Below are 68,896 nucleotides of genomic sequence, written 5' to 3' on the forward strand. Positions count from 1 at the left end.
GAGCTATCTTTTTTTTTAAATTTTTTAAAAGATTTTTATTTATTTGACAGAGAGATCACAAGTAGGCAGAGAGGCAGGCAGAGAGAGAGAGAGAGAGAGAGAGAGAGAGGAGGAGGCAGGCTCCCTGCTGAGCAGAAAGCCTGATGCGAGGCTCCATCCCAGGACCCTGGGATCATGACCTGAGCTGAAGGCAGGGGCTTTAACCACTGAGCCACCCAGGTGCCCCTGTTGAGAACTATCTTGTTAAGCTATTTGAGAATAACCTGTGGACATTATGAGAGTGTGCCCTAAATAGTTTGGCACGTGTGTTTGAAGAACAAGGACGTTTCTCCTGCATTACCATAATACCAACATCACCTCCAAGACACTTAAAATGGATACGATGTTATCAAATATACGTAGTCCATATTAAAATTTCTCCTCTTGTCCCAGTAATGTCCCATAGTAAATGTTTGTTATTTTAAGCTGTTAAATTTTGGCATCATATGTTATACAATAATAGATAACCAATATAGTGGGTATGGCAGCACAGATGTTCTGGGGATTTGGTGATCCACAGTTCCCTGTGTCTGTTCATTTGTCCCCATTTCATATCTCATAGTTCAAATCCATCCCAACCAGTGGCCTTATCTTAACAAAGAGACCCTATGGGGTTAATAGAACAATTAATAGCTCTATGACTCTTATCTATAGGTTTTTGAAGAAATGATGTCCTTTCAAACTGCTACATTTAAAAAAAAAAGTTCTCATTCATCTTGAGTTTGGATGAAAAGCTTTTAATTTATTCTGTATTCTTTGTATGCTCTCTAGGAAAGTCTGAGGCAGTCAGCCTATAAAGGTGGGAACCAAAACACCTCAGGGAAATCACTCAGCATTTGTCTGATACCTACCCTAATCTGAAACCTGGTTGTGTGTTACGTGGTGTGTGAGGTCAGTGTGACAGTTCAGTGATGTTTCAGTGGCCCTGATGGGTTAGCACTAAGTGCATTTCCTTCCCTCAGTACGCCCACCGCGTTTAGCTTGAAGTTTGAACTTGAGCCATGTGCTGGCTGATTTTATGTCACCTGGGTTAGCCTAAGGTACCCAGATATTTGGATCACGTGTAGATATTGCTGTGAAGGCATTTCTATTTATTTATTTATTTATTTATTTATTTATTTATTTATTTATATTCATACACACTGTATATTGTAAAGGAGAACATAAATTATATTCTTATAGACATTCTCAGTTTTGTACCATATCAAGTTAGATTCCTTGAGTGCGAAGGCATTTTTGAAGATGAGATTTAACATTTAAATCAGTAGATTTTGAGTAAAGCTGACTACCCTCCATAATGTGGGTGGGCCTTCCAGTCTGTTGGAGGACTTCAGAGGAAAAGACCGAGGTTCACTGAAGAAGAGGGAATTGTGTTTCCAGACTGCCCTTGGGCTTGGGCTGCAGCATCAGCCCTGTCCCCAACCTGCCCTGCAGTCCCCATGATCACATGAGCCAATTCCTTAAAATAAGTCTCTCTTTATATATACATCCTATTGGTTCTATCTCTCTGGAGAACCCTGACTATTAGGATTCCCAGGGAAGGCACATCCCAGAAAAATCCACTCTCCTCCATGTGAACAGAGTTTAGATGAATATTGAACATTCATCCTTCATCTCTGAGTTTTTAGAGCACATAGACTGTATCACACACATACAACTCTGTCAGAAGCATTGTTGAACCAATTCCCACACCCAGCGCTTTTGAATAAGTTCAGTGGAACTAAAACACGTTTCTTCTTACGATGTATGCCCGTAAGCCAGCAGAGTCAAGAATTTGGTAAGGACGGCCAAAGATAATGCATCCATTCTGGCTCATTCTATAAAAAAGAACATGTTTATTAGGTTCTAAAACATTTGGGACAAAATAAATAATAGTTATTATTGGAGAGAGCTGCTGTAAATGTAGGGAGGAATCTAAGGTTTTCTAATTTCTATCCCCCCTTTCTAAATCGTGATCTTCAACTGAACACTTGAACTGCATTTATTTAGTCAGATGGAAAATACAGGGCATTATCTAATATCTGTCATGGAAATATAAAATAAATTGCTCTCAGAACTATGATTTTCTTTGAGTCCTTACCTTTACAAAAATCTTACATGCAAATGGTAGAATTATATTCCTCAGTTGACAGCACACGGTCATCACTGGTCCATACCAAATCTTTTCCCTGTTTGTTATCATTAATTCCTTTTTAATGCACATTCCAGTTTCCTTCCTTTCACGGAAAGCAACCCTTCTCATGTATTTTGTATATACCTTTTGTTATAAGTATTCTTGAAAAATGTGTGTTTTGTATTTATTTTTTATTCAAAGTGAATTGCTTTGTGCTTATAGAACATTCTGGTTTTTTTTTTTTCTTTCTTTCCCCTCAGCCCTTCGTTTTAAAGACCGACGCATGGTACTTTGTACACTCGTAGCATTTTTCCCACTGTCTCTCTGGTAGACATGAAGATTGCTTCTATCTCTTTGCCACTGCAAGTAAGTTACAAAGAATGTCCTCCCATAGGTCTCTTCAGGGAGGCAGTTGCAAAGGGGTGTATTTCCAGGAGCAGAATTGTTGGATCCTGGAATGTTTTTCACTTGATTAAGTAGTACAAAATTTTCTCCAGAATGGCTACACAAGTATACATTTCCTCACCAACATTTGACACAATCAAGCTCTCATGTTTTCCAGTCTAATAGGTATAAAAGTAATGTATAAATTTGTTTTATTGTTATTTTTGTTGAGTTTGGTTATCTCTTCAAATGCTCATCAGCTTCTTTGTTTCCTTTTCTGTAAGGTCCCTGTATATGACTTTTGTGCATTTTTCTCTAGGGTTGATGCCTTTTGGTTTCTGTTTGCAGTTCATTGTATATTCTAGATATTATCCCTAAGTGGTTTCAGACAATGCAAATATGCTCTCCTATCTCGTAATTTGTTAATAAGAGTTGTTTATGGTGTCTGTTAAAAAAAATCTTCAATTTTAATGTAACAAAATAATAAAATATTTGCCACTACGGTTTCACAAGTTTTATATAAAGAAATACTTCCCTATCTAGTCCCAAAGATAATTTTTATATTTTATTCTGTTATGTTTAAAGTTACACATTTCTTTTCTGTGGCTTCAACTCACCTGCTATTGTATGTGGCATTAAATAGGATCTGGCTTTATTTTTCTTTGTAGAGTGAGCTGCTTTTTTTTTTTCTTTCTAATAGCACCTATTAAATAATCCACAATTTCCCCCATTAATTTATGGTGCCAACTTTATTGTATATTAGATTGCTGCATAAATATGTTTGTCTCTCAGCTCTCTCTCTCCGTATCTCATTTTGGAATTTTGTTCTCTTGTCAGTTAATATATTTTTAGTAATTTAATTTATTTATTATAAATATTTGGGTTTTTTTTAAAGGTTTTTATTTATTTATTTGAGAGGGAAAGAGATAGAGACAGAGAGCACAAACAGGGAGAGGCAGAGGGAGAGGAAGAGGGCGAAGCAGATGCCCACTGAGCTGGGAGCCCAACATGGGGCTGAATCCCAGGACCTGGAGTTCATGACCTGAGTTGAAGGCAGAGGCTTAGCCGTCTGAGCCACCCAGGCACCCCAATTTATATATATGTTAGACTTCTTATAATTATAGTTCTGTTGAATGTCTTAATGTTTAGGACATTATGTTTGAGACATGTATGTTTACTTAAAGGTTTGCTTAGCTATTTGAAGACCATTATTACATCATACATAGTTCAGAGTGAACTTATAAATTTCCCCAAAAAGGTTAAGTGGAGTTTTGATTGAGATTACACTCAATTTAAAGATAAGGTTAGGGAGCAATTGATATCTTTATAAGGTTGTGATTCCATCCAAGAATGCAAAATGACTCTCCATTATTTCAAATCATATTCAATGGATTTTTTTGAGTTTTACATTTTTCTATGATTTTTTTTTTTTTTTAACAGAGTGTGGGAGTGGGTTGGGGTAAGGGACATCGGAGAAAGGAAAAGAGAATCTTTCAAGCATGCTCCATGCCCAAGGTGGAGCCCTACATAGGGCTTGATCTAATGACCCTAAACTGTGTGTGATGGGAGACAAAATCAAGAGTGGCGTGCTTAACTGACTGAGCCACCCAGGTGCCCTGGCCCTCTATGACTTCTTAATTAAGCTTGTCAGTAGATACTTTATGTCTTTTGGCTAATGTAAAGTGATTTCTAACTTTTATTTATCTCTCTCTCTCTCTCTCTCTCTTTTTTTTTTAAAGAATCTAATCCTCAATGTGGTTTTAATTTGAATCTCCCTGATGGCTAGTGATGATGAACATTTTTTCATGTGTCTGGATAGCCATTTGTATGTCTTCATTGGCAATGTGTCTGTTCATATCTTCTGCCCATTTTTTGATTTGATTATCTGTTTTGTGTGTGTTGAGTTTGAGAAGTTCTTTATAGATCCTGGATATCAACCTTTTGTCTGTACTGTCATTTGCAATTATCTTCTCCCATTCCATGGGTTGCCTCTTTGTTTTCTTGACTGTTTCCTTTGCTGTGCAGAAGCTTTTGATCTTGATGAAGTCCCAAAAGTTCATTTTCGCTTTTGTTTCCTTTGCCTTTGGAGACATATCTTGAAAGAAGTTGCTGTGGCCGGTATCGAAGAGGTTACTGCCTATGTTCTCCTCTAGGATTCTGATGGATTCCTGTCTCACATTGAGGTCTTTTATCTATTTCGAGTTTATCTTTGTGTACGGTGTAAGAGAATGGTCGAGTTTCATTCTTCTACATACAGCTGTCCAGTTTTCCCAGTACCATTTATAGAAGAGACTGTCTTTTTTCCACTGTATATTTTTTCCTGCTTTGAGGAAGATTATTTGACCATAGAGTTGAGGGTCCATATCTGGGCTCTCTACTCTATTCTACTGGTCTGTGTGTCTGTTTTGATGCCAGTACCATGCTGTCTTGGTGATCACAGCTTTGTAGTAAAGCTTGAAATCAGGTAACGTGATGCCACCAGTTTTATTTTTGTTTTTCAACATTTCCTTAGTAATTCAGGGTCTCTTCTGATTCCATACAAATTTTAGGATTATTTGCTCCAGCTCTTTGAAGAATACCGGTGGAATTTTGATCGGAATGGCATTAAAAGTATAGGTTGCTCTAGGCAGTATAGACATTTTAACAATGTTTATTCTTCTGATCCAAGAGCATGGAATGGTCTTCCATCTTTTTGTGTCTTCTTCGATTTCTTTCATGAGTGTTCTGTAGTTCCTTGAGTACAGATCCTTTACCTCTTTGGTTAGGTTTATTCCCAGGTATCTTATGGTTCTTGGTGCTATAGTAAATGGAATCAATTCTCTAATTTCCCTTTCTGTATTTTCATTGTTAGTGTATAAGAAAGCCACTGATTTCTGTACATTGACTTGTATCCTGCCACGTTGCTGAATTGCTGTATGAGTTCTAGTAGTTTGGGGGTGGAGTCTTTTGGGTTTTCCATATAAAGAATCATGTCATCTTCGAAGAGAGAGAGTTTGACTTCTTCATTACCAATTTGGATATCTTTTATTTCTCTTTGTTGTCTGATTGCTGTTGTTAGGACTTCTAATACTACGTTGAACAAGAGTGGTGAGAGTGGGCATCCTTGTCGTGTTCCTGATCTCAACGGGAAGGCTGTGAGCTTTTTCCCATTGAGGATGATATTTGCTGTGGGTCTTTCATAGATAGATTTGATGAAGTTCAGGAATGTTTCCTCTATCCCTATACTTTGAAGCATTTTAATCAGGAACGGATGCTGGATTTTGTCAAATGCTTTTTCTGCATCAATTGAGAGGATCACGTGGTTCTTCTCTCTTCTCTTATTAATTTGTTCTATCACGTTGATTGATTTGCGAATGTTGAACCATCCTTGTAGCCCAGGGATGAATCCCACCAGGTCATGGTGGATAATCTTTTTAATGTGCTGTTGGATCCTGTTGGCTAGGATCTTGTTGAGAATCTTAGCATCCATATTCATCAGTGATATTGGTCTGAAATTCTCCTTTTTGGTGTGGTCTTTGCTTGGTTTGGGGGTCAGGGTAATGATGGCTTCATAAAAAGAGTCTGGAAGTTTTCCTTCTGCTTCAATTTTTTGAAACAGCTTCAGGAGAATGGGTGTTATTTCTTCTTTGAAAGTTTTGTAAAATTCCCCAGGGAATCTGTCAGGTCCTGGGCTCTTGTTTTTTGGGAGTTTTTTGATCACTGCTTCAATCTCGTTACTAGATATCAGTCTATTCAGGTTGTCAATTTCTTCCTGGTTCAATTTTGGGAGTTTATAGTTTTCCAGGAATGCATCCATTTCATCTAGGTTGCTTTGCTTATTGGCATATAACTGTTGATAATAACTTCTGATGATTGTTTCTATTTCCTTGGTGTTAGTTGTGATCTCTCCCTTTTCATTCATAATTTTATTAATTTGAGCTTTCTCTCTTTTCTTTTGAATTAGTGTGGCCAATGGTTTATTGATCTTATTTCAAAAAACCAGCTTCTAGTTTCATTGATACGTTCTACTGTATCTCTAGTTTCTACCTCATTTATCTCTGCTCTAATATTATTTCCCTTCTTGTGCATGGAGTTGGTTTAATTTGTTGTTGATTCTCCAGTTCTTTAAGGCGTAAAGACAGCTGGTGTATTCTGGATTTTTCAGTTTTTTTTGAGGAGGCTTGGATGGCTATGTATTTCCCCCTTAGGACTGCCTTTGCTGTATCCCATAGGTTTTGGACCAAAGTGTTTTCATTCTCATTGGTTTCCATGAATTGTTTCAGTTCTTCTTTGATGTCCTTTTGATCCAAGCATTCTTAAGCAAGGTGGTCTGTAGCTTCCAGTTGTTTGAGTTCCTTCTGAACTTTTCCTTGTGATTGAGCTCCAGTTTCAAAGCATTGTGATCTGAGAATATGCAGGGAATAATCTCAGTCTTTTAGTATCAACTGAATCCTGATTTGTGACCCAGTATGTAGTCTATTCTGGAGAAGGTTCCATGTGCACTTGAGAAGAATGAGTATTCTGTTGTTTTAGGGTAAAATGTTCTGTATATATCTATAAGGTCCATCTGGTCCAATGTGTCTTTCATGCTCTTGTTTCTTTATTGATTTTCTGCTTCGATGATCTGTCTATTACTGAGAGAGGCGTGTTAAGGTGGTATTGTTTTTTAGGACTGATTGATTAATTTATTTGAGAGAGAGAGAGAGAGAACATGAGCAGGGGAGAGGAGCAGAGGGAGAAGCAGCCTCCCTGCGGGGTTCCGTCCCAGGATTCCAGGATCATGACCTGAGCCAAAGGCAGATGCTTAGCCGACTGAGCCACAACATGACCCTTTACTGTATCTTTTATTGGTTATTCTGATGTAGGGAAGTGTTAGTAATTTTTGTAAAGTCTATAAGCCTTGATACATTCTTTTGTTATCTTAATAGTTTGCTGCTTCTATTTTTTTTTTATTTCTGAGCAGATGATCATATCATCTGCAAATTTATCTGATTTGCTCACATCTCTTTCTTTCCTTATGCACCAGTCTAAACTCTAGTGCGATGTTTTACTAGTAATCATAGTCATTGGTCTTTGACACCTAAATTTTTCCCATTATGTATGCTGCTTGTTATAGATTTTTTGGAGTATGACCTTTACCAAGATAAGAAGGCTTTATATGATTCTGGGTTCCTTAACTGGTTTTTCAAAAATTGCAAACGGTTATTGATTGAGAAAAACAGATGATTTTTCCTCTTTAGTCTATGATTATGGGGAATTACAGTAATATATTTTATTATATTGGAAGCTTCCTTGAATTCCAAGGATCTTTCATTTGATCCCCATGTATTATTATTTTTTTCTAGTTTTTATTTAAATTCCAGTTAGTTAACAGTGTAATATTAGTTTCAGGTGTACAATATAGTGATTCAACAAACACTCTGTGCTCATCACAAGTGTGCTCCTTAATCCCCATCACCTATTTCATCCATCCCTCCACCCACCTCCCATCTGGTAACCATCAGTTTGCTCTCTATAGTGTGTATTATTATTTTTAATACTGTTGAATTCAGTTCATAGATAATTATTTATTTTTTCCATCTATGTTCAAAGTGAGATGGGTCTATTGTTTTCTTTCCTTGAATTTTCCATACCTCAATTTGAAATCAAGATCACGCTAGCTTGATAAAATTAGTTGAACAGCTTTAATGTTTTTTTTTTTTTTTCTATTTTCTGGGAAAAAAAAGATAGGAGTTGTATGTTCCTTAAATGTTTGGTTTAATTCATCTGTGAAACCGTGTGGGCCTTTTAAAAAATTATTTTATCAGATGCCATTAGCAACTTTCTTCATTTCTTCAATGTTTGTTGATATATACAAATTTTTATTTCTTGTGCAAATTGCGTTAGATAAAGTTTTTCTACGAGTTTATCTATCTTACCAAAAGTTTTCCAATTTATTAGCATATACCTGTTCATTATACCCTTTTTTATGTTTTGTATCTATCTGTAGCTATTCCCACATTTTGTTTCTTCATTTTTTTCTCCCCTTTATTCATGACAAGTCTTGTTCCAAAATCTGAAAACTTGCAAATATTTTTTTAAGAAGCAGCTAGGTTTTAGTTTTATGAGATTTTACTACATAGTTTTTGTTCTTTATTAAATTACTTTCTGTTCTGTCTTTATTATTTCCTTCCTTCTTATTTAAGCTTGCTCAATTGCTCTTTCTTAAAATTTTGGAGAATTTTTAGGTGATTTATGTTTAACTTTTCTTGTTCTAATAAATGTATTTGAAGCTATAAAATTCTGAGTACTACTTTAACTGTATCTCGTAATATTTGATATGCAACATTTTTACCATGTAGTTCTAAATGCGTTAATTTCCTTTATGGCTGCCTTGTAAATCCAGGCTATTTATCAGTATTTTCTTAGTTTGCAAACTATCTGAATTTTAGGTATCCTTTTGATATCAAGTTCTAATTTTATTATAATATGGCTACAAAATGTAGCTTTTTTCAAAGATACTGATACTTTGAAATCTGTTGTAGTTTTCTTTGTGGCATCATGCATATTGTTTTAGCAAACCCTCTGTGTGACTTGAAAATGTATACATGTATAGGAGTTGCTTTCATTGGATGCCTTTTTTTTTTTTTTTAAGATTTATTTATTTACTTGGTTGGGAGAAGCAGAGGCAGAGGGACAGAGAAAATCCTCAGCCGACTGTCCACTGAGTACGGAGCCCCACGCAGGGCTCAGTCCATAACCCTGAGATCTTGATCTGAGCCAAAATCACGAGTCAGATACTTAACTGACTGAATCACCTCTGGCTAGTTTTCATTTCAATGAATCTCTCTTTTTTTTTTTTTAATTGAAGTAGTTGACACACAATGTTACACTAGTTGCAGGTGTACAACATAATGATCCCACAAGTTTAAATGTTATGTTATGTTCACCACAAGCATAGTCACCATGTGTCACCATACAACACTATTACAATGCCATTGACTATATTCTCTATGCTGTAGCTTTTTAAATGATTTTGATTTATTTTTAAAAATTGAAAAAAATTTTTTTAAATGATTTGATTTATTTTTAAAAATATTTTATTTATTTATTTTCCGTAGAGAGAGAGCGAGCGCACACACAAGGAGAGAGAGGAGAAGCGGCTTCTTGCTTAGCAAGGAGCCCAACACAGGACTGGATCCCAGGACCCTGGGATCATGACCTGAGCCCAAGACAGACGCTTAACTGACTGAGCCACCCAGGCGTCCCTAAATGAATCTTTTGAGCTTCATACCTAATTTCCTTTTTTTCTTTGCTTTCACTACCTGTAGCTCAGAGCCAGTTGTTTTTTACCCATCCATAGCTGGGTGATAAATACATGTCCTGTTAAACTGACTCTCAGAGGGAAAAAAAACCCCAAATTCTGACCTATAAGGTTCCTGGTTTCTGTAGAATAAATGCTTTATCCAGGCCGATGTGAAACTACCCACGGTCAACAACTGCCTTTCAAAATTCCTGAATATTTTACAGTCTGCTCTTTTTGGCCAGTGTAAGACAGCTCCCGCACTCCATTTTTTTTTTTTTTTAGAGATTCATTTTGTATTTTAGTTTGATCCCTTGGCTTTACTTATTTCTTAGCTTTATTTTCTCTTTGCCCCAGTTTCTTCTTCTTCTCATTAAATCGTATCTGCTTCTGTGAGCTGCTATAAGCGCTTTTTGGGATGAGGGACACAAGGACACGATTCTTCAGTCAATAAGGAAAAAACCAGAGTTCTGACTTTAAATAAAGGCTTAAATCTTAGTTTGGCTCCCAAAGTCTGTGCTGGGCTTTTTGGGGTGTGCCGCATGTATGTGTGGCTCAGGGGTCACAGGGTACTCATGAGAGTTCCAACCTAGAATTAAGGAATCCCTTTTTCCAGTTCCCTCATGTGGGAAACCCCTTCCACTTTCCTGTCCCCAGGGGCTCCCTTTCTCTAGTTCCTCCATTCCTCTGGCCAGAACCAACTATAGTCTTTCTCTTGGCAATTTAGGGCACTACAGCTTTGTACCTGAAGCTGTACCTGTACCTGACTTCTCGGGGCAAAGCTGGAAGATGAAAGAGGGGATAAAATTGAAAAATCACCCATGGGGAGCATTGCCTCTCCAAGCTCTGGCTCTCCTCATTGCCCACATGATTTTGTCTATTTTCCAGAGTCCTTCAGCACTTGCTTTTTGTCTGCTTTCCAGAAGAGTTTTTCTAGTTGTGATCAATGGGGAGACTGGCTCTTAAACTATTGTTTTATTTTAAAAAAGATTCTATTTATCTATTTATTTGAGAGAGACAGAGAGAGCACAAGTAGGAAGAGTGGTAGACAGAGGGAGACAGAGAAACAGATTCCCCGCTGAGTAGGCAGCCCAACGTGGGGCTCAATCCTAGGACCCTGAGATCATGACCTGAGCGGAAGTCACCAAGCCACCTGGGAGCCCCTTAAACTATTATTTTAAACTTCAGAATAAATTAAATATCATGACTAGAAAGAACTCAAGTCTCTATAATTTTAGACCCCCCCCCCAAAAAAAAGCCACAGGCTCCCAAGGGCATAGGATTGTTTTAGGGTACTTTGAATTTTTATGTTAAGCCTGAGATCCAGAAGGAAAAGCAGACAAAAGCTTCCTGGGGAGCCCATTATGATTTCTGTTTAAATATACCTCTTAGCTGCTTACTTATGAGCAAAATGACATTGAATATTCAAGCTGTAAACCACCTTGGAAATCAATGCCTTCATTTGACAAAGAGGAAATGAGGACTCGTAAAAGGGGAATAATTTGTCCCATCACTTGGGAAGCACAAGGCAAAGCCTGGACCAGAAGTTAGCCTGTTTAGCTAAATAGTTACTCAGGTATCTGTTATTAACTTCCTAAGTGTCATCTGCTGTACTGGGCTAATATCGCAGATTTCAAGGAGGACTTGATATACGAAGATTGAAAGAACGGAAAATTTTATGTGTTATATGGGAGAGGAAGGGCATATGGTGAAAAAAAAAAAGCTAAATCCCATTTTTCAGTTTTTGAATTTGCTATGATTTTGATTAAGGAACTTACTTTTTCTAAGCCTCCATCTGTCCGTAAATAGACATAGTAGTCTAATGTATAAAGGTTTTTTGTTTGGGTTATAAAAGAGAAAGCTTATAAGCATGTAACTAATGCCTTGCCCAATGTTTTCGTTGTTGTTATTATTCTTCGAAACTCACAAATCCTGAAATTTTACGCACTCATCACGTATTGACCTCTAATGTGAATGAACACAGTAGGGAAAAGGTATCTGATATCTGGGAGGGAAGGAGCCCCCTCCCCTCACCTCACCCCAGTCACCTAAGCTTCATCTCCCTGAGCACCCATTTTCCATTGACCATACCAGGTTCTGGTCTGAAAGAGTTTATTACAAAATGACGAAGGGAGGTCTGAGGAAGATTCACTCGTCATAGAATTTCGGCAGCTCATCACCCAAGATTACTTGATGGTCCACACCAGCAGCTGTAATAGTGACCAGGTAGATGACGCCCCCACTAGAGCCATCCCGGTTCATGGCCAGAGCGATAGCTGCAGAGTTTCAGGGTGGAGAGGAGAAGAGAGAATGACTTAGCTTCAGGATTCTTTACATTCCTCTCCTGCTCATGTGCTTACTACCATTCTCAGACCTCAAAACCCATCTCCTAGGGACACATACCAAGCAGTGTTCTGGTAAATAACTTAGGGAAAAAAAAGCCTTTAAATGTAACATCTCCCATTATCCATGGTCTCAAAACTCCCACCAGGATGGATTTCAAGTTGCAAATAGTTAAACAAGCAGCTCATGAGTTCTTGAATGTTTCATGTTTAACAGCCAGCTCCAGCACACCCCTGATTCTTACAGTAACTGTATACTTTGATTTGGGGTTCTCCAAACACTCTTGGTGTCTGCCCTGGGTTCTGGAGTCCCATCTCGTCTAGCATTGTCCTGTTCCCTTTCCCTCTCAAAGGAGTTCCAGTTTAGACATTAAGTTAAATGGTCGCCCGTGTATTCCTCATTGTGTTCCTCACCCTCTCCTTCCTCTCCAGGTTTTAAAACCCTCCCAGGTACCCTTCCACGCAGTCAGTTACCATTCGTGGTGAAGCTCCTGCACTCCTCAGCCGACATGCCTGGTTTATACGCTGCATCCACATAACCATAGATATAGGTGCTCCCAGAGCCGCCGATGGTGAAGGGCTGCCGAGTCAGCATTCCTCCCAGGGTTCCATACACCTGGCGGGGGCATCCTCAGGTCAGACTATGGAAGCACCAATCCTCTCCTTGCAACTGAGACAGGCAGGGTGTCTCCGTGTTCTGTAGTGAAGCCCCCCATCTCCTACTCCCATTGGCGAGATTATACTGTTTTTAGAGGCGGTGTCCTGGGAACCCACTGCTGGAAGGATGTAAACTCTGTCTCCCCCCATAGGGAAGAGGGGGTACATTGGAAGACATGCACCTGGCCCCCGTCCCGTCGGTCCCAGCCGGCTACTATGAGATGTGCAGACAGGTCCTCCCGATACTTATAACTGATATTCCTCACCACGTTGGCAGCAGCGAGAACAAGAGGAGGTTCTTCCAGTTCCAACCTAAAGGGAGTGTTAGTAAGTGTTAGTAATAGGGGTCAATATAACTTCCTGAAGGGCCACCCTCCTGTGCCATTGCCATCATGCCTGACGTGTGAAACCTGAAACCTGTGGTTGCAATAGTTCAAACTCCAGGGGGACTAGTCTCACAGCACCCACTGGTAAGAAGATTCAACATTTCCCCCCTTTCCTCCATCCCCATCTTTTCCTTACCCATCCCCCAATTATATAACACTTTGCTGCAAGGGCCCTGCCCATGTGGGTAAAAGCAGATAAGATTTACTTCTGCACCAACGACCTTGGTTTCCCACTGGGTAACTTCCTGATATATGGTGGGTCACATCATCATTTTCTTTCTTGTTATTTATAGTGGGACAGAGATTTACAGTGTTCAAGCCCTTTTCACATATATCATTTGATTCTCAAAATAACTGTCAGGTGAGGTAGGGTAGGTGCTGTTAATTATCTCCAGTTTACAGAGGCAGAAACTACATTGGAGCGTCAAGCTCCAGTTCAAAGCTAATAAAAACAGGAGCACAAACAAGAATTTTTCATTTTTCATTGCAGCGCTCCTGGAATGGGACACTGTCTTGGGCTTCAAGGGTGGGGAGAACTCTGGTGAATGTGGACTGAGGACCCCAGAGCTTCATACCCGTGGAGTTCCAGTTGGTAGGCGGCCATGTCAACCATGGCTTGGGCATCAGCAGCTGAGCCAGAGAGTGCACAGAAGATGTGTTGGTGCAGCGGGGACAGCTTGTCAAACACTCGGTTTACCACCGCCTCTCTGTGGGGAATGGGTCAACAGTCACCAACATTAGCAATGCCAGAATTTTGGAGGTTAATCATCCAGTGTTTCTCAAATTTATCTGACAAGAGAACAGCCCTGGAGTCCATGAAATTTAATACTTGGATTAAAACAGGAAGAAAAAAATCATCTCGAATAAATGAAACACGGCAAGTCATCAAAATTAGACTTATTTCCAGCTTAGATTTTATAGTAAAACAAAAAATAGTAAATTAAGAATCATGTTTTTAAGCAATTTTTCTTTGTTGTACCCATCTTGAGGAAGTTATGTGTTCTATGGGACATTAAGTAATATTGACCTAATCCCATATACTCATTTTGCATATGGGGAGACTGGTCAGGATGGAGGAGACAAAATTAGTTCAACATGTGCTGGATGAGAAACCAGAATATCTGCTTGGCAGAAGCACCTTTTCTATCTCTAAATATAGATGGAAGGAGGGCCCCTGAAATCTTTGTGTCTTACCTCTTTCTCATATCCTATTCTTTTATAACTATTTCTGCAGGGACAGGCCACAAGCATTCAGGCCCCAGATTCTCTTTCATGAATTCAGGGACCGAAGCACTTGCCCAGTATCTCATTAGAGGGGCATTTCTGAAGGTTAACTCCATTTCTGCAAAGCTCCACTTTACCAGTCTCTTCATGAATGGGCAAGAAAAATCTGTATTTAGGGCCATTGGCTTCCTTCCAGGAGCATTCACCTTGACTGGTACTTACCCTGCAGACACTCGGGAATCAGAACCCACCACAACACCTCCGTCAAACTCCACTGCCATGATGGTTGTCTGCAGACAAAGAGGATGGAATGTCAGAGCAGGACAAGACTTGATTCCCTCATGCTACAGATGAGGAAACATCCCCAGACAGGTGAGGTGACTAGCTCAAGATCATACAGCAGTTTAGGCCAGAGCCGACTCCCAGTACAGGATATCCCCTCTATCCCTCCACCTTCTCTGTCTCCTCTCCCAGCTGCAGGGGAATGTCACAGCCTGCTCCTGGCACAACAGAGAAAGAATCCTATCCCTGGGCTGCAGCCTTCCTAGGTTGAATCCTTTCCACTATAAAGAGAGAGGTGGGGATGAGGTTCACAGAGGCAGACGTTTGGCTCAAGGGGGTGCTTCCAAGCACTGGCGGAAGAAGCAACCCTATTAGTGAATGACCTCTGCCACATGTGCTCCTAGTGTGTGCAGATGTGTATAGACCCAACACAGAGCAGGTTACTGTGACTTGGGGAAACAACCTCACGTCTTTCTTTGGCCCCTAATTCTCCACCCCACACCCCTTAGCCAGTTTATTAAACAGCAGAAATATCAAGGGGCGCGGTGGTTCGCAGGGCCATGTGAGGAGGGAAACAGCCAGGAACACACGAGATGGTTTAAAATAAAGGCTTCATTTAAGGGTTTATTTATTTTTTCTTTTTTAAAAGTAGGCTCCACACTGGGTGTGGAGCCCAGCGTGGGACTTGAATGCAGGACCCTGAGATCAAGACCTGAGCTGAGATCAAGAGTGGGTTGCTTAACCAAATGAGCCACCCAGGAAGCCCTCATTTAAGGAGTTCTGATCGAGAGTTCAATAGGTACCTCAGCAGCCAGAGGAAGAGATCTGTACCAGGAGAGGATTTGCCTGGGGAGTTTGAGCTCACTTTTTCAGGTCAAGAAAGGAAATCAAGGAAAAGAATTAAGGAATGTGAAAGGGATAAAGCTACACGTTTTCTACTCCTGTTGAGTTGGAAAGAGACTTAAAGGTCCTTGGTTCAAATGCGGAAACTGAATCATGGAGGAGGTGAATGACTTGTCAAGGTTACCCATAATTAATAACAGACTGGGACTAAAACCCGGGTCTAACTCTCCTGTTGTTGTGACTTCTGCTTCCCATTTTCCACTGCTCATCAGATTTTCTACCTTACAAATGGTTTTAATGCATTCTCATCACTCTGTAAGTCCGGACCCCAGGGCCATTGCCCAGAGCGTGCTGTCTGACATACTGATCTACCATGAACTGAGGGCCACTGAAAAAGGGCAGCCCCATTCTAGAGGTTATTCCTCCAAAACAAAGCTGCCCCCAAGCCAAGAGTGGTGGCATAGTTTAGGAACAGAAGCCAGTCGGCCATGGGCTGTGGGCAGCCTGTTGCCCAGCCTGGGCAGGCAGGTGGGAATGAACAAGAAGGACATAGGGAGCTGCACATAGCAGCTCCTGAGCCAAATGGAAGCCTTCTTGGATCAGGCTGGGGAAGGCCACCACCGTCTCACAAGGAACCCCCATTATCAGAGCTGCGGCTATGAGTTACCCAGCGCGGCCAATTTATCAAAGGTCTGTGTGATGAGCTGTCCCTTCTCAATCAGTGCCCATATTCCCTTCGCCCCAGAGCTGTCCTACTTCACCCAGGGCACCATTTCTTCATCAGTCTGCACCTTCTCCAGCCCCCTCCCCTGATTTAAGCAGCCCCTCTCTCCAGTTCGGAGATGAAAGCGAAAGCACTTTAGAGCAGCTTCCCCTTGACGTTTTCAGCTAAGAGCCAATGCACCCCCTTCTCCACTCGCCTCCCGGGCCCAGTCCCTTGGTGGACTCCTATAAGACCCCCTTCGGAATAGAGGTGCCCCGTCTTCATCTCAGGGCATCTCTACAAACACTGGCTGCTACAAACTACCTCCTCACTCTTTTAGTCGCCACAAACACTGCTCGGAGTTTCCAGCGTCCCCCCGTCGCTCCACCGCCTCCACCTCTCTCCTAAACCTCTGGCACAGACTCCTTACCCCAGTGCGGACTTGGCCGCCGCGCAACATCTCGGTGCCGCTTGCAGCCTGGGGCACTGCTCTCCGACGTGGGACGGCAGGCAGCGCACGCCTCCAGCCCCGCGCCTTCCCCACGCCCGCCAGGGGGCGCCCGGGTCCGCTCTGTGAGGCCTCGCGCCCGGCGCTAACCTACTTGGAACAGATCTGCCCGGAGACAGGTGACGAAAGAGGCTGGGGTAAAAACGTCCTGGCAAGTGGAATTCGCCAAATGAAGCAGAGATAGCAAGGAAGGATTAGTGTGCCCGATTGAGAAGGTGGAGCCACAAGTCCGCTCCCTAAAACCTCATATCTGATTTCCACGCCTTCTCCCAAAATAGTCTGGGCGGGCCACCTCCTGCGCGGGGCGGATTTACTGAGCTGCTGCCGCTTTCGTTTTCCCTTTCCGAGAAACCGCCCGCTTCAAGGAGCGCCTCCAGAACCAGCCGGTCCTGGGACTTTCCGGGATCCCCGCCTCCATCCGCCCTGCCCTCCTTTCCCCGCCCCGGGTCTCAGCGCCCTCTCGGGTACAGCACCCGAGTGTGCGGACCCGTGCGGACAGCGGGGAGTCCCAGGCCGGGGGTGCGACCTCCGGCAGCACCCACGCGCCCATGGCCAGCTCGGGGTCCCGCAGCCCCTGCGGCTGCCTCTGCTCGTCCCGAGCTTCCCTGGCGTGGCTGGGGGTAACGCTGCTGCTTCTCGCCGACTGGGTGCTGCTCCGGGCGGCGCTCCCCAGAATAGGCTCGGCGCTGGTCCCCGCCGCGCTGCCCCTGCTCCGGGTCTGGGTGGTGGGCCTGAGCCGCTGGGCTGTGCTGTGGCTGGGGGCCCGTGCTGTTCTCGGGGTAACGGTCCGTTCCGGCAGGAAAAGTGCAGGAGTCCGGGGATGGCTGGCAGCTCTGCAGCCTTTGGCGGCGGCGCTGGGTTTGGCCCTGCCGGGACTTGCCTTGTTCCGAGCGCTGAGCTCATGGAGCGTTCCCAGGGCTTCCGACGGCTCTCGGCTCCTGCACTGGGGAAGTCGCCTGGATGCTTTCGCCCTCACCTACTTGGCAGCAGTACCCGCAGCCGCCATGTGGCATAAGCTCGGCGGACTTTGGGAACCGAAAAGTCACGGGGGTTCAGGAGACGCGGTGCGCCGGCTTCTAGGCTGCCTGGGTTCAGAGATACGACGCCTCCCGCTCCTGCTGGTCCTGTTCGTTCTCTCCAGTCTCGGTAAGAGGGACGCAGGGGCAGAGAGGGACGGACACTAGGGGCCTGGGCAAGAATCACAGTAATAATGGTCAGTGAGATCGGTTAGTGTGGGTTCTGGGATGTGGATCAGGGGGAAGGTGACCGAGCTGTGGTGGTGAGAAGACTCGCTCGGGTGTCAAGGAAAGAGCCCTGGACTCCGATGCTGCTTTAGGCGTTGCTTCATTAGCCACCCTGGGCAAGTCTTTTCTTCTGGGCAGCACACCCTATGACCTCCGGTCTCTCTATGAAACCTCTGAAGGTCCGGTGGGGCTCAGGGTTGTGAGTACCACGGTGCGGTGCAGGGCTGGGTTCTCAGTGTCCTCTTTCTGCCCGGGCCCTCCAGGATACCGGTGATGGTTCAAAGGAGTGGGATGGGGACGGGGCCCCTCTGCTTGGAACTGATCTACTTAGACTTGATAACTGTGACTGTCCTCTCCCTCCTCTTCCTCTCCAGGGGAAATGGCCATTCCGTTCTTCACCGGTCACCTTGCCGACTGGATTCTCCAAGATGGGACAGCCTCTGTTTTCACACGGAACATAACTCTCATGTCCTTTCTCACCATAGCCAGGTCTGGGGGCTGAAGATGGAAGCCTGAGAATGGGGGGCCCTGAAAAAGAGGGATCTGGAAGCTGGGGCTGCTGTCCAAAGGGCCCTTCTTTGGGACTTCTCTCTCTCCCTGGAACAGGGCCTGATCCTTCTCTCTCTCCAGTGCAGTGTTGGAATTCGGGGCTGATGGTGTCTATAACAGCACCATGGGCCGTGTGCACAGCCGCTTGCAAGGAGAGGTATTTCAGGCTGTCCTGCGTCAGGAAACAGAGTTTTTCCAACAGAACCAAACGGGTGTGTCATGAAACTCATTATATATCTGTATACTCTTTATTTTCCCCATATATCCTCTTTTACTTATAACCTTGATCTTTCTCTCTTTCTCTCACGTAGACATTGTCATTTCTTATTCTTGATATACTTTGAGTATTATATTCTTTACCTTCAGAAAAACCTATCTTTTCCATCTAAATTTCCATAAATTTATCTTTATGTGTATACTCAGATAAAAACTATAGAATTTCAAACCTGGAAATTTTGAGATCATGGAGTCCAACTCCCTATTTTGCAGAGAAGGAAGCTGAGGCCTGGACCCTAAATGCTGAAACTGGCATGGGCACATATGGATAGGGGTGAGCTTGGGGATAGAACGCATCTCTTGGTTCCCAGCCGAGTGCTCAGTAGAGTTTTCTGGACTGCTTTCTAGCAGCACTCTTTTTCTCCAGCTATGTTATGTGACCAGCTTAAGCTCATCTCTGTGCTCTGTGTGAAGCACAGTTAAACATGCTCTTTAAGGGATAGAAACTGTCAGAGAAATTGAAATTCACATGGGCATCAATTTCCTTATAGTTACAATGAAAATCTTTGGCCAGTTTTTTCCTAACACTCATTCCCACAGCACCGAGATCCCTTCTCTCTGTCCCTGGAACAGGGCCTGATCCTTCTCCCCTGTCCCCCTTACTTCCTCTTCCTAAGCCTCCTCAGAACACCCTGTTGCTGCCCCCTTTCCCCTGGCTCCTCCCCCTGGCTGGTTGCTAGTCCCTTCCACCACTCTGAGCCTCTCATTCATTCACTCTCTTCTCTCCAATGCCTGGCAGGAGCCATCACTTCTCGGGTGACAGAGGACACCTCCACGCTAAGTGAGTCTCTGAGTGAGAAGCTGAGTCTGCTGTTGTGGTACCTGGTGCGGGGGCTGTGTCTCTTGGGGCTCATGCTCTGGGGGTCACTGTCCCTCACCATGGTCACCCTGGTCACCCTGCCTCTGCTTTTCCTTCTGCCTAAGAAGCTGGGAAAATGGCACCAGGTATGTCCAGGGAGCTGCCTCACCCTACACAGACCTTCATTTCTCGGACTGGGTGGAATTAATCCCTCTTAGATTTCTTTCCTGGCACCCTCGCTGATTCCCTGTTTTCATGGGACCCCCTGTCCCTGTAACCCATGCTCCCAGATGGCTCAGTGCTGAGCTCCATACTGTCTGTGTCTTCTCTTCTAACTTCTGCCCATGATCTGTCTTTGCAAACATGATCACCAGTCTTGAGATTTCGATCCCCTGTGACCCTTCTAAATAATTTCCTCTGCTCTGTACCCCTTTGGTATCTAGGAAGTATAACTGTGCCCCTTTGTCTTTCCTTCATTCATCTGCCCCTTCTCACCTTTAATCTCCAACTAGGTAACTAAGGTACTAACGTCCCTGATGGTTTGCCAACCCTATGCGACATCTCTTGTCCGTGTCTCCACAGGCGCTGGCAGCCCAGGTGCAGAAATCTCTGGCAGAGTCCAGCCAGGTGGCCATAGAAGTGCTGTCAGCCATGCCCACAGTCCGGAGCTTTGCCAATGAGGAGGCTGAGGCCCAGAAGTACAGCCAGAAGCTGCAGGATATGAATACCCTCCATCAGAAGGAGGCTGTGTCCTATGCAGTCAACCTCTGGACCAGTAGTGTGAGCACCTGTATATGAGTACCTAAGATGCCTCGACTCCATTCCCTTTCCCGCACGCTGCCACCATGGGGGCAGTGGTTGGTTCGGTGTTCTCATCCTAGCAATCTGGGGCTCAGTTACCCTGCTCGGTGTTCCTAACTGCCTCCCTCTCTTTAGACCTGCCAGATGGCTTCCTGTCACCATGAAACACAGAATCCTTCCGGCCCCCTTTTAGGGAAGGGGCCATGTATTCCAGTCCCGGGGCCTTCCTTTGCCTCTCAGGCAGAACTCAGACATAAAGTTCTGCAGCTGGCCTGTGTCATGTTGGGACTGTGAGAGCCATGGCAGTAGCAGAAGCCAAGGATGAGGGACATCTGCTCCGTCATTGAAAGAGAACTGGAGCAGCATTCAGGAATTCCTGCCTCGATGCTGCCGTTTACCAGCTCTGTGATCGTGGGCTAGTAACTTACTTTCTCTTGAGACTGTTTGCCCATTTCATTTTTATTTTTCATTTTCTAAAAAAGATTTATTTATTTGAGAGGGAGAGAGCATGGGCAGGGGAGAGAGATAAAGAGAGAGGACTCCCTGTTGAGCAGAGAGCCTGACAATGACTTGGGACTCTGAAATCATGACCTCAGCCGAAACCAAGATGTTCAACCGACTGAGCCACCTAGGCTCCCCTGTTTCCTCATTTAGAAAAGGGGGAATGTTTATAGGGTTCTTGCTATGAATATTAGATGACATTTCATTTAAAGCACTGAGATCCCTAAACTCCCCTATCCCCCTTACTTCCTCTTCCTAAGCCTCCTCAGTAAACAAGTGTTCTGCACACAAGGTGATAGTGGTGATGGGGAGAACAGTGATGACTTCTGTGGTGTAGCCTAGCAGGACTCCATGGAGCCCCCATGGTGCACGCTCCCTGTCTGGCCGTGGAGGCTCCTGCTGTTCTCCGGGGGAAAGGGACTTTATATCTCCAAACTGCTAATGCATCTCATACTTTGCATCACCCTCCTCCCGAGATTTTTCAACCACAATCCCTTTTCCCCATGGTCTCTCCACAGATCTCAGGGATGCTGCTGAAGGTGGGAATCTTATACATCGGTGGGCATCTGGTGACAAGTGGGGCTGTAAGCAGCGGGAACCTTGTCACGTTTATTCTCTACCAGATCCAGTTCACCACCGCTGTTGAGGTGAGCCTTCCGTTTTCACTCCCTAGTGCTTTTCCTTCTTAGGTCCCATCACCGTCTTTGTCACCTTCCTTCTGTTCTTTACCCTTCTCCTATCACATGGCCCTGGCAAGCCGATGTGTTCTCCCCTTCGCAATACTCATACCTCCCCTGCAGGTACTGCTCTCCACCTACCCGAGTGTACAGAAGGCTGTGGGCTCCTCAGACAAAATATTTGAATACCTGGACCGGATTCCTCGCTGTCCTTCCAGTGGTGTGTTGACTTCCTTAAACTTGGAGGGCCTTGTCCAGTTTCAGGATGTCTCCTTCGCCTACCCAAACCGTCCAGATGTCCCAGTGCTGCAGGTATAGCCTACCTATCCTTGTCTGTCACGGGCCTCGCTCATCTCTACCATCCTAAACTCTCCTCCTGTCTTCGGCCCGCTTAGCATGAGGTACAGATAGATCCTTCCTAGCCCCTCAAAGGCAGAGATGAGCCCCGTCTGCTCCATACAGCTGCCCCGAACTCAAGAACTGGTTTGGATTTGTAAGAAGGTTGGGAGAAGAGGCTCTCCGGGAGGAGGGTCTCACATCCTAAGGAATTGCTGAAGCAAAATATCTCTAGTCTTTTCCTCTTCTTTCCATTTGTCATTTAGAATGTGATTTTTTTTTCCTGTTTTCTCATGACATTTGATATCAAGTGTGTGACATAGTGGTGTTTGGTCTCTGCTCTGATTTTTGCCCAATTTTCCGTCTCTATTCCTTGGGGAGCTATCATCCCTGAGGAACAGAAATTTATGCCTGTGGAAGGATAGGAGTTGCTGTATTTCCCCATTACCCCGACCCCCCTTATGATGTACGTAAGACGTCATGCTATGTAATAAGACAATGGCAGTCTCAAGTCTCAAGGTTAGAGGCCTTAGTCTGTCTCTCATTTTTTTGGATTCTCTGACCTTCAGGGGCTGACATTCACCCTACGGCCTGGTGAGGTGACGGCTCTGGTGGGGCCCAATGGGTCCGGGAAGAGCACAGTGGCTGCCTTGCTGCAGAATCTGTACCAGCCCACCGGGGGACGGCTGCTGCTGGATGGGAACCCTCTTCTCCAATACGAACACGGCTACCTGCACACACAAGTGAGCAAGAAGACGGCGGCAGTGGAGGGGATGGGGAGGGGACGTCACTGAACACCCTAACTGAGCGTTCTGAAAGGAGGACCAGGGAGTGACAGATCTTGGGTGGAGATGGGGTGTAGTCAGGAGAGTGCGTGTGTAATTTTGTGATACATGTTCAACAAAGATTTTGAGTCGTGAGTCTCTAGATAACCATACTCCTGTGTTCCTTGTTCTTTGACTCTTCATCATATTTTGTCCTAGGTGGCTGCAGTGGGGCAAGAGCCACAGTTATTTGGGAGGAGTTTTCAAGAAAATATTGCCTATGGCCTGGTCCAGAAGCCAACTATGGAGGAAATCAGAGATGCTGCAATGGTGTCTGGAGCGCACAGTTTCATCTCTGAACTCCCTGAGGGCTATAACACAGGTGCCTTTCAGCCTATATCCTCACCCAGACATCTTTTTTTTTTTTTAAGATTTATTTATTTACTTATTTATTTGACAGAGATCACAAGTAGGCAGAGAGGCAGGCAGAGAGAGAGAGGGCTGAGCAGAGAGCAGAGAGCCTGATCCCAGGACCCTGGAATCATGGCCTGAGCCAAAAGCAGAGGCTTTAACCCACTGAGCCACCCAGGTGCCCATCACCCAGACATCTTTACCGATGTCTTTATTCTGTAGTCCCTTCTTTTATTCCTTTATTAAGTCCATCCTTTATTCTGTAGTCCCTTCCAACCCGCTGACATCAGTTTGAAGTTGTAGGATCTTGTTCCTCTGGCTTCTTCATGCTCATGTTCTCAGAACTCGGTCGCCTTTCCAGAACTTTCCCCATCCAGCTACATCATCCATCAGTCCTTGGTGTGTGTATGTGCACGTCTGAGCCCGCGTGCACACACAGGCAAGCACGGGGAGGCATGTGTGGTTATCCAGCCCTCACCCTGCCTCTTGTCTCTGCAGAGATAGGCGAGGCTGGGAACCAGCTATCAGGGGGTCAGCGACAGGCAGTGGCCTTGGCTCGGGCATTGATCCGGAAACCACGTGTACTCATCCTGGATGATGCTACCAGTGCCCTCGACGCAGACAGCCAGTTACGGGTGAGAGGGACATTTTGTTAGTGACTGTCTTAACTTTCCAGTTAGTCTCCTTTCCTTCACTCATCCTATGTTATTTATACTAACATAGTTATCCAGATCAGTTCCTGCGATTCTCAGTTCCCAGTAGCTGCCCCCCAAGATGCTTAGAACCAATTCAAAGACACTGTCTATAGACCCTGAATTTCTGAAGCCAAACATAAGAATACCATCCTAAAAGTATTATTGTCAGTTGAGCTTTTACTCTTTTACTATGGACATGCGATTAGGGGCCCTGCATGTATTATCTGACTTGTTCATTCATCTTGAATGTCTTTGAGCTGGGCATTGTTAGCTTCATTCTACTCATGATAAAAAGGGGGTGAAGAGACGTTAAATGACCACTCGATGTCACTGAGCTGTGGAGTAGCAGATCCAGAGTCAAGCCCGCCTGACTTGAGTGCTCATGCTTTTTACCACTAAGTTGAATTTCTTCAAAACAGAATATAAAATTCCCAGTTTATAGGTAAAGAGAGAGACTGTTTGATACCCTTTACTCTTTTCTTACGGGTTTCACCTCAGGACTCTTACTTTTATCCTACTGTTGCCATCTCATGTAAATAGTCCTTGACAAACCAAAGGTTGGACAAAGAAGCACTTAGAATGAGAATCCTAGACTCCTTGGCAGACTCCTAGACTTGTTGGCAGAGGTGGCAGTGATCTTGGTGAAAGCTTTCCGGACTCTGGAAACACAGATGTCTCCCTGGGCACTTGACGGAGTCTGTATCTTTTTTCAGGTGGAGCAGCTCCTGTACAAAAGCCCCCAGCGGTGCTCTCGGTCTGTGCTTCTCATCACCCATTGTCTCAGCTTGGTGGAGCAGGCTGACCAAATCCTCTTTCTGGATGGAGGCACCATCTGTGAAGCAGGAACCTACCAGCAGCTCATGGAAAGGAGGGGACACTTCTGGACCATGATGCAGGCTCCTGGTGGGTCAGGAGCTCCAAAATGAAAGGCTCCTCTGACCTGCATGTGCCATCTCCCTCCCTTCTTTTCTCCTCTCTAGTGGAGAATTTGGGAACAAGGGGCTTACCAGAGCTGCACAGTAGGCAGCTGCTTCTAGGAGGCACGACTTCCTAGAAAATAACTCACTAGCTGATGCCTGAATTCTGCCACGAGTGTTGCCCCCTCTCCAAACTCCTCTTGATGATACAGATTTCTTGGAAGAAAACAGGGCTTATAACTCCTTAATGTAACCGGGTTCAGAGCCAGGGTTTTGGTGTGGAACCCTGGAAATGAGAAGAACTTTAAAATATAGAGAGGGGAGAGCAGCTACTTTCCACTAAGACTAAAGTCATATGCTGGCCCATAAACACACTCTGGATTCTTGATATTTATAATAAAATCGGGGTTTTGTACTGTGGTTTCTTGTGTTTTCAGCGCACCAAATGGCTCACCAATGCTTGCAGTGAATTTTCCCGGAGTTTGGTCTCTCCCTCCTTCAGGAGCTTCAATGCTTCATAGTCCCAAGTGGGCCATATTCTCCCTTAAGTTTTCTGTTTCCTGTGATTTCCCCCTCTACTTTCCCATGCCCCCATGTCCGCCACCAAGGACAAGCCAGAGTGGGATACAGCACCCTCCAAGCACTAGCAGCTGCAGTTCGGAGCTCTGGCCTTTCTGAAGGGGAAAATGGAGATCAAGCGTAGCTAGAGGAAGAGGAAGTGCAAGCGCGCCTACCGATAAACTGACTTAACCAACCTAACCCGCCCCTGGTCCATTCCAGAAGGGCTCACCCGGCTCAGAAAAGACACCTGCTGGGGTGATTTCAGCGTAGTGTGGGCGGGGTTGTCTAGTAAATCTCTTCCATTCTGGAAGGGCCTCGGTGTGTGACGTCAGCAGTTGCGGAGCAGTTTAGGCCAACACAGGTTGCAAGGGGAGGCGGGGTTTGGATGAGTTCCTCCGCAGTGCTCAGTCGAGCAAGGAGGTGCTGGCAGAAGGGCGGTTGTTGTGGGTGGCTCTAGGTTAGGGAGACCATTGAACCAGGAAAGGTCCTGAGAGACTACGTCGAAAGATTCAGAGCCTGCGCCCTCTCCTTGGTGCCCCCCCCCCCCCCCCCCCCCCGCGCAGGTATATTCTGTTGCCGGTTGCCCCACAACCTGTCCTCAAGCCTCACTGCCCCCGCATACTTCCCCTTTCCCCTAATTTTATAAAATGATGCTCCTATGAACACCTCCAAGCCCCGGAGGGGAAACAACTCCCAGCTTCTTGCTGATTTGCTGCTTTCTGGCTAAGGTTAAGCCTTTAGAAGATGCAACCCCATACCCACTTCGTAACTGTTTCAGAGGATGCCCAGCGGCATGTTGGTGTCTCTCACTGGAATCTCAGTACCGAGGGGGCTTTCGAAGCCGCTCCCTCTCTTTTTCCTTTTCTTCTGACAGTCTTTCTTCACTCATTGTTTCTCCAACTAACATAACGGCTGAGCAAAGAAGCCTGTCCCCAATAAGATGTTTCTGGTCTCCAGCCGCCCACTGGCCTCTTCTTGGAAAGGGCAGGGGGATGTGGAAAAAAAAATTCTGGTTCCCTCCCCTTAAGGCTGAGGGCTTTCGCTTTCGCTTCCTCCTCCGACGGTTTCTGGGTCCCAGGCGACAATGGCGTTGCTGGAGGTGTGCGGAGCCCCCCGAGGACAGTGGAAGGATTGCGCTGTCCCGACCCTGGGAAGCCAGTTTCGCTCGGACCCTGGACACTACAGCTTCTCTCTGCGGTCTCCGGAGTTCGCCTTCCCCCGGGGAATGCAGGTCAGGGCTGTAAAGAGAATCTGGGGTGAGGGGGAGACGGGGAGGAGGGCACAGAGGAAGGGAGGGTCCCCCTTGAGACTCCCCAGAGGGGGCCATCCTTTAGTGAGGGAGAAGCACGTCCAGGGCCCGTGCCAGGGAGGAGGACACGTGGAACATAGGGGCTGATCGCCTGCCTGAGGATTAGAAAGTACAGATTAGGGCAAAGACTTAGAGGTGTGGTGGAGGGAGACAAGAGAGCTTTCCAGCCAGCTCTCCCTCACACAGGGATCATGAATCGCGAAGCCTTTCTCCCGGGGGCTCTCATGGGCCCTGGAAAACGGGGGAACTTTGCTAGCCTCCTCTCAGACACTCACTGTTGTGCATCTTGGCTCAATCACCTTGTCTAGATCTGGGGCATCGCTTCTGTAAAATGAGGATATTATTAACAAATTGTGTTGTGAGTGTTAAATGACCTATGAGTGGAAAGAAAAAGCGCATTAAAGTCGCCCTTAAAATGTTTACTTATGGTGATCATTTATTTCCTTTCATATCTATTGTGCTGGAAGATGGAAGAGGTTGGTGTCATGTGCTTGTTCTTTTCCTTCTCCCAAGTCAGATCCTGGTAGAGATTGGTTATTAACTGTTTCGGTTATTCATGGTTGGAGAATTTCTGCTCATCTCCTCACTCCCAGACTCTTGTGAAACTTCTTCTGGAGCCTTGTGTTTCACAAGTTTTCAGTGCCCCTTCGTCTACCTTTTCTCTCTAATCAGCCCAGGGAATTCTTCCAGTCCCTTGGTGGGAATGGTGAAAGGAATGTTCGAATTGAGATGAACCATGGCACTACCACTCTGGCCTTCAAGTTCCAGCAAGGAGTGATTGTGGCAGTGGATTCTCGGGCTACGGCTGGGAGTTACATAGGTGAGTGTGTGTGTGCGCCAAGCAGCTGGAATCTGGGGAGCTGGGCCCCTCTCTGGGCAGGAGGCCCACATCTGCATCAAAGCAGAAGCAGATACTAATTTTGGATACACAGGAAGAGCTGTGGGGTCCATCCAACTCTCTCAAAGCTCCATCTTCTTCCAGCCAGCACAAGGGTTAACAAAGTGATTGAGATTAACCCTTACCTGCTTGGGACCATGTCTGGCTGTGCGGCGGACTGTCTGTACTGGGAGCGTCTGCTGGCCAAGGAGTGCAGGTAGGCCAGGTCTCCTCTCCCCTTCCTAAGCCCAGGGGTCAACGGTGGATCCTGGAACCCCCAGATCACTGTTCCTCATCCTTTCCCCTGGGGCTAACGTAGCATCTTGGTGTTAATGTGGCATTTCACAAAACAGCCTTCTGTTGATTCAAAAACCTTCTCCCAAATCTCAGCCTGTGCTCTTGCCAATAAGCCAGATAGATAAATTGTCACTTATTTAGCACTGATGTCATAAACCCTGATGGGATGGTGTCATTTACTAGGATTTCTTTATGTGGTTTAGATACTTTAAATTCCGAATCTCTCCTTGATCCTTAGATCCTACCAAACCATTCTTTTCAAATACTTATACTTATCTCTTTAATTATTTCCTGCACATCAAGCAGGCTGCTCTCCGAGAGCTAGACTTCTCCTGTCCCCTCTGAGTCCACTGCCCCCACCACCCTGTTGTACCCAGGCTGTACTATCTGAGGAATGGGGAGCGTATCTCAGTGTCGGCAGCCTCCAAACTGCTCTCCAACATGGTGTTCCAGTACCGCGGCATGGACCTCTCCATGGGCAGTATGATCTGTGGCTGGGATAAGAAGGTGGGTGCTCTCCATTCTTCCTATTTTCCCATGACAGGTGAGAGACTGATTCCCCATCATACACACCCACTCTCTCCCTTATAAGATGCGTGGCACGTAGAACATTGGGTTATAGAACTGTTCCAGCATACCCGTGGACTATTTCTGGGTCCAGAGGTGGACCATTTTCCCGTAAGCTTGTTCCTTTGGATAAAATAGCTGACTCCAACTTTTTCCCCCTAAAGTTCTATGATTGTTACTAAAATGCTGGTTCAAATGTTCCTGGGTAATGCTTATTCTTTTATCTACTTTTATGGCTCACACTTGAACCTGTATGTTATTAAAAACTCCCTCTCCAACTCCAACGGGAAACTCCTTGCTTCCTGTAGGGTCCTGGACTCTACTATGTAACAGAAGATGGGACTCGGCTCTCAGGAAGTATGTTCTCCACTGGCAGTGGGAACAGCTATGCCTATGGGGTCATGGATAGTGGCTATCGACCTGATCTCAGTCCTGAAGAAGCCTATGAGCTGGGTCGCAAGGCTATTGTTTATGCCACCCACCGAGACAGCTATTCCGGAGGTGTCGTCAACTGTAAGAGACACACCCTACACACCCCTAGATAGGGAAGGGGGATTTGAGATTGGGAGAGTTAGAGGGGATAAAGTGGTAGGGAAGAATCTATCTATCTTTCTTCCTTTCTTTCTTCCTTTCTTTCTTCTTTCTTTCTTTCTTTCTTTCTTTCTTTCAGATTTATTTATTTACTTGAGAAAGAGAGAGCAAGCATGCATGGGAGTGGGAGGAGGGGGCAGAGGGAGAGAAACTTCAAGCAAACTCCCTGCCGAGTGTGGAGCCTCATGTGGGCTCCATCTCTTGATCCTGAGGTCTTGACCTGAGACCAAACCAACAGTCAGACGTTTAACTGACTGAGCTGCCCAGGTGTGGGAAAGAGGTTTTCAGCATCCAAAGAGGGGCATTGAAGTCCCAGTGATCAAGTATGTGTTGAGAATATGTTTGGGAGTATGTTATTGTCACCTTCCACATAACGCCATGAACAGGAACTTGCTGGAGTGAATGGTGACTCCCTGTTCTTTCTCATCTGCCCACAGTGTACCACATGAAGGAGGATGGTTGGGTGAAAGTGGAAAGTAGAGACGTCAGTGACCTGCTGCACCAGTATCAGGAGACCAGTCAGTAATAGCGGAGGCTGAGCACGCCTTTTCTGGCACAGCCTGGCCAACTCAGGAACCTGGGCTAGTTTACACTCCACAGGAGAGGGGAGCCTTAACCTGAGCCCTGAGGGAGAGAACCAGTGGGCATTGTGAATGGGGTGGAGTTTACCCTCTTGTGTGTTGCCTGTTTCAAGGAGCATTCCCCTTACCCCACACTCTGGGTGCCCCACTAAGCTCAATAAAAGAAAATGGTTATTAATGCCTCTGTGTTGCTGTTGAGTGGACTTGGGGCTGGGGCGTTTGTGGGGTGGGGCAGGAAATAGAGAGGCTTTCCCTGAGAGCAGACCTGAGCCCCAACCTAAGAAATGGGGCCTCACCAAATATTTCTGTTGGGTTTTCCTTCCACACTCGTCCCTCCATGTGCTCAGGAAGGCCGGTCAAGGTCTGTAGACACATATTTGCCATTTACTTTAGGTTAAGGTCCTTTTTATAGGAATGCAACCTGAAGACTCCTGTGTGGTTCACTGTTAATGGTTTGCTTGTCTGGAGCAGAGTACTAGAACGACTTGTTTTTGACGTTGTAGAGTCAGATGAAAAAGCAGCCACCTCACGTGTATATGGTGATTGGAAACGTGGTACATTTACCTCAAATAACATTTTGGGGACACTGGATATTGAATGCAGAGATGGACATTAGGGGTTCAATTTCATGATATGTCATGCTCAATTAATTGCAAGATGACAGGACCATGACTAAAGAGGACTCCCTCCTTGGAAAGGGAAATATGAGGAAAAAGTAAGCAGGTTAGGAAAATGAGAAAGACATAACGAGTTTTTCTGAATCATGCAAGGAACATGGACAATGTCCCCTCTTAAGGAGAGTCAGTTAAAGAAAAAACTTGAAAGCAATTAGCAGCTGAACAGGGAGCTTTTGTTTCCATTAAGGACAGAGTCTCCTGATCTCCAAATCTCAGAATGGCAAGCTTGGAGAAATTTTAATAATCGTCTACTTGGAATACACCTCCCCCTTTAAACTAGAAGTGCCTCATTGGTAAACATACCAGTAACCTTTCAAACAGGTGGTTTGGAATCCAAGTGATCCTTCTTCCTTTGGGGGTATTTTGAATTGGGGAGGTAGTTTCAACCTGAAGAGTTACTTCTGGAATAAACAAACCAGCATGTTCCATAGGTGGGTTCTGGGTCAGGCAGGACCTATAGAATCCTGTTTACCCCTTAATCAGTGTTAAAATAGACAAGGAAACAAAGTGCATCCTCCTCATATGCCAGAGGTGCCCCACGGCTTAATCTGAAACACACACCTGGAGGCACCTGAACTTGTGCTCTGCCCAGGGAGCTGTGTTGAGGAGGGCAGGTGAAGGTAAAGAATAGGGGCCTTTCCGCTCAAAATCTGTGTAAGTGGAAACCTACTGAGGCCCCGGTCAAAGTGTCTGGGACTTTCTATTTAGAAGAGGTTCTGAGTGCCTCTCGCTCAGATTCTGGCTCGGTTTTGATCCCAGACTCTAAAACTGGAGCTGAGGATATAGGAAGAGGCAGTTCTCAAAATAGGATCAGAACTGAAGGCAAGAAAATCCAGCGGTTCTCCAAATATAAAACATCTCATTCCTTGAAAGAGCTTTGCTTTAATTAATGAACTTAAAACACTTTGCAGGAGTTTTCTGCTACAGAGTAACCGCTGCTAAGTGCAAGAAGTTCCCTGAGGGGCGGGGCGCGTCCCGTGTGCGCCCGGCTTGGCACTGGGCTTCCGCGGGCGGCAGGTGTCGCGCGTCCCCTGCTGGTGGCTGCCCTGCCCGAAACCGGGGCTCGGTCTAGGGAAGCGAAAGCGAAAGCGGCGGGCGCCGGGACGCCCCCGCTTGCAGAGTGCCGCTGGCAGACTGAAGGGGAAAACGAAGGAGAACCAGGACAAGCTGATTTCAGAGCTCGGTGCTCAGCACGGAGACGAAAGCCCCCCAGAGCTGCAGTCCCGAAGCCGCCGCGGGTGAGTTCGCAACCGCCCAGAGCCCGGAGCGCTACCCGAAGCATCCCAACCCGCCACCCATTCGCCCCGACCCCCCCCCCCCCCGCCGCTGCGCTCCCCCTCCCCCCGGCCCTTTGGCCTCCCGGAGAGTGCGAGGGAGCCGGGCGGGGACCGCGGGGTGGCTCTTCGGAACTCGGTGGCGGCGGCGGCGGGCTGGACGTAGGGCGGGTGTGTGTGTGGGGGGGAATCACGTTTTTTTTTTTTTTTTTTCCCTTCTTTTTTTTTTTTTTTTTAAAGGCTGAGGCTCCCTATGACAGGCAGAATGCCTTCTGTCATAAGCCGGCCGTAGTGATGGGCACCGGGGATGGGTAAATTGAGAAGCTGACGGACTCGTTGAGCGGAGTCGGGGTGGTGAGCATAGGGCCAGGATTGGGACCCCATCTCCGTCATTCCTCTTCTCCCCCTAGATAAGACCATGCGGTTCTCTGACCTGAGACCCTGCGCCTTCCTGCTGCTGGCGGACTCGGCTCTCCTCTGGCTGCTTCAGGGGACTCTGGGGGCTCTCCTTCCCCCGGGGCTTCCAGGCCTTTGGCTGGAGGGGACCCTGCGACTTGGAGGGCTCTGGTGCCTGCTAAAGGTGGGAGGACTCCTGGGATTGGTGGGAACACTGCTGCCCCCGCTCTGTCTGGGGACCCCCCTGTTTCTTTCCCTAAGGGCCCTGGTCCCAGGGGCCTTGAGTGCTCCCCCAGTCAGAGTGGCTTCAGCCCCCTGGAGCTGGCTGGTGGTGGGGTATGGGGCTGCGTGGCTAAGCTGGGCCATGTGGGCTCTGCTGAGCTCCCCAGGAGCCCAGGAGAGGAAGCAGGGCCAGGAGAACAACACAGACTTGATGTGGAGGCTGCTGAAGCTCTCCTGGCCAGACCTGCCCTATCTCGTTGCAGCCTTCTGCTTCCTTATTGTTGCCGTGTTGGGTGAGTCTGGAAGGGGGCATTGGGAATTGGAGGTGGGCAGAGGTCCTTGGTGCCAGCATCTTCATCTGTTCTCCTCCACGCCGCTTTCAGGTGAGACATTCATCCCTTACTATTCCGGTCATGTCATTGACATTCTGAGAGGTGATTTTGACCCTGATGCCTTTGCCAGCGCCATCTTTTTCATGTGTCTCTTCTCCATTGGCAGGTAGGTGATCCTTAATTGGGTTCATTTGCTAGCCTCACGTCTTTACAGGGGCCCTCCATCTCCTGACTTTGTTTTCAGATCCTTTAGTACATGAAGCATAAAATACTTAAACCAGAATATGTGTGAAAGTGTTTATTCACCGTTCTGTTTCACACTCTCAGCCACTCTTTCGTTCATTCACTCTATTTACCCAACATTATGCTTCCAATCCATACTTGCTTCTCTTTGCTGAAGCCAGCTCCTCGGAAGCGACTCCCAGACCCATGTTTCTACACCCAGCTCTAGTCTTGTAGTTCACCTCTCTTCTTGACATTGCCATTGGACAATCCACTGTCATCTCACACTCCACATACCCAGACCTTCATATGTATCATACTCCCTCCTGGTCTTCTTGAAAGTGGCTCCCTCTTTTATTCCCATGTACGAAACAAACAGGGTCCTAGGCTCCAAGCATCAGTATTGTTGATGCCTTCCTGATGTTCAGACACTAGCCCCACTGTTTCCTGCTTTCAAAGTGTTCCTCCTGTGGCTCTTTTCTGGCCATTCTCACAGCGATTGCTGGAGTTCAAACCCTCCTCATTTTATGTCTGACTATCCCAACAGCCTTCTAAACATGGAAACCATATTTTGTGAAATACTTGCTTCTATCTTTTTCATTTTTCCTTTAAGTTTTGTTATATAAATGGTTGGCCTAAGAGGAATTCTCAACTTCAGGGACAATAGATGTGAGGGAACAGCATGTCTCTGGGGCTCCAGAGAAGAGGAGGGCAAGGGAATTCATTGCTGCAGTTCCCAGAGTAAAGTAGGAAGGAGGGCTTTGGCATGGTGGGGGGGCAAGAGACCAAGACGGAGGGGGAGGGTAGAGGAACAGCACTGAAGAAGGTGGGCTCTGGGTCAGGCAGGACCACAAGCTATTTCTCTTGACATGTCTTCGTTTCTATTATGGTCTTCCCTATGTCTAGCATGGAGTGAGCGCCATAGATACTCGTGAATTTGTATATGTTACGATTTTGTTCCCACATCTAGCTCTCTCTGTCCTGTTTTTCCTGCCTCTGTTTGTTCCTGCCCCTCCCCTTGTCTCCCTCTCTCTCTCTGCTTCTCTTCTGCTTCTCATGGTGCACTTTCTCCAACCTTGTATTTCTTTTCATTCTGTGATTTCTCCTTTGCTTCTCTCACTCGTTCCCTCCCTCTCTGCACCTGTGTCCCCTTCATCCCCGTTCCCACAGCTCACTGTGTGCCGGCTGCCGTGGGAGCTGCTTCACCTTCACCATGTCCAGGGTCAACGTGCGGGTCCGGCAGCTGCTTTTCTCCTCCCTTTTGCGCCAGGACCTCAGTTTCTTCCAGGATACTAAGACAGGTGGGGCCTGGAGTCCAGGTCTGGGATTCCCCTGGACCTTTCTTGCCTCTCAGTTACCCTCCACCCTGTAAACAGCCTCTCTTCCCACCTGCACCCATGGTGCCAGGGCGAGGAGCTGCTGAGCTCTCTTTTGGGATGGGGTAGTGAGGTCGCCTCCACTGGTCTCTGCAAGTGAGGGGGTGTGTTTAGAAGAGGGGGCTGTGTCAGTGGGGACGGTCGGTGGGGGCAGTCTCTGGGTGTTCTGCTTTACACATGGTTTCCTCACTGGCTCTGTCCTCCCCAGGGGAGCTGAATTCGAGACTGAACTCAGATACCAAATTGATGAGCTGCTGGCTTGCTCTGAATGCCAACGTGCTCTTGCGAAGCCTGGTCAAAGTGGTGGGGCTGTATGGCTTCATGCTCAGCCTGTCCCCCCGGCTGGCCCTCCTCTCTCTGCTCAAGGTGCCTCTGGCAATAACAGCTGAAAAAGTGTACGATGTCCGCCATCAGGTACGTGGGAATGTTAGGGAATCCCCAGGGCAGAAGAAGCTCTCCTAGAGGTCTTCTCTTCTCAGCCTCCAGAGCAGTAGCTCTGACAGGCTTGAGAAGGGCCCTAGGCCCTGGGATTTTATGTAAGAGTGTGTGTGTGTGTGTGTGTGTGTGTGTGTGTGTGAGAGAGAGAGAGAGAGAGAGAGAGAGAGAGAGAAGAGAGTGGGAGAAGAAGAGGGAGCATTTTTCTAGAAACAAGATAACCTCCTACTAGATTCTCAAAGAAGTCTGGTCGTGCCTTCCCCACAAAAAGATTAAAAATGCTGTCTTAGAAGATTTTAAGCAGAGTTTCCCCCTTTCTAATCAGGGGAAATCAATTTGGGTCGAGTGTAGAGAAAGTAGAAAAGTGCAGTCAGGAAGTCCTGAGTCTGAGTATCAGCTCTCCTTTCTCTCTTTTTAGAAAAGTGGCGGTAAAGTTTAAATAACATAAAATTGACCATTTTTACTATTTTTTTATTGTGCCATTCAGCGGCATTAAGTACACTCACATTGTTGTGCAAGGTTCACCACCATCCATCTCCAGCAACTGTCTCCATCTTCCCAAGCTGAAACTTGGTACCTATTAAACAATAACTCCCCACTTCCCCTCCTCCCAGCCCTTGGCAATGACAGGTCTATTTCCTGTCTCCATGAATCTGATTACTCTAGGTATCTCATGTAAGTGGGATCATGCAGTATTTGTCTTTTTGTGTTTGGCTTATTTCACGTAGTGTACTGTCCTCCAGGTTCATCCCTATTGTAGCACGTGTCAGAATTCTCTTCCTTTTTAAGATTAATACGCCATTGATGCTTAGACCGCGTTTTGTTAATCCATTCATCTCTTTCCGGATGCTTGGGTTGCTTTCACCTTTTGGCTATTGTGCCATGCTGCTGTAAACATGGGTGTACGAATATTTGTTCGAGTCTCTGCTTTCAGTTCTTTTGGGGATATACCCAGACCAAGAATTGCTGGATGTTATGGTAATTCTGTTTTTAATATTTGGAAGACCCACCACCACAATGGTTTTCACAGCACCCGCACCTTTTGACATTCCCCTTGGCAATACACAAGGGTTTCGATTTCTCCCTTTCTTTTCCAGCACTTATCTATCTTCTGTTTGTTTCTTTATTACAGTCCCCTGTACTTATTTAGCTTACAACTCAAAGTTTCTACCTTTTGTCTGCTTTCCTCCAGTCCATTCCCCACCCCTTCCTCTGGTCTCTGTTAACTATAAATCTGATCTCTCTCTCTCATTCTCTCTCTCTCTCTCTCTTTTTTTTTTTTTGAAGAATTTATTTATTTATTTGACACAGAGAGATCACAAATAGAGAGGCAGGCAGAGAGAGAGAGAGAGAGGGAGAGAGAGAGAGAGAGATGCGGAAGCAGGTTCTCTGCCAAGCAGAGAGCCTGATGCAGGACTCCATCCCAGGACCCTGAGATCATGACCTGAGCCGAAGGCAGAGACGCCCGATCTCTTTTTCTATGAAAAAATTTTTTTTTTGTTTGTTTAGATGGCACATATAAATGAGATCATACAGTATTCCTCTTTTTCTCTGGCTGATTTCACTTAGCATAATGCCCTCAGGTTCCATCCATGCTGTTGCAAATGGCAGGATTTCCTTCTCTTTTATGGCTGAGTAAAATTCTGCTGTATATGAATATGCAGTGCTTTTTAAAAAATAGCAGCCATCCTAATTTTCATGAGGTGATAGCTCACTGTGGTTTTGATTTGCATTTCCCTAGTGACTAGTGGTGTTGGACATCTTTTCATGGGCTTGTTGGCCATATCTATATCTTTTTTGGAGAAATGTCTTTTTAAGTTCTTTGCTTATTTTTTTAATTGCGTTGTGTTTTACTTGTTGAGTTGTAGGACTTCTTTCACTATTCTGGATATTAGCCCCTTATCAGATACATGATTTGGAAATGTTTTCTCCCACAAAAGTTTTAAATTTTGATGAAGACCAGTTTTTTTTTTTTTTTTTTTTTTTTTGTTGGCTGTACTTTGTGTTATTCCAAGAAATCATCACCAAATCTAGTGTCATGAAGCTTTGCCCTGAAGTTTTTTTCTAAGAGTTTTATGGTTTTAGCTCTGGTTTAGGTTTTTATCCGTTTTGAGTTACATCCCCACCTTTTGTTAACTAGCAGTGGCTCTTTAGGAAAATGATCTCTTCTGGTTTCATTCAGATGCTGCGGGTGGTATGGATTCCCTTAAATGAAGGAGCAAATGGGGAGCCTGTATTCCCTAGTTCTTTTGGAAAGAAATGTAAGGAAGAGGGGAAAAGGACAGTTAGAAATTTTTATTTATTTTTAAAGATTTTATTTATTTAATTGACAGAGAGAGAGAGATCACAAGTAGGCAAAGAGGCAGGCAGAGAGAGATAGGAGGAAGCAGGCTCCCTGCTGAGAAGAGAGCCCGATGCGGGGGCTCGATCCCAAGACCCTGAGATCATGACTGGAGCTGAAGGCAGAGGCTTTAACCCACTGAGCCACCCAGGCGCCCCTTAGGTAGCTTGGGGGAGGTCTCTTGTCTTCTGCCCCATCAGCCCCTTATACACCCCCCCCCCCCCCCGCTGCCCACTTTTGCAGGCACTGCTTCTGGACATCCAAAATGCTCTGGCGAAAGCAGGACAAGTGGTGCGGGAGGCTGTTGGAGGGCTGCAGACGGTTCGCAGTTTTGGAGCCGAGGCGCAGGAAATCCGTCTCTATAAGGAGGCCCTGGAACGGTGCCGGCAGCTGTGGTGGCGACGAGACCTGGAACGTGCCCTCTACCTACTCTTTCAGAGGGTGAGGAGGTTGTGTGGCTGGGGCTAGGAGCCAGAGAGGGACAGGGAAGGCAGTGGGGTCCCCGCTGCTCTGTGTGGTGGACTCTTTTTCAGGGCTTTCTTCTCTCCCTGCAGATGGTGCACTTGGGAATGCAGGTACTGATGCTGAACTGTGGGGTGCAGCAGATCCTGGCTGGGGACCTCACTCAAGGCGGGCTGCTCTCCTTCCTGTTGTATGAGGAGGACATGGGCCATTATGTGCAGGTGAGTCAGGAGCCTGGACATACTCTCACCAACCCCCACCCCCTTCCCCAGTTTTCTCTATGGCCTCTGGGCCTGGGCCTTTGTTTGAGCTCCTTAAAAATACAAACCAAACCAACCCCCAGCTCATTATATTATGGAGAACTTCAAATTTATGCCCCCCAAAAAGGGATGAACTATAATGAACCTGCATGTACGCATCACCTGCTTTAAAATTACCAACTCATGGCCATTCTGTTTCAACTCTACCTCCACCCATATTATTTTGAAACAAATTCAAGATATAGTTTTATCTGTAAATGCCTCAGGGCATATCTCTAAAACATAAATATTTTAAAAAATATAACCAGGAAACACATTACACCAAAAAAGTGTAACAGTAGTTCCTAAAATTTATCAAATACAGGGGTTATATTTCCACTTGTCTCATCCATGTAACATATGTGTCTATATTACATTTATCTCTCTCATGTATGTCTGTGGTAGCATCAGCCATTAATGCTCAATGCCTAGATTCATTAAAATCATTAGGGCTTGCAAGACGGTGACACTCTACCATTCCTCCACTTAATAGCTGGAATACATCTATCCAGGGAGACTTACCCTGGTCCACTCTTTGATAACCCAGTGGTACAATTTGAGTAGGAAAGGCAGAATAGCATTTGGGTCTTTTCCTAGATTTACCAGTTTTCAAAAATAGCTACTTCACCTTGGTGGTTATTTTATAATTTTCCTACATATTTGTGAAACATCTTTTATGTATGAAGAGCTGTGCTAGGCACTCTGGTGGCTAGAGTGGCAGAGATGAGGTGGGCATAGTGCCTGCTTTTAAGGAGCTCCCTGTCCAGTTAAGGCAAAACAGAATGGTGCACAAGTAATACGGAGCGGGAACTGGAGGGTATGGGGAAGAGAATTAGCGCTGAACCCGAGTACGGACCTCTCTGTCCTTTACGTTGCAGATTGGTTCGCTGGGGCCTTGGGTTGCCTTTAAATTCCATCTGAATTGCACATTTAGGGGGAGGGAAGCCTTTTCGGATGAGGGGAGGTATCCCCTCCGAGTACGCAGGAGCCCATCTCCCGAGTACGAACACTGCTACCAAGCCTGACCTGGACAGAGTGTGGCAGGGGAGCGTGCGAGGAGCTGGGGAGCTGGTTTCTGGTGAAGCTGCATTTGGGGAACTGACCCCTCCGTTCCTGTTTTCCAGACCCTGGTTTACATGTGCGGCGATATGCTCAGCAACGTCGGGGCTGCGGAGAAGGTGTTTCAGTACCTGGATCGGAAGCCAAAGCTGCCTCCGCCGGGGACGCTGGCCCCTCCCACTCTGCGGGGGCTGGTGGAATTCCAAGACGTCTCTTTTGCGTATCCCAACCGCCCCGACCAGCCTGTGCTCAAGGTGCCTGAGAGGGGCTGCAAGGAGGGAACCCGGACCACGGCTCCCAGGCGGCACGGCCTGTAGTAGATCCTTTGTCTCTGAGAGGTTGATCCCCCCCCCCCCCCCCCCGACAGAACCAGAAGGCGAGGTCCGTGGGGCAAGCCTCTGACTGTTTCTCGGCTTTTCTAGGGGCTGACGTTCACTCTACGCCCTGGTCAGATGACGGCTCTGGTGGGGCCCAATGGGTCCGGGAAGAGCACAGTGGCTGCCTTGCTGCAGAATTTGTACCAGCCCACTGGGGGACGGCTGCTGCTGGATGGGAAGCCCATCTCCGAGTACGAACACGGCTACCTGCATCGACAGGTGGGTGGTGGTGGTCAGAGGGGGTGCGGTGAGGAAGAACAGGAGATAGGAGGGAAGAAGCATGTGCGGAGAGCATGGGAGATCCGTGGGAAGAAACATGGAGCACATTCTAAGGGAGCTAGGCCAGGAGGAAAAGAGGATCCTTGCCCTGGGGGCTTAACACACTGTCCCCTGCGCAGGTGACTTCGGTGGGGCAGGAGCCTGTGCTCTTCTCGGGTTCTGTGAGGGACAACATTGCTTATGGGCTGAAGAGCTGCAGTGATGAGAAGGTGATGGCAGCTGCCCAGGCCGCCAATGCCCATGGCTTCATTCAGGAGTTGGAGCACGGACTGAATACAGGTACCTTCCTTCAGAAGAGGAGCTGGAGCTGCTTCCTGGGGGTATGGGTTGTGTCTGCTATTTCTTTGCCCGGTGCTTGGCTCCCACTTTCCTGCCTTCCCTGGCACTGGGAGTTTTCTAGTTGCGGGTCCCGGTTGGGAGACAGCCCCCGGGGGTAGTAGTGCTCCCTCTCTTGGGCCAGCCAAGAGAGGTGTCCAACAGGTGTCCACCCCTGCCCTTCTGACATAGGCTGGTGGAAAGACCAGCTGTGCACTCGTCCCTGCTCATGGGGAGGACGCTGTCATGGCCACTTGTGTCTGAGAAAAGGTATTTCTCGGATTCCTCAGATGTAGGGGAGAAAGGGAAGCAGCTGGCTGCGGGACAGAGGCAGTGTCTGGCCATTGCCCGGGCCCTTGTGCGGAACCCACGAGTCCTCATCCTGGATGAAGCCACCAGTGCTCTGGACGTCCAGTGTGAGCAGGCTGTGAGTCCTGGGGCGGCAGGCAGTGGGACCTGAGGCTCATGATTGAAGGACCAGTGTATGCAGAATTGGGCAGAGGAAGACAAATGGCCCACTAGTGGAAGACTATCTATGCTTTCGCGGGGGGTGGAGAGTGGAATGGAGAGTATGGGGTGTGGGAACAGCCCCTCCTTTTCCCCAGTTCCCTTTACAGCGGGACAGCTGAGAGAGAAGGGCAGTGCAGACTTTGTCGTCTTTCTCATCGTTCACGTCTTCTTTACCCTGTGCCACAAGAGATACTGCCCAGTTGCGATATGGTGCCCATCCTATTCTTATTTTTCTTTATTATTTTTTTAAAAAGATTTTATTTATTTGAGAGAGAGAGTGAGAGCAAGTGAAAGAGCTCAAGCAGGGTGGGCAGCAGAGGGAGGGGGGGAAGCAGGCCCCCTGACAGGGCTTGGTCCCAGGACCCTGGGATTATAACCTGAGCCTAAGATAGACCCTTAACCCACTGAGCCACCCAGGCCCTTCTTCTTACCCTCTGAGGCATTATGATCCTCCCCCTTCAGCTGCAGGACTGGAAATCCCACGGGGACCGAACAGTGCTGGTGATTGCTCACAGGCTGCAGACGGTGCAGAGTGCGGACCAGGTCCTGGTGCTCAGGCAGGGTGAGCTGCGGGAGCACTCAGAGCTCATGGAGGGCCAGGACCTCTATTCCCGCCTGGTGCAGCAGCTCCTGGAGGACTGAGAGCCCGGGGACACGGGACCCTTCCAGTAGTCATCTCCATGATCCAGAGTAGCTCGTGCTGGGAGTTTCCCTGGGCTTGTGCTGCTGGGTAGTTGTTCCTAGAGCTATTGGCATGGTGGAAGTTTGGACCACGTGTGCTGACCGGGGGTGGGAGAAAGGGGGGTGCTGTCTGTTTCCAAGATCCTCATTTCCCTGCTGCTGAGTATTGGGGCATAATACATCTATTTAAAGTACATTTTCCTTATTATGTAAATAACACGTATACATAGAGAAAAGTAAAACTAACCCTTGTTTCACCATAGGTGACCATAGCTACTGTTCTGCTAGCTACCTGTGTCTTAATCTGTTCTTCGAGATAAATGTTAGCCAGTATGATGTAAATATTCATGAGGTTGCCTTTCTGTGTCTTTCCCCTTTCACACTGATATCTGATATCTGATAACTGATATTTTAGGGGAAGCTAGGATGTGGAGGGGTAGAACACTGTTTCCTAATTAACAGTGTTAATAAAACACTGGTAATAACTACCATTTATAGAGTTTTAATATGATAGGAAGTATGCTAAATGTTTTTCAGGCATTATCATATTTAGTCCTTTTCCTTAAGCCTATGTGGTTGGTTATTATTATCCCCATCTTACAGGTGAGGAAACTGAGTCTCAAAGAAGTTAAATAACTTTCCCAAGGTTACACAGGGGTGGAGTTGGAGTTGAATCCAAGCCTGACCCCTGAGTCCACAACCTCAACCAGTAAATTATATGATGTCGTGTGTTCATAATCTTGAATTCATACTCAGATTCAGTAAAGAGCTCTGAATTCTCTGCCTTCTCTCTAGTCCCGTGGTTATTATAACTTTCATTTAGTCTTAGATGATCTCATCACCAAAGAGGTTTCCCCATCATTGGCTCAGCTCTTCCAGCTGTTCTTTGTGAAGTCATTTTTCTTTTGCAGACACATAAGATGACGTAACTTCCGTAAAGTCCTTCAAGCTCTTCCCTCCTTTCTGCTCAGATCTTCCTCACAGCATGCGAGGTTGTGCAGCTCATTTGCAGCACCCTTCCCTGCTGCATTAAGCTCCCACCGCAAACTTCCTGCCCTCCTCATGCCTGTGCGCCTTTGCATATGGTGTGTTCTTGCTGCTTCCTGAACCACCCTTTATGATTTACCCCAGTCCTTCAAGACTTAACTCGGGTCAGGTCTTCCATTCTGAGCTCAGTCGGAGAAAGTATCCTTTGCATGTGCTTCTGTTGCCCCAGAGCTTAGCTCTTTCACAGCCTGTAATAAACTCCCCATCCCCTCACCCTTCTGTTCTCCCATTAGACCACGAGTTCCTGGGTGGGGGAAGGCCATATATTTTACTAAGTTTTATATTGACTACCTGACACAGGGCTCGATTCATAGCAGACAATAAGCAAATGTCTGTTGCACAAATGAATAAATCTTCTCTGTTCTCCCTCCACATGCCAACCACTGAAAATTCAGAGCTGTGTGCATTACTGCCTTTTGGGAGGGACTTACCTTTGAAGGTTCCTATTCTAGGAAAGAGAAACTTTCACGTTCCCAGAAACACCAGGTGCTTTCCAGCTCTAGCAATGAACGACCCGGAACTTTTGCAGTTTTGGTTTCTTTTTTTCATCCTGGTAACTGTTGGGAATGGGCAAAGTGAGAGAAAGGAGCTTTCTTATGCAGGTAAGCCTTCACTTCATTCTGGTGTTAGTGTCTCAAATACCACTGAACTTAAATACCCATGTGGAGAGAGACAATTCTGGCCCAATTTCTTTCCCTCTTAACCAAACGTCCTTCCTCTGTTTATAAAATGGGAATAATCATTCCTGTATGTCCCAACCTTAGGGAAATTGTTGCCCTCAAGGAGGAAGATGATCTGTTAAAATTCTTTGATAGCTTCAGTGTAATGACAATAGCCTCAATATAATGACACCTAATAGTTTAAGCCTGCAAGGTATCTTAAAAATAATAAAGCAGTCAAATCTTTATAGAAAGGGGAACTGGCCTGAAACTGCAGAGCTACTCAGTGATTGAGCTGGGAAGAAAACTCAGGCATTCAGATGGGCCTTAGAAAAATGCAACAGACCTCCGGATCTTAGGGTGTCTGTAAAGTTGGTTATCTGAGGGAAACTCCCAAGTAGACCTTATGTCAGGGACACATTCTGGAAATGTTCCCTGGAGGTCAAAGTGTGGAACTTTGGCAAAAGCCTACAAGTGTGGTTTGTTTGGTAATCACAGATATGAATAATTCTAGTCTGTTCCTGAGTTCTAGTTCTTTTCATTCACCCCGCCTTCCCCCCAACACCATTTGATCTGCCTGCCCCATAACCTCCTCCTCTTGTCACTTACCTTCGGCATCTTTCCCATTCAGTCATATTTTACTCTTTCCAAAGGGTGGTATGAATGGAGAGGGGAAACCTTAGGAAACTCTCATAGATTTCTCTGGAGCCTACAGACAACCCATCTGCTTTGCCCAGTGTGGAAATGGCATTGAATTTCAAATCTTTTTCCCCAGCCACGTAGGGTAGCCCCTTTGCCATTCTCATGGCAGTTGTGATTCAAGAGGAGACTCAGTGCAGTTGTCAGAATTTTGGAGAAAGGAGTAGGAAGTAAGGAAAACAAAGATCTTCCTGGTTTTTGGTGCTGAGTGAGCCAAAAAAGCACCCATCTGATTGAATCTGATGCCCATTTAGTAATCGTAGGAAATACTGGGTTTTGAACCTAGAGTTTTATGGACTTATGAATTATCACAATTCATGTAATTGCCATTACAATAACAATAGTCATTCGAGTGCTGTGCTAAGTGCCTCATGTATATCTTTGTACTTTTTCCTCAAGATAATCCTAGGTGCAGGTGTTACTATATCAGTTCTAAGAATGAGAAAATGGAGGTTTAGGCACATTGTCTGGCTCACAAAGCTTGGAAAAGGTGGACTCTGCCCAGCTTTACTACAAAACTCAAAAGAGTTGCCTATACTCCTTCTATCTGCTTATCTCCTAATAGTCTCTTTAAAAATGTATTTATGTGAATAGGAAATATATTAATGGGGTTTAAAATTGAAGAGCCCCAACGAGGTATGTAGAGGAAACCCTCACTCCCATCCTTCCCATGGTTTACTAAGACCCCTTGCACACACAGTCCATGTTCCAAGCTTTATATTTATCTTCTAGGGAAATTTCATGTAAATTTAAGCAAATTTGTGAATATGTTCTTGTGCCCTAGTTTTACAAATAGGTCCTTAGATGCACTGTTTTGAACTTTATTTTTTTATACTTAGAAATATACGACTATATAGCACTCTATTTTATGGAAGTACTGTATTTCATTTAGCTTGTCTTCTCCTGCTGATGGGTAGCTAGGTTACTTGAAGTCTCTAGCTAGTATAAGTAATGCTTTGTGTAGACATTATAATACACGTATGCAAGAATACCCATAGGTTAAAATTCTAAATGGGGAGTTGCTGAGTCCAAGTGTATGTATATATATTACTAATATTGATATATGTTGCAGAATTGCCCTCATAAAGGTATTCATGCACAGTTCCATCAGTACTATATAAATTTATCTGTTTCCCCACATTCTCATCAACATGGAGTGCTGTTAAATTAGCTTTTTAGGTTTTATCAATCTTATGAATAAAAAGTGACATCATATGGTAGTTGTCATTTGTTTTTCTTTTATTACCACTTACATAAGCATACTAAATTGAGCAAGAAAAATTGGGACACAGGAAACAAAAATGACACATACAACAATAAAAACAAAATATCTGTCTATAAATTGGTAAATCAGAATGAGGAATGAAGAATAACTATAAAAATCACGAACAGATATGACTATGAAATTTAAGAACATGGTAGAACAATCACAACATGAGAATGAGGCAGATAAAGGAAAACATTCCAAAGCCTTTGTTTTATTTGGAAGGGGGTAGAGTTTAACTTCAGATATTGCCAGTTTAAAACTATCTTAAAAATGTAGGGGTAAAAATAGAGTTACCCTATGACCCAGCAATTGCACGACTAGATATTTACCCCAAAAGATAGAAATACAGTGATCCGAAGGGGCACCTGCACCCCAGTGTTTATAGCAGCAATGTCCACAATAGCCAACCTATGGAAAAAGCCCAGATGTCCATTGACAGATGAATGGATAAAGAAGATGTGGTATATATAGACAATAGAATATTCCTCAACCATCAAAAAAAATGAATTCTTGCCATTTGCAATGATGTGGTTGGAACTAGAGGGCATTATGCTGAGCGAAATTAGTCAATAAGAGAAAGAAAAATACCATAAGATTTTACTCATGTGAAATTTAAGAAACAAAACAGATGACCACAGGGGAAGGGAAGGAAAATAAGATGAAACAGAGAGGGAGGCAAATCATAAGAGACTCTTAATTATAGGAAATAAACTGAAGGTTGCTGGAGGGATGTGGGTGGGGGCGATGGTAATTGGGAGATGGGCATTAAGGAGGCCACTTGATGTGATGAGTGTTGGGTGTTATATGTTATATGCAATTGATGAATCACTGAATTCTACCTCTGAAACAAATAAGGTAGGATATGTTAATTAAATTGAATTTAAATTTAAAAATTTAAAAAGTATAGAGGTAACTCTTAACTAGTTAGAATTTAAAATTCTTAAGTCAATAAGAGGAAGTTAGAGAATACATTAAAAATGTACTCAATTTGGGCGCCTGGGTGGCTCAGTGGGTTAAGCCTCTGCCTTGGACTCAGGTCATGATCTCAGAGTCCTAGGATCTGAAGTCAACTCTGCTCAGCAGGGAGCCTGCTTCCCCTCTCTCTCTGCCTGCCTCTCTGCCTACTTGTGACCTCTCTGTGTCCAATAAATAAATAAAAAAAATCTTTTAAAAAATGTACTCAATTGACAAACCATAAGAGACTCTTAATCTCACAAAACAAACTGAGGGTTGCCGGGGGTGGGGAGTAGGGAGAGGGTGGTGGGGTTATGGATATTGGGGAGGGTATGTGCTGTGGTGAGTGCTGTGAAGTGTGTAAACCTGGCGATTCACAGACCTGTACCTCTGGGGCTAATAATACATTATTTGTTAAGAAAAAAATTTAAAAAAAAGTACTCAATTTACTATAAGCGATGAAAGAAGAAAAAAGTGAAGCAAAGAAACAATGTAACAAAATAGAAAACACAATAATAGTAGAAACTAATTCAGATAATTTAGTAATCCCAATAAATGTAAATAACTTAAGTTTGAAGCTAAAAGAGGTTTTCAGGTTGGATTAACGATACAGCTGTGCCACCCGTATGTGTGGGGGATAGGTTTCAAGACCCCCCCCAGTGGATGCGTGAAACCACAGATAATAATTGAATTCCGTGTATATTTTGCTTTTCTCTCTCTATATATAGCTATAATAAGGTTTAATTTATAAATTAGACACAGAAAGAGACTAAGAACAGTAACTGATAATAAAATAGAACAAATATAACAATATACTGTAATGAAAGTCATGTACTGTTCTCTCTCAAAATACTTATTGTACTATGCTCACCCTTCTTATGGTGATGTGAGATGATAAAATGAGTGTATGATGAGATGAGGTGAGGCAAGTGATGTAGGCATTGTGACCTAGCATTAGACTACCATTGACCTTCTGACCTGTTGTCAGAAGGAGGATCATTGGCTTGTGGTTGGCAGTTGACCATGTGTCACTGAAACTGCAGAAAATGAAGCCGTGGGTAAGGTGCTCACAAAATCCAGTTACATGCTCTTCACATTAATCACAAAGAAAACCTAAAAATATGAAAAGGTTAAAATCAAGACGTGCAATAGGATATACAAAACTGACACTAACAGAAGACAATGTTTGTAGTTACTTTGATACCTAAAAATATAGTCAAAGGCCAAAGGCATTAGCAGAAACAAAGACAACCATTGAATAATGGCAACAAGAACATTGTACTAAAACAGACTCAGTCTACACCTAGCAAAAAATACCACAAAATATGTAGGAAAGTATAGGTAGAATTAGAAGAAGAAATTGACAAACAGAAACATTTTTCTCAACAATTGTAGGTTGAGTAGAAAAATGAGTAAGGATATAGAATAAGCTTATTGATGGCCTTGTCTGTAATATCTGGGAGTCTAAAGCTACCTCACAAAATGGATAAACCAAGTATTCATATTTATAACATATTAAGAGTACAAAGGTAAGTACAAGGAAAAGGGAAGAGGAGAGGAGAGGATGTAGGTTAAACGCACTTTTATGATGTTCATAACTAGTAGAAACTATCTAAGAAAGACGGAGCTAGTTGTATTATATAAGAATAACATTATCAGGACAATCCTCAAATATACACCTTTTAAAATATCTGAAAAACTGCAATTTAGAAAATACGAGACACCAAGATTTTCTAAAAGAATTACTCATATAAGCAGCATATTTAACAGAAAATAATTTCACCTACAAATCACAAATTACACTGAATCTATTTGCTATATAAATTTTAAGTGGGCTTAACTGATATATAAAATAAATAGTTTTAGATTAGATTGAAAGAAAAACTGCTGTTTGTAATATGCAAAAAACACACCTAAAATAGAGTGACTCAGGTCCATTCATTTATTCAAAAAATAAAATGATGGCAAAGGCACAGCAAACAAAAAGGAAGCAGAGGTCACAACACTATTATTAAAAAGATGAAATTCAAATGGAAAAAAAATTGAGTGAGGCAAGAAGGCACTTTATAATGTAAAGTGTAAAATTCACAATGGATACAGAAGATGTGCATTTCAGTTCTAGATATCACATAAACAACTCTCATAAAGCTGAAGTTAAGGGAGACACAAGGAAAATATTCAGAAATATACTAGTATTAGATGACTTTAATTTACATTTCTCAGTGGACAAAAATAAGTATGATCACAGAAGATAGTCCAACTGAATAAAATTAGATCTGATGTATCTATATTAAATTTTCTTCATTAAAATTAGAGAACACATATTTTCACATTCCAGCAAAACATTAATGAAAGTGGGCTACATATTATGGTGCAAAAAGCCTCACTAAGTTCCGAAAAGTAGAAATGATACGGATAGTATTCTCTGACCATAATGGAACAAGCTGGATCATAATAAAAAAATCAGAAAAGATAAATGCTTCTCCACATAGAAACTTAAAGAAACTGTCTCTTTCTTTATCAGAGAGAAAAACAAATGCAAACAATTTCTAGAAAAATGATAATTAAAAGTCACATATCAAAAGTCTTGGGATATAGCTCAGGCAGTACTCAGCAGAGAATTCAAGGCCCTCACTGCTTGAATCAATTAAAGGAAAGAACAAAACCAAGCTAATTAAGTGAAAAGAACAGCACAACCAGTCACATGAAAACAGGAGCAGATAATAAAAATAAATGCAAAAAAATAAAAATAAAAATAAATGCAGAAACTGAAGAGTCAGAAATAGAAAAATAGAATAAATTCAAAATTAAAAAATTTCAATAAAATAAATAAGCCACTGACAAACTGAATCAAGAAAAAAGTAGAGAAAATAAGAAATGAAAAGACAAAATTAATACAGGAACAGGAAAATCTTAAGAAATTTGTTCAATTTTATAAAAATAAGCTTGAAAATTTGGATTGAATGAATAATTCTCTTGAAAAATATACCAAAAGCAATGCCTTTAGAGGTACAATATTTGTATAGAATAATTTCCAATGAAGGAGCAGGAAAAATTGTAAAACAGTTACCCCAATAAAAGCTCCAGGTTGAGATATTCAGGGCAGTGTAATAAAGTCTTCAAAGAAAAAGAAAAAAATAATTCTAATCCTAATTAAATGGTTCAGCAGCAGCAGATGTGCTCTTTTAGTGAAGTGAATATAGTATCAAAGTTAAACTATGACATGAAAATAAAAACTTTAGATGAATTTACTTATTAATACTGATGCAGGGGTGCCTGGGTGGCTCAGTGGGTTAGAGTCTCTGCCTTCGGCTCAGGTCATGATCTCAGGGTCTTGGGATCGTCCCCATGTCAGGCTCTCTGCTCAGCGGGGAGCCTGCTTCCCCCCTCTCTCTCTGCTTGTCTCTCTGCCTACTCGTGATCTCTCTCTCTGTGCCAAATAAATATATAATATCTTAAAAAAATACCGATGCAAAAATCCTTAAAAATATTTACAATATTTTGTTTACAACAGAATTTACCATGAATTGAAAAAACAAACAAACAAACAGGATAGGTTTGGGTTTGTTCTAGACAGCCTTTTTAAAGCTCATAATATGATAGTTTCTGTGGGTCTTTCTTAAGAATAATGAGTTGAAATAAACAAATTAGTAGAAGAAAACACCACCAACATTTGCTTTTCCAGGATGATGTGATGGACAAAACCAACCTAGGAGAAAGGTGTCACATAATAAGCATGAATCAATGTGTTGCATGGATCCACCCTGCGAGCCATCATGTCAAAGAAGTGATAGCTGATTAGAGCCCAGACCTTTGGTTCCTCATTCCCACATGGATTCTCACTAAGATCACAAGTTTGCTTCCGACACTCCCCACATTCTACTGATTTCTGTTGTTTCTCATATTCTTTCCTTCTTACCTTTTCCCTCATGTATCACCAGGGAAGGAGGATTAGCAAGTATTTTGAGCTGGCAAAATTCTTAATTAGCTTAGTATAATTTCTTCAGCTGAACTGTGTCTCAACACAGTGTTCCTTAAAAATCTGTATTAATTTTCTCTGTTGAAGAAGATTTTATTTATTAATTTGAGAGGGAGAGCAAGGGGGAGGAGCAGAAAGAGAGGGACAAACAGACTCTGCACTGAGCACGGAGGAGCCCCATGCGGGGTTTGATCCCATGATGCTGAGATCATGACCTGAACTGAAATCAAGAGTCAGATGCTCAACCAACTGAGCCACCCAGACACCCCATTTTCTTTCCCATCCCCTTTCCCTCCCTCCCTTCCTTCCTCCTTTTTCTTTTTAAAAATGTTTTTATTTTATTTTTAAATAGGCTCCACACCCCACATTGGGCTCAAACTCATGACCCCAAGACCAAAAGTCTTATGCTGTACTGACTGAGCCAGTGAGGCACTTCTATGTTTTCATTTTCTGTTCAGTAACTCAGAATATTTTTCTGATGTCTCCAAGGCAGTTTATGTTTCTTGTCATAGGCAGGTGTAGGAAGAATAAAATCAACGTAAATGAACCGTTTATTTCAACTTTAAAATCACCAAAATAGTAATTAAAGGGGGATTTTTGTCAGCTAATAAGGAGAATAATGATTTTATACTGCTCTCAAGAAACAATTACATTGGGTTGCCTGGGTGGCCTTGTCAGTTAAGCATCTGACTCTTGATTTCGGCTCAGGTCATGATCTCCTGATCTCAGGTCAATGACCTCATGTTGGACTCTGTGCTCAGTGCGGAGTCTGTTTAAGACTCTCTCTCTCTGCCCCTCACCATCCTCCCCCTACTCAAGTGTGCACTCTCTCTCTAAAGAAAAGGAAACAGGGCACCTGGGTGGCTCAGTGTGTTAAAGCCTCTGTCTTTGGCTCTGGTCATGATCCCAGGGTCCTGGGATCAAGCCTCGCATCGGGCTCTCTGCTCAGCAGGGAGCCTGCTTCCCCCACTCTCTCTGCCTGCCTCTCTGCCTACTTGTGATCTTTGTCTGTCAAATGAATAAATAAAATCTTAAAAAAATAAAATAAAAAAAGGAAACAGTTACATCTATCATACCTACCTTCTCTCACTCCTTAGAGAATAGAAGAAAGAGGGAATGAGGAAGAGGGATGAAGATACAGATTGGAGCGGTAAGTCACAGAAGAGCCTGTATCTATATTAGGTAAGGCTCTTGGCTGAAATCAGAAAGGAAGAGAGACTTCAGAATGCCCCACTTTGTTTTTCAAGCTCATAGAAGTAGAACACAAAAACAAAAACATGGGAGAAAGGAGCCAGGCCACCACCTCTCCCTTTATTAGCTTCTCCCCTGATCGGATTCAACAAAGTTTCTAGCTGGATGAACTGATGCTTGCATCAGAGGCCATTGACAAGGGAGATTCACGGGTTGGTACTGGTTTCTCTTCTTAGTGCCCATAAATGGATTCTATGCCACTCCCTGCTTGCGATATATGAGACCACTGATTTCCTTATGTGAGGTAGGATATTTTGGGGGTCTGTTCTGACTCCAAGTAGTTTTAATAAAATCCTTCAGTTATTTTGCTCCTTTGTGCATCTTATCATCGCAAGGATACTGAAGCAGTAGAAATAAAGCTTTCCTGGGCCTCCAAGTAAGAATTACCATGCAATGGGAAAAGCACTGCTGATGGACTTACTAGTTATGTGACCCTTGCATTTCTTTCACTACTTCAGCTAGAAGAGGGAGGTCATAATAATATCTCTGCAAGGGTTATTAGTATGATTCTCTCTCTATTCTTTTCCTCTCTTTCTCTCTCCCCTCACCCTCCACCACCGTGCACAGACACAGACATTCACAGTGCTTAAAAACTGACTCATAAAGTATAATCAACAAATATTAGCTATGATGATGATGATGTAGGCAAGCCAGATTTTAGCATTATGAGCCTTAAACACATTCACATCAGAATTAGGAAAGAGTGGTCCTCCTAACTTCCTGGTTCAGAATCCACATCCTCCAGTCTCCCTTCAACACCTCTTGCCATCTATCAACTCTTTCTCTTCCTCTAACTCCAAAACAATCCTGCCTTTTATCTGTATCAGCCTCACTTTTTATTCTCTCCTCAAGATCTTTCTCTCATCTTTGAGAGAAGGGGCTGAAGCCCAGCTACAGTATTGCCTGCAGAGGAGCTAACCAGACTTGGGCTTAAGCCTCTATTACCCTCTCCTGCTTCTGACTCTCCTTGTCAGGTTCTCATTCACTTAGCTTCAAGTAGAATGCTTTTCTCCACTTCTAAATGAGATCAAATACATGGGAAGACTAAGGTAAATGTGGGTAGGAAGAAGGGAGGAAGCTAAAACTCATTGGCATGAGCTCCCTCTGATTACCACGTTTTCACTCAGCTCCATGTGTGCCCTCCCAAGTGCGAGCAACACAACCATATGCCTCTAGAAGAAGTAGCACAGTCATGGGTCAGATGCTCTGTGGACAGAGTCTACCAGTTTTGGCCTGTGCTCAGGCTTCTAATTCATGAATATTCAAATCTACTTAAGGGATGTGCAGGGGGCATGTCAACATTCTTGTTCTTGTCTTATATTAGTTAGATTAAGTTAGGGCGGGCTTTGGTAACAACCCTCGGAGCCTTAATCAAGTAAAACTTCCCTCTCATTCATACAGCACCTGTTGTGGGTTTGGGGGACTCTCCAGGGCTTCTCCTCATCATGATGACTCTGCTGATTAGACTGCTTTTATATACTGATTGCACCACTTCAACACAGGCTGTCTTGGTTGACTTGATAAGGCAAGAAGAGAAGAGTCATGCAATGGTAGTTAAATTCTGTGACCAAGAACCATTTTGTTCACATAGTATGGGGAAGCCAGGAAGTACAATTTTCCATGTGCCCAGAAAGTAGAGGATGTTGGTCAACACTAGTGATGTCTTCCATACCTCCCCATCTTTTTCTTTATCTGTTGTGATCTCCCAGGAGAAAGAATTATTATTTTGATCGGTCAGATCCCAGGGCAGGGTGTGTTTACTAAGAGTTCCAGGGCCATGTTAATTAAAGGTTATATAGTTGCATTTCAGCTCTTTTCTGAATTCTGTTTCTGCCGTTTTGAACAGAATCCCTTTGTGACCCACGCTATTACTCTTATGTTTGGGAGTTCTTAATCCTTTCTAGCTGGCTAGTGGTATCAGTGCGATTTAAGAGGGAACGTGCTTCACAGAAAAGTATCATAAAATGTTCTCCTAGGGTATCAGAGATTTGACCAGCTAATAATGGAGTTAGTTTTTGATTTACAATTTGGTATTACTACTTATGGGTAGAGATTTCCTGTGGGCCTCCCAAGCATATTTCACATAGCATTAAGTCAAGTATTTCTGGATCTTCTGGTCAACTACCATCATGATCCTACCTTACATAAGCACCCAAGCATGTGTGTTCTCTCTGGGAAGTGAAGAATTAAAAAAAAAAATTATATTGTATCTTTTCCCATTCTAAAGTGGTAGGCATATATTTATTGCAGATAATAAGGAATTTGAAAGGGATTCCAGATAAACATTTTATTTCACTGTTTATCTCTTTTCTGTTGTCCTCATGTACTGGGTGTTCCAAATTCTAAAAATCTCTGCTTGTTATGTCACTTGTATCAAGTATCAACTTTATCATGAACTCCTTCTAGATTAAGTTGAAATTTACTCTTCTCGTGTACCCAAACATTAGCAAATTAATCTCATTCTTCCTGACATTGGAGTGGACTGTTTCCTTGTCACCCTGCTTAGATTATGTATTTCTTGAGAACAAGGAACATATCTGTGTCGTCCCTGCATGGTCCATAATATTGGGCATGGATGGCTTTGTGTTAAATGAATAATAATTGTACTTATTGACTATTTTGGTTAAAAAGCAGCCTTCTCTCTATAGTTGTCAATCAGATTTTCTTCCTACACTTTTCTAGCAGATTTTTGCCTTGTCTTAAATGAGTCCACTGAACCATATGACTAGAACTTCCTCATTCCCCTCTTTCTCACCTCAAATCTCCCTGTTTTCATCTTAGTCTCTGAACAAGTGTTCCTTTTTATAACCAAGTCTGACAATCTCTTTCTTTGGATTCCACTAAGAATTTTGGAGGTAATTTTACTTTTCTTCTCCTTTTTATGTTCAACTTCTCCTGCATACAGATGCCTTCCTCTTGACTGAGAAACTTGTTATGGTCTTTCCTTTTTTTTTTTTTTCCCGTTTCAAGTTTTTAAATTCTGGTTAGTTAACATATAGTGTAATATTGGTTTCAGGAGTAGAATTTGGTAATTTGTCATGTACATATAATTCCAGTGCTCATCACAACAAGTGCTCGCCATAAATACCCATTCTCTATTTAATCATTAAGGTCTTTCTTAAAGGTAACTTATCTTTTGTGTGGCTTTTTACTAAAGTTAAGAGTCCCATCTTTTCCCTTATTTTCATTTCCAACATTCTTGAAGGACTTTATATCTGCTGCCTCATTTCTAATACTCATTTCTAATACTATGTCCCACGGAAGGTTGTTGGCGCTCCACTAATTATTAAAACACAATAATCCTTATATTTAATCCTCTTGAACATCTTTTAAAAAGATTGTATTTATTTTTTGAGGGGAGGTGGGGAGGGACAGAAAAGCAAGAAGAATCCCACTGAGGGGGAAATCCATTATGGGGTTCAATCCCAGAACCCTGAGACCATGACCCGAGCTGAAGTCAGATGTGTAACAGATTGAGCTGCCCAGGAGCTCTCTCTTGAACATTTTTTGCAGCATTTTATTCTTTTATCTTCTCTTCATTTTCTTTTTTGTGGCCGCTCTTGATTTATACTCTTCAGGTAGTTCTCAATCTCTTCTATTTCTTCTCTGATAATCCCTTCATGAACTCCTCTTAAGGCAAACTCTTCAGAACGCTGTCTACTTTCGACTTTATTCGCACATGCTGTTGGCAATGTCAGCCATAGGAGAAGAGACTTGTTGGTTAAAAGATAGTGAAATGCATGATAAACAATATGTGTAGTTCTTCTAGGACCACATACTATGTACACTATTTTTAAACCATTTTTCTCACAGCACATTTTCTATATACATTAGATCACTATCAGTGATTCTGCAGGTAAACAATTCTTGAGTGATATACACAACTTTATGAAAGTAGTCTACCCAGCATCTAATGATGCAAAACTCTTCTATCATGATTGGTTATCAGTGTGAAGAGTTTCCAATCCTGAGGAAACCAGAAAGGTATTCATATTCTTCATAAATATTTTTTGACTGCGTTTTGTGGGGGTAAGCCCCATCCTGAAGCAGTTGATGATTTCACTGTCTAATTTTTTATTTTTCTTTCCAGAATGGGTTCTGGGAGGGTTCCATGGACGGTGCTTCTGCTAGTGAGTGTAATTAGACTGGATTTCTCCAGGACTCAAGGCAGAGACTCTCCAGGTAAGAACAGAGCAATTTTTTCAGGTGTGTATGCAAGAATGGGCATGGGGGAGGGATGTATTTCCCTGTAGGTCCAGGCTGCAGACTGGAACTGGCTTCTGGCTTCAAAGTATTCTTCCCTTTGAAATTAAAATATGCCTCCTCTCTTTACCATACACAATGGACTGCTAGGAAAAGGGACTTCCTGTGCCGCAGCTTCAAGGAGAAGGATGCTAGAATGAAGGGAAACATTTTGTTTTGCTTAGAGTCCTTATTGTATCAATGTCAGTCTGAAGAACTATATCGACTGGGGCCAGCTTGAGAATAGCTGTCATTTTTTCCAGACAGGAGTTTGCTCTGATGATTGCAACTGTTTTTATATTTATCCAACTGGGATATATGTGGACAAAAGAAATTGGAAACAAAGGTTTCCTCTCTTGGCATTTATTAACCCCAGTTTTGAGAAATAAAAGAAGTTGAATGCATTATGCCTGTCCTCAGGTTCCTGGGTATTTATTACCATTATTTTTCTAGCCAAGGAGATGGGCTGTGTGAACATGAGGCAGTATTATACCCTGAACACATACTTTTTGGGCAGAAAACAGGATATAATGCACTAAAAACAGAGCCTGTTTGAATGTCAAAGTTTCATTAAACACAAAAGAGGAACAAACCTGGGAGGGTGGGGTGGATAGGAGAGGATCGTTATCTCCCAGAATAGAAACCTCTCTGAGTTTATAATGTCCATTAAACAACACAAATTAAAAAAAAAAAAGTCAGTTCAGATCTTAAATCTGACACAAATCTGACCCCCAAATAACTTTCTTTTTCTGATTTAAACTGTTATAAGGAAGAGCCCTGGAGGTTATAGCTGACTTTAGCTGCTAAGAGCTGATCCAGGAAGGAGCTGCCATCCCTAATGCTCAGCTCAGTGGTTCCCAGAGAAGGCCTCTGAGTTTGAGATGAAAGCAAATTTACAGCTCAGGATTGGCAATGCTTGTCCTTTAAGCCTTAACTCATGCTGTTTCTCCAGGTTAGATCTTTTCCGACCAACCTGCCTTATCAACGCATTTGAATTTCTTTTTATTTTTGTTGTTCTTGAGTGCATACAGAAAATTGTGTCAGTCTTACCCAGTGAGTTCATAGCACTCGGCAATCATCTGTCAGTGTAAGAACTCTCTCCTCTTTCCTGGTCTACATTTCCATGCCCTCCTTTCCTTGCAGATCTGTTCTAATGCGGCTGGGGTGTGAGGCTGGCCTTTAGGAATATTTAGCGTTGTTTTTGATGTGTATTTTAAAATTTTTTAAAAAGTCGTTGTGCATTGAATCACATTCTGCTTCCTTTGTCTCTTAACACTATGCTTTTGAGCTCTGCTTCAGTGTTGTTTTCAATGGAAAATAGGTCAGGGAGGGCAAGTGGTTCTAGGTACAACTATGGTATAGAACTAGTACTCAAATCAACTGAAACATAACCTAGGGCCATTTGCCAATTTGTCCCTTTAAATTTTTCAGATCTTTAAGTCTATGACAGATATAATTGTGTCTTAGTCCATTCTGGCTGCTATTACAAAATACCACAGACTAGATGGCTTATAAACAACAAAAATTTATTTCTCACAGTTCTGGAGTCTGGGAAGCCCAAGATCAAGGTGTCAGCATGGCTGTGTTCTGGTGGAGACTCTCTTCCTGGTTCATAGGTGGCACCTTCTTGTGTCCTCATGTGGTGGAAGGGGCTTGGGATCTCTCTGGAGCCTCCTTTATAAGGGCTAATCCCACTCATGAGTGAGAGCCCCACCCTCATGACCCAAACACCTCTCAAAATCACCTCCTACTGATAACATCACCTTTGGGGGTTAGGATTTCAACACATGAATTTGGGGGTGGGGGTGGGGCACAAACACTCAGACCAGAGCCCACTGTGTGCTCAGTGAGTAAGAATTATAATTTTTCTCACCAATGAGGACAGATTACATAATTTTTGAGTGTCAAATTACATTGAAGAACATGAGCAGAGTAGACTTTGTATGAAAAACTCAAACCAATCACCATCAACATTAGTAAGGTGCTCTGAAAGTAGAAAATTATAACAGACAATGGAATTAAGTTTTTTTTAATTCCACCTTTAATGGCACTGTTTCATGTACCCCCCCCCCCCCGAAGGTTTAAGCTAACTATATATTCCCTATGGTAGGTATAGTGCCAATGATGCTGATAGTAATATTATTCTTTGAGTCATCAACTTATTCTATTTCACATCAACAAAGTTAATGAAATCATTACCTTATTTGAGCCAATGGAGGGGTGAGGTCTCTAAGTAAGAGTGCAAGGGGAAAGGTCCAAAAGAAATTCTTGGATAAAACCCATAGTGACTAAAAAGTAGAAGGAGAGTTAGTTTCACTTCAAAATGCCTAACTAGTCTGCATTTCTTTGTTGCCCAACCCACCCCCCATCACTCCTTCATTTCACTCCAGAAAGAATGTGTAGAATGAACCTGTTAAGGACAAGAGTACTATTGAATTATTTTATTTGGGGATGGATGTTTTCAAGTTGATAACAAAAGGAGCTAAAACCTTGGGATTCTGAAAACTTGGCTTGGAAAAACCAGCACAGTGTCAGCAAAACATAAAGGGTCAAAAACTATTTGTGGCATGAATGTTTATGTCTCTTGGGACTGTCTCTTTGACTTGTCTTTTTTTGGGTTACATGTCTTCTGTTTGGCTGGCCAGGGTGCTAAACTGAACGAGGTTGGGGTTCAGGGGAAAAGAGGCTACTTTGACCTGTTTACTGAGTTCAAAAGGCCTCCTCCCAAATCCATGGGGTCTGGCATTATTTACCATGATATGGTTTCCTAAAAGTAGGGGTTGGTTTAAAGTGTTTTTGTTGTCGTTTTCTAGAAGATTTTGTGATTCAGGCAAAGGCTGACTGTTACTTCATCAATGGGACAGAGAAGGTGCAGTTTGTGGTGAGATTCATTTTTAACTTGGAAGAGTATGCACGTTTCGACAGCCACGTGGGAAAGTTTGTGGCATTGACAGAGCTGGGGAAGCCTGACGCTGAGCTGTGGAACCATCGGCCAGATATACTGGAGAGGAGTAGAGCTTCTGTGGATGCCCTCTGCAGGCACAACTATAAGCTGGGCGCACCCTTCACTGTGGGGAGGAAAGGTGAGCTGGAAGGTGAAGTCTGGTGGGGTTCAGGCATCTCCCACGTGTGAGCCTGACCATGGGCTTTACTTCCTTATGATAGGCAATTTCCTGCTTCAGGATAAATGTCTTATGAGCAGGGGAGTCCTTTCGTCCCCAACTGTGATCCACTCTTTTTCCTCACAGGTCAGGTCACTGTGGTCTTGATCCCAGACCTCCAAAGTTCTCAAGGACATTAAGTCACAGTGGGCTCTCAAGTAGAAGGGGTAATTGTGGGAGTCTCTGATAAGGCCTAACTCCTCTTTGGGGCATTGACATACCCAGTTTCTGAGTCTTGGAGGCAAAAATTTCTTCCCATTTCCAGTTTCCATTTGGGTGGGGTGAGAAGGAGATTAAGTGCAGAGACAGTCTCTTGAGGAACCTGTCCTGGCTTGGTGGTTTTCCTTCATAATGTATCATTTTTTTCTCCCCTTCCAGTACAACCAGAGGTGACAGTGCATCCAGAGAGGACCCCATCCCTGCAGCATCGCAGTCTGCTTCTCTGCTCTGTGACTGGTTTCTATCCAGGCGACATCAAGATCAGGTGGTTCCGGAATGGGCAGGAGGAGAGGGTTGGTGTCCTATCCACTGGCCTGGTCAGGAATGGAGACTGGACCTTCCAGACAATGGTGATGCTGGAAATGACTCCTGCACTTGGAGATGTCTACACCCGCCTTGTTAATCATGCCAGCCTGCTGAGCCCTGTTTCGGTGGAGTGGAGTGAGAATCTGCTTCTTATACTCTCTGGGTCCGACTCAGGGTGATGCTGCCTTAGCACAGGGCCTCTGTGACCTCCACGTTCATCTTGGTCCCAACACTCATTCTTCTTTCCCCTGATCTGAGGGAGTCATGGAAATTGGGGTCCTTGGGTTAGAGTGGGAGTAGACATGGCAGATATTTCTGCTTGTATCTTCCAAGAAATGAGGAGGTCTAATCACTTCATCACTTATTTCCAACTGTGGGAACTAGTGTCCTCTCATACTTTGTCTTAGGAAGTTAGCGGGCATTCTTGTGGGCTGTAGGAATCAGTTACAGATTCTATGGATGCAAACCTTGGTGTCAAAGAACCTTTTCTAAATGTATTTCTTTTCTCAATAGTATTTGATTTGGTGTCTGGTACAGGCTCTGGGATTCCAGGAAGATGCACCAAATATTGGGAACTTTTTACTAATTTTAAGACCCGTTTCCCCTAGGAGCTCAGTTGGCATATTCTTGGAGAAAGATGCTAAGTGGAATTGCAGCCTTCCTGCTTGGGCTGATCTTCGTTCTGGTGGGGACAGTCATCTGCCTCAGGGCTCAGAAAGGTAAATGAGCTTTTCAGGAGTCTCTTACCACCTGCCCCATGGCTTTTCCCACTTCGCCTGACTTCCAAGATGTGAGGCAGGGAAAGCTGCCCAGGAAAACTATTCAGGAATAGTCCTTTCTGAAGCCAGAAATATTTCAGGAGAGGTCAGCAAAGATGGGGGTCTGATATTTCAGGTCACCCCCTACCCTTCATGATAATCACATTTGGTCCTAATGAGGGGCATTCTGTTTCTTCCCTCTCATTCCAGGATATGCGGAGACTCGGTTGTCTGGTGATGAGGTAAAGTCTTTGTCCTTGTCTTTGGGTGGCCAGTTGCTTTCCCAAAGCTTTGGCCAGATGGGGATGTCTTGGGGATAGGATGTGAGGCTGGCTCTGGCTGGGTGGCCTTGGGTGCTGAGTCTCTGTAATGGGATGGGGGTCCCTCCTGAGACCTTGATCACCGTCCCTAAAGGTCTTAAGTGCAGTTTCATCACCACAACCCTGCTAAGAGGTCCCAACCAAACCTTCTTGCCCTGGAGCCTGAAGTAGTACCGAGGAGCCAGAGCCCAGAACTAAGTGAGCCCTATGAGTTACATCATCCTCTTTCCAACTGTGCTCACCACTATCTCCAGAAGACAAACATGCAGAGGCACTGTTCCTCTTTCACTGTTTTTTTATGACCTTTTTTGCTGTAAAATAAAAACTGAGATACCAATAACCACACAAAATATAGACTTTTTTTTCATTTATTTATTTTCAGCATAACAGTATCATTATTTTTTCACCACACCCAGTGCTCCATGCAATCCATGCCCTCTATAATACCCATCACCTGGTACCCCGACCTCCTACACCCCCACCACTTCAAACCCCTCAGATTGTTTTTCAGAATCTATAGTCTCTCATGATTCACCTCCCCTTCCAATTTACCCCAACCCCCTTCTCTCTAACTCCCCATGTCCTCCATGCTATTTGTTATGCTCCACAAATAAGTGAAACCGTATGATAATTGACTCTCTATGCTTGACTTATTTCACTCAGCATAATCTCTTCTAGTCCCGTCCATGTTGCTACAAAAGTTGGGTATTCATCCTTTCTGATGGAGGCATAATACTCCATAGTGTATATAGACCACATCTTCCTTATCCATTTGTCCGTTGAAGGGCATCTTGGTTCTTTCCACAGTTTGGCGTTGAAGGGCATCTTGGTTCTTTCCACAGTTTGGCAACCGGCCATTGCTGCTATAAACATTGGGGCACAGATGGCCCTTCTTTTCACTACATCTGTATCTTTGGGGTAAATACCCAGGAGTGCAATGGCAGGATCATAGTGAAGCTCTATTTTTAATTTCTTGAGGAATCTCCACACTGTTCTCCAAGGTGGCTGCACCAACTTGCATTCCCACCAACAGTGTAAGGGGTTCCCCTTTCTCCACATCCTCTCCAACACATGTTGTTTCCTGTCTTGCTAATTTTGGCCATTCTAATTGGTGTAAGGTGGTATCTCAATGTGGTTTTAATTTGAATCTCCCTGATGACTAGCGATGATGAACATTTTTTCATGTGTCTGATAGCCATTTGTATGTCTTGATTGGAGAAGTGTCTGTCAATATCTTCTGCCCATTTTTTGATATGATTGTCTGTTTTGTGGTGTTGAGTTTGAGGAGTTCTTTGTAGATCCTGGATATCAACCTTTTGTCTGTACTGTCATTTGCAAATATCTTCTCCCATTCCATGGGTTGCCTCTTTGTTTTGTTGACTGTTTCCTTTGCTGTGCAGAAGCTTTTGATTTTGATGAAGTCCCAAAAGTTCATCTTTGCTTTTGTTTCCTTTGCTTTTGGAGTCATATCTTGAAAGAATTTGCTGTGGTTGATATTGAAGGGGTTACTGCCTATGTTCTCCTCTAGGATTCTGATGGATTCCTATCTCATGTTGAGGTCTTTTATCCATTTTGAGTTTATCTTTGTGTATGGTGTAAGAGAATGGTCGAGTTTCATTCTTCTACATATAGCTGTCCAGTTTTCCCAGCACCATTTATTGAAGAGACTGTCTTTTTTCCACTGTATATGTTTTCCTGTTTTGTTGAACATTATTTGACCATAGAGTTGAGGGTCCATATCTGGGCTTTCTACTGTGTTCCACTGGTCTATGTGTCTGTTTTTATGCCAGTACCATGCTGTCTTGGTGATCACAGCTTTGTAGTAAAGCTTGAAATCAGGTAACATGATGCCCCAGTTTTATTTTTGTTTTTCAACATTTTCTTAGCTATTCGGGATCTCTTCTGGTTCCATACAAATTTCTGGATTATTTCTGGATTGTTATTTCTGGATTATCAAAGAGCTCCAGCTCTTTGAAAAATACCGGTGGAATTTTGATCGGAATAGCATTGAAAGTATAGATTGCTCTAGGCAGTATAGACATTTTAACAACGTTTATTCTTCCAATCCAAGAGCATGGAATGGTCTTCCCTCTTTTTGTGTCTTCTTCAATTTCTTTCTTGAGTGTTCTCTAGTTCCTCAAGTACAGATCCTTTACCTCTTTGGTTAGTTTTATTCCCAGGTATCTTATGGTTCTTGGTGCTATAGTAAATGGAATCGATTCTCTAATTTCCCTTTCTGTATTTTCATTGTTAGTATATGAGAAACCCACTGATTTTTGTACATTGACTTTGTATCCTGCCACGTTACTGAATTGCTGTATGAGTTCTAGAAGTTTGGGCTTTTGGGTTTTCTATATAAGGAATCATGTCATCTGCGAAGAGAGAGAGTTTGACTTCTTCATTGCCAATTTGGATACCTTTTATTTCTCTTTGTTGTCTGATGGCTGTTGCTAGGACTTCTAATACTATGTTGAACAAGAGTGGTGAGAATGGGTATCCTTGTCGTGTTCCTGATCTCAGCGGGAAGGCTGCAAGGTTTTTCCCATTGAGGATGATATTTGCTGTGGGTCTTTCATAGATAGATTTTATGAAGTTCAGGAATGTTCCCTCTGTCACTATATTTTGAAGCATTTTTATCAGGAATGGATGCTGGATTTTGTCAAATGTTTTTCTGCATCAATTGAGAGGACCATGTGGTTCTTCTCTCTTCTCTTATTGATTTGTTCTATCACATTGATTGATTTGTGAATGTTGAACCATCCTTGTAGTTCAGGGATGAATTCCACCTGGTCATGGTGGATAATCTTTTTAATGTGCTGTTGGATCCTGTTTGCTAGGATCTTGTTGAGAATCTTAGCATCCATATTCATCAGTGATATTGGTCTGAAATTCTCCTTTTTGTTGTGGTCTTTGCCTGGTTTGGGGTCAGGGTAATGCTGGCTTCATAAAAAGAGTCTGGAAGTTTTCCTTCTGCTTCGGTTTTTTGAAACAGCTTCAGGAGAATGGGTGTTATTTCTTCTTTGAAAGTTTGGTAGAATTCCCCAGGGAATCTGTCAGGTCCTGGGCTCTTGTTTTTTGGGAGGGTTTTTTTTTTTTTAAAGATTTTATTTATTTGACAGAGAGAGAGAAATCACAAGTAGGCAGAGAGGCAGGCAGAGAGAGGGGAGAAAGCAGGTTCCCTGCGGAGCAGAGAGCCCGATGTGGGGCTCGATCCCAGGACCCTGGGATCATGACCTGAGCTGAATGCCGAGGCTTTAACCCATTGAGCCACCCAGGTGCCCCTTTTGGGAGGTTTTTGATCACTGCTTCAATCTCGTTACTAGATATCAGTCTTTTCAGGTTGTCAATTTCTTCCTGGTTCAGTTTTGGGAGTTTATAGTTTTCCGGGAATGCATCCATTTCATCTAGGTTGCTTAGCTTATTGGCATTTAACTGTTGATAATAACTTCTGATGATTGTTTCTATTTCCTTGGTGTTAGCTGCAATCTCTCCCTTTTCATTCATAATTTTATTAATTTGAGCTTTCTCTCTTTTCTTTTGAATTAGTGTGGTCAATGGTTTATCAATCTTGCTGATTCTTTCAAAAAACCAGCTTCTAGTTTCACTGATACGTTCTATTGTATCTCTAGTTTCTATCTCATTGATCTCTGCTCTAATCTTGATTATGTCCCTTCTTGTGTGTGGAATGGCTTAATTTTTTGTTGATTTTCCAGTTCTTTAAGGTGTAGAGGCATCTGGTGTATTCTGGATTTTTCAATTTTTTTGAAAGAGGCTTGGATGGCTATGTAGTTCCCTCTTAGGACCGCCTTTGCTGTATCCCACAGGTTTTAGTTGGAAGTGTCTTCATTCTCATTGGTTTCCATGAATTGTTTCAGTTTTTCTTTGATCTCCTGGTTGATCCAAGCATTCTTAAGGAAGGTGGTCTTTAGCTTCCAGGTGTTTGATTTCCTTTGGAACTTTTCCTTGTGATTGAGCTCCAGTTTCAAAGCATTGTGATTTGAGAATATGCAGGGAATAATCTCAGTCTTTTGGTATCGGTTGAGCCCTGATTTGTGACCCAGTATGTGGTCTATTCTGCAGAAGGTTCCATGTGCACTTGAGAATGAGTATTCTCTTGTTTCAAGGTGGAATGTTCTGTATATATCTATGAGGTCCATCTGGTCCAATGTATCATTCAATGCTCTTGTTTCTTTATAGATTTTCTGCTTGGATGATCTATTACTGACAGAGGTGTGTTACTATATCTTACTATTATTGTATTTATATCTATATGACTCTTTATCTTGATATGTAGTTTTCTTATGTAGTTGGCTTTTCCCATATTGGGGGCATAAATATTTATAATTGTTAGATCTTCTTGGTGGATGGTCCCTTTAAGAATGATGTAGTGTCCATAGTTGGGCTATTGTGGACAGATGAATGGATCAAGAAGATGTGGTATATATACACAATGGAGTACTATGCAGCCATCAAAAGAAATGAAATCTTGCCATTCGCGACAACATGGATGGAACTAGAGCGTATCATGCTTAGCGAAATAAGTCAAGCAGCAAAAGACAACTATCATATGATCTCCCTGATATGAGGAAGTGGTGATGCAACATGGGGGCTTAAGTGGGTAGGAGAAGAATCAATGAAACAAGATGGGATTGGGAGGGAGACAAACCATAAGTGACTCTTAATCTCACAAAACAAACTGAGGGTTGCTGGGGGGAGGGGGTTTGGGAGAAGGGGGTGGGATTATGGACATTGGGGAGGGTATGTGCTTTGGTGAGTGCTGTGAAGTGTGTAAACCTGGTGATTCACAGACCTGTAGCCCTGGGGATAAAAATATATGTTTATAAAAAATAAAAAATTAAAAGTTAAAAAAAAAAAGAATGATGTAGTGTCCTTCTGTATCTGTGACTACAGTCTTTAGTTTAAAATCTAATTTATCTGATATGAGAATCACTACCCCGGCCTTCTTTTGAGGCCCATTGGCATGAAAGATGCTTCTCCATCCCTTCACTTTCAGTCTGGGTGTATCCTTAGGTTTGAAATGGGTCTCTTGTAGACAACATATGGATGGGTCCTGTCATTTTATCCAATCTGCAACCCTGTGTCATTTTATGGTCACATTTAAGCCATTCACATTGAGAGTGATTACTGACAGATACTTTTTTATTGACATCGTGTTACCTTTGAAGTCTTTCTTTCTGTAGATTGTCTCCATATATTTCTGTTCAATGCTATTCTTAGGATTTTTCCTCTTTTATATAACCCCCCTTAATATTTCCTTCAGTGTCGGCTTGGTGGTCGCATACTCTTTTAAGCCTTGTCAGTATTGGAAGCTCTTTATCTCTCCATCCATTTTGAATGTCAGTGTTGCTGGATAAAGTATTCTTGGCTGCATGTTCTTCTCATTTAGTGCCCTGAATACATCTTGCCAGCCCTTTCTGGCTTGCCAGGTCTCTGTGGATAGGTCTGACATTATTCTTTTTTTTTTTAATTTTTAATTTTTTATAAACATATATTTTTATCCCCAGGGGCACAGGTCTGTGAATCACCAGGTTTACACACTTCACAGCACTCACCAAAGCACATACCCTCCCCAATGTCCATAATCCCACCCCCTTCTCCCAAACCCCCTCCCCCCAGCAACCCTCAGTTTGTTTTGTGAGATTAAGAGTCACTTATGGTTTGTCTCCTTCCCAATCCCATCTTGTTTCATTGATTCTTCTCCTACCCACTTAAGCCCCCATGTTGCATCACCACTTCCTCATATCAGGGAGATCATATGATAGTTGTCTTTCTCCAACTGACTTATTTTACTAAGCATGATACGCTCTAGTTCCATCCATGTTGTCACAAATGGCAAGATTTCATTTCTTTGGATGGCTGCATAGTATTCTATTGTGTATATATACCACATCTTCTTGATCCATTCATCTGTTGATGGACATATAGGTTCTTTCCATAGTTTGGCTATTGTGGACATTGCTGCTATAAACATTCGGGTGCATGTGCCCCTTTGGATCACTACGTTTGTATCTTTAGGGTAAATACCCAATAGTGCAATTGCTGGGTCATAGGGCAGTTCTATTTTCAACATTTTGAAGAACCTCCATGCTGTTTTCCATTATTCTGATGGACTTTCCTCTGTATGTAAGGAGTTTCTTTGTCCTAGCTGCTTTCAAGCGATCCTGTCTACAGTTATGATTCCTCATTCTTACTATCAGGTGTCTTGAGGTCTTTCTAGATTTTATAATCTTGGGGGGAAGACCATTCTGCCTCTAGTACATGAATGCTGGTTCCATTCGTGAGATTGGGAAAATTTTCATGGAGAATTTGTTCCACTATATCTTCTAGTCTTCCTTCTTTGTCCTCTCCCTCAGGGATTCCAATAATTCTGACGTTGGAACGTTTCATGGCATCATTTATTTCCCTAATTCTGTTTTCGTGGCTTCTAAGCTGTTTTCTCCTGGCTTCCTACTGATCCTTTCTCTCTATCTGTTTGTAATCCAGATCACTAATTCCATCTTCTGTCTCAGTTACCCTAGCTTTTGGAGAATTTAGATTAGATTGGAACTCATTAAGAACATTGTGAACATCATCCCTGGTGGCTTTCAGTTCTGTCCTAATCAATTCCATTTTGTCATTCATGTCTTTCTCCAACCTAGCAATCTCCTCTTGCCTGGATAATTGTTAGCCTGAATTCTCTTTCTGACATATTGTCTATGTCAATAGCCATTCGCTCTGTTGCAGAAGGCCCATCCTCTGAATTTTTCTTCTGTTGGGCATTCCTCCTCCTAGTCATTTTGGTGAGGGATGGCTGAATGTATTGACAATGGTGCAGGCAAGGTGCACCCTGGGATGCTTCTGAGCAATCAAGAGTCCCCACTGAAACAAAAGAAAAAAGAAAGAGGAAAAAAAAGGGCGGGAAGAAAGATAAAATAAAAGAGAAGGCTCAGCCCAAGTGGGCCCCAAGGTAAGATTTATGAAGTATACAAACAAAAACAGACAAACAAAGAACTGTTAAAAGTGGATGACAAGAGAAATATACATATATATCTATATCTATATCTATATATATATATATATAATAGCAAAACAAAAAAGAACCTCATCAAAAAGAACCCCACGTATAAGATTTATATACTACCAGTACAAACACAAATACATGGGTGATCAGAGTTCCTTGGTAGGTAATCGACTCACTTTAGGGTACAGGTTGTAACGGCGCCTCCTCCTCATTCCCTACCATCGTGTGTTCCCCCAGAAACTTATATTTAAACAACAACAAAAAAATAAGGTTAAATACAGTGAAAGGATAAAATATGACTATAGCAATGAAAATTTAAAAATATTTTTTAAAAAAGGTATCAATAAAATAGTTAAAAACATTAAATGAGGAAAGAGGAAAAGTTAAAAAATTGATTAAGAAAAAATGAAATAAAAAATATTTAACTTTGCAAGATGATAGAATCATGGGAAAAAAGGCATGAATTCTGTGTTGCTTTCCCCTGGCACTGGAGATCTGCAGTTCTCCTTGATCAGTGAACTTGGTCTTGGCTGGATGTTCTTGCTGATCTTCTAGGGGAGAAGCCTCTTGCAGCAATTCTCATATATTATTGCCCAAGGTGGAATTGCACCACACTTGTCACGGACCAGGCTAGGCAATCTGCTTGGGGTCCTCTCAGTAACTTTTGTTCCCTGGATGCTTTCTGTAGAGCTCTGGATGACAGGAATGAAAATGGTTGCCTCCCAATCTCTAAGAGGAGCTGAGAGCTCAGGGCCTCATTCCTCAGTGTGCCCTCAGAGAAAAGTAGTCAATCCCTCCCATTTCCCTGGTCTCTGGTCATGCTCCTTGCTCATTGGGCCTGTGACTGAGCATTTCTATCTCTGGTGCATGGCCCTGTTTGGATTCTCCAAACCCAGAAGATTCCTGCCAGTGCACCCCCCCCACCACTCCTCCCAGAAGAGGAAGGAGGGAGTCTCCCCAGGATCTGGCACTTGTGAGGTCCCTGTTCAAAGAGTAGTGGTTTGACAGTGCCTCTGATTATGGTTTAAGGTAACCTGGAGCTGAGAACCCCTCCTTGGCTCCATCTCTATAGCTGGCTTCTCTGTTCCTATACCTGGAAGCTCTGCCACACTCAGCCCCTTGGTCTTTCTGTGACCCCACAGATCCTGAGACCACACTGTCCCCACGAGGATGCCACCTCAATTTAGTCTCTGGAGCAATGTCCCTCCATGGAGCAGATTCTAAAATTTTCAGTTTTGTGCTCTGCTGCTCCACCACTTGCCGGGATCTGGCCCCTCCCCCCATGGTCTATCTTCCCATCACTTTGGATTCACTTCTCTGCATGTCCTACCTTCCAGAAAGTGGTCGATTTTCTGTTCCTAGAATTGCTGCTCTTCTTTTCCTCTATCTCCTGTTGAGTTTGTAAGTTTTTGGAATGGTTTGATAACTAGCTGAATGCCTGGGACCTAATGATATTGCACTCTCCTACTCCTCTACCATCTTTCTTCCTCCCTCCAGGTCAGAATTTCTATGTCAGAATTTGGGAACTAATCTTAAAGAAAAAGTTTTCAGAGAAATCAGTTGTTTAAATAACAAAGGGTCCACAAAATAAAAAATTATCTAAACCATGGCTACATTATTAACCAGAGAAAACATGCTTTCTAATAATCAAAGAAGAAAATAACATAGAGACTATTAGAAATTTTAGGCTTCTCCAGAAATAAGGATCTTATTGCTGATACAAATTCTAAGTAATGAAAAACACAGAATCACAATAGAATAGAATAGAATAGACCTATAGAATCAGTCTTATAGGCAGTTGATTCTGTCATGGCATTTGGTTTATTTTCTTTCTAGAAAAGGAGTTAAACACTAAATTCTTTTGACTGTCAACATTTCCAACATTTTTTTTCCTTCAGTGCTATTGTTGATACTAATTTCAAAAATGTTAATCTTGACCATGTTCTTTCCAGTTTCATTTTATAATTGATTTCTAGTTTCATATCATTGTGGTGGTAAAAGATGCTGGATATGATTTTAATCTTCTTAAGTTTATTAAGGCTTGTTTTTGTGGCATCACACATGATCTGTCTTGGGGAATGTTCCAAGTGACCTTGAGAAGAATGTGTATTCTGTTGCCTTTGGATGGAAAGTTTTGTATATATCTGATAGATCCTAATGTGGTCCTTTAAGGTCATAGTTTCTTTATTCATTTTCTGTCTGAATGTTCTATCCACTGATGAAAGTGGGGGTATTAAATCCCCTACCATTATTGTATTGTT

At 43.7% G+C, this 68,896-nt stretch overlaps 5 protein-coding genes across 7 annotated transcripts; 4 read left to right on the plus strand and 1 right to left on the minus strand.

Moving 5' to 3' along the window:
• Window positions 1-11,892: 11,892 nt before the first annotated feature.
• On the minus strand, window positions 11,893-16,839 carry PSMB9 (proteasome 20S subunit beta 9). The gene is made up of 6 exons (XM_059178720.1): window positions 16,665-16,839; window positions 14,629-14,696; window positions 13,758-13,889; window positions 12,979-13,108; window positions 12,614-12,755; window positions 11,893-12,073 (listed from the first exon to the last, which is right to left on the minus strand). Exons 1-6 carry the CDS (start codon window positions 16,692-16,694, stop codon window positions 11,946-11,948), a joined length of 630 nt encoding a protein of 209 aa, XP_059034703.1. The 5' UTR covers window positions 16,695-16,839; the 3' UTR covers window positions 11,893-11,945.
• A 260-nt stretch (window positions 16,840-17,099) lies between these two features.
• Window positions 17,100-25,132, plus strand: TAP1 (transporter 1, ATP binding cassette subfamily B member). The gene is made up of 11 exons (XM_059178713.1): window positions 17,100-17,888; window positions 18,361-18,475; window positions 18,617-18,747; window positions 19,551-19,756; window positions 20,193-20,390; window positions 21,431-21,559; window positions 21,713-21,901; window positions 22,495-22,668; window positions 22,909-23,071; window positions 23,599-23,735; window positions 24,509-25,132. Exons 1-11 carry the CDS (start codon window positions 17,291-17,293, stop codon window positions 24,719-24,721), a joined length of 2,253 nt encoding a protein of 750 aa, XP_059034696.1. The 5' UTR covers window positions 17,100-17,290; the 3' UTR covers window positions 24,722-25,132.
• A 1,177-nt stretch (window positions 25,133-26,309) lies between these two features.
• Window positions 26,310-29,673, plus strand: PSMB8 (proteasome 20S subunit beta 8). The gene is made up of 6 exons (XM_059178717.1): window positions 26,310-26,504; window positions 27,255-27,402; window positions 27,565-27,676; window positions 28,134-28,263; window positions 28,632-28,836; window positions 29,352-29,673. Exons 1-6 carry the CDS (start codon window positions 26,358-26,360, stop codon window positions 29,438-29,440), a joined length of 831 nt encoding a protein of 276 aa, XP_059034700.1. The 5' UTR covers window positions 26,310-26,357; the 3' UTR covers window positions 29,441-29,673.
• Window positions 29,674-31,231: 1,558 nt separating this feature from the next.
• TAP2 (transporter 2, ATP binding cassette subfamily B member) lies at window positions 31,232-44,372 on the plus strand. Of its 3 annotated transcripts, none has more exons than XM_059178716.1 (13): window positions 31,232-31,410; window positions 31,687-31,757; window positions 31,857-32,357; window positions 32,448-32,562; window positions 33,789-33,919; window positions 34,203-34,408; window positions 37,014-37,211; window positions 37,325-37,453; window positions 38,656-38,844; window positions 39,013-39,186; window positions 39,366-39,525; window positions 39,852-39,977; window positions 40,534-44,372. In XM_059178716.1, exons 2-13 carry the CDS (start codon window positions 31,754-31,756, stop codon window positions 40,635-40,637), a joined length of 2,037 nt encoding a protein of 678 aa, XP_059034699.1. In that variant the 5' UTR covers window positions 31,232-31,410; window positions 31,687-31,753; the 3' UTR covers window positions 40,638-44,372. The 3 variants fall into 3 exon arrangements, with proteins under 3 accessions (XP_059034699.1, XP_059034697.1, XP_059034698.1); XM_059178714.1 differs by having other exon boundaries at window positions 31,234-31,410; window positions 39,852-39,988; XM_059178715.1 differs by lacking the exon at window positions 31,687-31,757 and having other exon boundaries at window positions 31,235-31,410; window positions 39,852-39,988.
• A 10,231-nt stretch (window positions 44,373-54,603) lies between these two features.
• Window positions 54,604-59,964, plus strand: LOC131834274 (HLA class II histocompatibility antigen, DO beta chain). The gene is made up of 6 exons (XM_059178719.1): window positions 54,604-54,790; window positions 57,664-57,933; window positions 58,390-58,671; window positions 59,145-59,255; window positions 59,505-59,536; window positions 59,709-59,964. Exons 1-6 carry the CDS (start codon window positions 54,700-54,702, stop codon window positions 59,742-59,744), a joined length of 822 nt encoding a protein of 273 aa, XP_059034702.1. The 5' UTR covers window positions 54,604-54,699; the 3' UTR covers window positions 59,745-59,964.
• The last annotated feature ends 8,932 nt before the right edge of the window (window positions 59,965-68,896 follow it).

The sequence above is a fragment of the Mustela lutreola genome, chromosome 6 (assembly GCF_030435805.1).
Source record: "Mustela lutreola isolate mMusLut2 chromosome 6, mMusLut2.pri, whole genome shotgun sequence".
In the NCBI taxonomy this organism is placed as follows: domain Eukaryota; kingdom Metazoa; phylum Chordata; class Mammalia; order Carnivora; family Mustelidae; genus Mustela; species Mustela lutreola.

What these genes read in the sequence shown, in the direction of transcription:
- PSMB9 (XM_059178720.1), bottom strand. Translation starts at nt 16,694, where the DNA reads ATGTTGCGCGGCGGCCAAGTCCGCACTGGG. An exon ending in ACCGACGGGACGGGGGCCAG is followed by an intron (nt 12,756 to 12,978) that starts GTGCATGTCTTC and finishes TGCCCCCGCCAG; the next exon opens with GTGTATGGAACCCTGGGAGG. An exon ending in CAGGAGCTTCACCACGAATG is followed by an intron (nt 12,074 to 12,613) that starts GTAACTGACTGC and finishes GAAACTCTGCAG; the next exon opens with CTATCGCTCTGGCCATGAAC.
- TAP1 (XM_059178713.1), top strand. Translation starts at nt 17,291, where the DNA reads ATGGCCAGCTCGGGGTCCCGCAGCCCCTGCGGCTGCCTCTGCTCGTCC. An exon ending in TTTCCAACAGAACCAAACGG is followed by an intron (nt 18,748 to 19,550) that starts GTGTGTCATGAA and finishes AATGCCTGGCAG; the next exon opens with GAGCCATCACTTCTCGGGTG. An exon ending in ACGCAGACAGCCAGTTACGG is followed by an intron (nt 23,736 to 24,508) that starts GTGAGAGGGACA and finishes ATCTTTTTTCAG; the next exon opens with GTGGAGCAGCTCCTGTACAA.
- PSMB8 (XM_059178717.1), top strand. Translation starts at nt 26,358, where the DNA reads ATGGCGTTGCTGGAGGTGTGCGGAGCCCCCCGAGGACAGTGGAAGGAT. An exon ending in TACGGCTGGGAGTTACATAG is followed by an intron (nt 27,403 to 27,564) that starts GTGAGTGTGTGT and finishes ATCTTCTTCCAG; the next exon opens with CCAGCACAAGGGTTAACAAA. An exon ending in TCTGTGGCTGGGATAAGAAG is followed by an intron (nt 28,264 to 28,631) that starts GTGGGTGCTCTC and finishes TGCTTCCTGTAG; the next exon opens with GGTCCTGGACTCTACTATGT.
- TAP2 (XM_059178714.1), top strand. An exon ending in ACATGGGCCATTATGTGCAG is followed by an intron (nt 37,454 to 38,655) that starts GTGAGTCAGGAG and finishes CCTGTTTTCCAG; the next exon opens with ACCCTGGTTTACATGTGCGG. An exon ending in ACGTCCAGTGTGAGCAGGCT is followed by an intron (nt 39,989 to 40,533) that starts GTGAGTCCTGGG and finishes CTCCCCCTTCAG; the next exon opens with CTGCAGGACTGGAAATCCCA.
- LOC131834274 (XM_059178719.1), top strand. Translation starts at nt 54,700, where the DNA reads ATGGGTTCTGGGAGGGTTCCATGGACGGTGCTTCTGCTAGTGAGTGTA. An exon ending in CTTCACTGTGGGGAGGAAAG is followed by an intron (nt 57,934 to 58,389) that starts GTGAGCTGGAAG and finishes CTCCCCTTCCAG; the next exon opens with TACAACCAGAGGTGACAGTG. An exon ending in CTCGGTTGTCTGGTGATGAG is followed by an intron (nt 59,537 to 59,708) that starts GTAAAGTCTTTG and finishes CCGTCCCTAAAG; the next exon opens with GTCTTAAGTGCAGTTTCATC.